This window comes from Peromyscus maniculatus, chromosome 2 (assembly GCF_049852395.1).
Source record: "Peromyscus maniculatus bairdii isolate BWxNUB_F1_BW_parent chromosome 2, HU_Pman_BW_mat_3.1, whole genome shotgun sequence".
NCBI lineage: Eukaryota > Metazoa > Chordata > Mammalia > Rodentia > Cricetidae > Peromyscus > Peromyscus maniculatus.
Window position 1 is genome coordinate 127,171,003 of NC_134853.1, and position 71,349 is coordinate 127,242,351.

Consider the following 71,349-nt stretch of genomic DNA (forward strand, 5'->3'; position numbering starts at 1 on the left):
CACATGCCTGATGCCACTCTGGCTTGGACCTGCTTCCTGGCACCTAGAGGTCGGAGCGGCAGGAGCGGTCTAGGAGTCAGTGGTCTTCCAGCAGAGGGCGTGTGTGGAGTGCTGTCTTCTGGAAGGCGTGGCCAGCCTGTGGCCAGTAACTACAAAAGCAGCCAAACAGAAAACTGTGAATTTACGCCAGGCAGTGGTGGCGCACGTCTTTAACCCCACCACTCCAGAGGCAGAGCCAGGTGGATCTCTGTGAGTTCGAGGCCAGCCTGGGCTACAGAGTGAGATCCAGGACAGGCACCAAAGCTACACAGAGAAACCTTGTCTCGAGAAAAAAAAAAAAATGTAAATTTACTTAAGACATGAGACTTTTTCATGCTGTTCTTTTGTTGTTGTTGTTGGTGGTGGTTTTTTGTTTTGTTTTGTTTGTAACTCAGTTGTCCTGTTGTCAGTGTGAACTTTGTCAATAACAGCATTGTATTGCAAGTCAAATAGTTGAACATGCCTGAAGGAATTGGGATTCCTGGGAATCTTGAGCTGCCCCACAAGATACTCAAAGATAGACCACACTGAGCACCAGTAGAAACCTAAGCCTATGAAGACAAGGCTCGTCTCGTCCTGAGGAGCCAGAGCCTGTCAGTAACAGATATCAACCATGTTCTCACCTCCTCTGCTTAGTGCCGTACAGACACTCTGAAGGTCGAGGCAATGCTGACAGGCACAGCTTCAGGGCTGGAGCTGCATCATCTCCAGAACGATGGAATGAAGACTGGTCGGCATGATTGTGATTCACCGTGTCCAGTCGGCCCATGCTACACACAACTGCCTCCAGGTCCTTCTCGGGGCCACCGCCCCACCTCCTCTCTCCCAAATCCTGTTAACTCTACGTCTTAGTTAGGGTTGCTATTGCTGTGAAGAGACACCATGACCAGGACAACTCTTGAAAGGAAAGCATTTAATTGGGGCTGTCTTACATTTTCAGAGGTTTAGTCCATTATCTTCACGTCAGTGTGCAGCCAGACATGGTGCTGGAGAAGGAGCTAAGAATTCTGCATCTTGATCCTCAGGCAGCAGAAGCAACTATGGGCCACACTGACCATAGCTTGAACATATGAGACCTCAAAGTCCACGCCCCCACAGTGACACACTTCCTCCAGTGTCAAACCTCCTAATAGTGCCACTCCCTATGGGTCAAGCATCCAAACACGTGAGTCTATGGGGCCATCCTATTCTAACCACCACACTCCACTCCCAGGCCCCCATAGGCTTGTAGCCATAACATAGTGCAAAATGCATTTAGTCTAACTTCAAAAGTCTCCATAGTCTATCATAGTCTCAACCCTGTTTAAAGGTACAAAGTCTCTTCTGAGACTCATGAAACCTCTTAACTGTAATCTCCTGTAAAATCAAAATAAAAAAGCAGATCACATACTTCCAACATATAATGACACAGGATATAAATTGTCATTCAAAAATGGAGGAAAGGGAGCATAGTGAGGAAATACTGGATCAAAGCAAGACCGAAAACCAGCATCTCCATGTCTGATGTCAAAATAATCAGATCTCCAACTCCATTCAGCTTTGTTGACTGCAACACACTTCTTTCTCTTGGGCTGGTTCCACTCCCTGTTGGCACCTTTCCTCGGCAGGTATCCCATGGCTCCGGCATCTCCAACATCTTGGGGTCTCCAAGGCAATCCAGGCTTCACCTTCACAGCTTCACACAATGGCCTCTCTGGACTTCCATGCAGTGACACTCCTGCCACATGCTTAGCCCCAGAGGCTTTCCTTAGTCGCTGAGGCAAATTCCATAACCCCTTTCTTCTGTCCTTGATTCTAAAGCAGAACCACATGGCCGAAGCTGCCAAGTTCTGCTGCTTGCTGGGGCTGGAACATGGCCCCCTCCTTCAATCACATCTTCACCAGCTATTTTCAGTGGTTTCCTTCACGGCCTAAGCTTGGCTGTCCTTCCTGAAACTGGATCTTTAGACCAGGCTGGCCTCAAACTCAGAGATCTGTCAGCCTCTGCCTTCTGAGTACTGGGATTAAAGGCGTGCAACCACCACACCTGGATCTAAGCTGTTCTTTAATTCCTTTTCACAAGTTAGAAGCTTAGCTGGGTAGAGTCTTGCCCAGAGGTCACCACTCCCTTTATTCCATTTCTTAATCTGTTTATTTCCTTGAACACAGGGTTAATCTCCATTCCACTTCCTGGTGCCCCTTTTTCTCAATCTGTACATTTTGTATTTTTCCTTGCTCAGCTTGCTCCTTTTCATTATAAATCTTCATCAGAGTTAACACAACAGAGTCTATACTAGACTGTTTTGAGATTTCCTCTCCAACAGAATTAATCCAAATCTCTTCACTTTAGCCTCAGGCCGACTCTTCAGACAAGGGCGAAAAGCAGCCACTTTCTTCACCAAAATATCACAAGAACAATCTCTAGGCAACATACTAAAATTCTTCTCCTCTGAAGCCTCTTGAGCCAGGTCCCCACAGTTCACGTCACCCTCGGCACCACTGTCTTCCATGCTCCTACTAGAATGGCCCATTAAGCCCCTCTTAAAGTGTTCAACTACGTTTCTAATTCAAACTCCCAAAGCCCACATTCCTCCAAACAAAGTCATGGCAGGCTTATCACAGCAATACCCCAGTCCCTGGTACCAACTTCTGTCTTAGGGTTTCTATTGCTGTGAAGAGACATCATGACCACGGCAACTCTTATAAAGGAAAACATTTCATTGGGGATGGTTTACAGTTCAGAGGTTTAGTCCGTTATCATCATGGCAGGAAACATGGCAGGATGCAGGCAGACATGGTGCTGGAGAGATGGCTGAGAATTCTACATCTTGATCCACGGGCAGCAGAAGGAGACTGACTGTGTGCCACACTGGGAATGGCTTGAGCATATGAGACATCAAAGCCTGCCCCCGCATTGACACACTTCTTCCAACAAGGTCACACTTACTCCAAAAAGCCACACCTCCTAATAACACCACTCCCTATGGGTCAAGCAGTCAAACACATGAGTCTGTGGGGGCCATATATTCAAACCACCACACTCTTTCTATAAACGAGAATCCAATCACTCATCTCCCTATCACTGGTCTCTGCTTCTACCTTGACTCCTCAAGTCTCTTTCTAATACAAGTGGACATCAACATACATCACTACTCTGCTCAGAACTCTGGAATAGCGACCTGTCTTCTTAGGGTAAAAGCTTGAGGTGGTCCATAAGTCCATAGATCACTTTTGCAAACTGCCTGCCCATCACCCCTCCAGGTCATCACTCACCCTAAGGTCACTCTGGCTCCACGCTCTTCCTGACATGCACAGACACCCCAGGACCTTTGCATCTGCCTTTCCTGCTGCCTGGAATGACCTTCCTTCAGACAGATGCATGGCTATCTCCCTTGCTAAGTCTTTAACCCTCTGGTCGGTCACCTTAGTGGGATCTTCCCTGGCCACTCTCTAGATTGCAGGACCCCTCCCCCAAGGAGTTTCCTCAGTTTTCCCAATCTGTTGTGCTCCACGGCCTTAATCACCATCTATCATACTATACAAATTATCTGTTTTGTCTCTAGTTCGTCTCTAACTAAAAGCCAAACTACAGTGACTGGCGGGGGTGACTGAGTTTTGTTCGCTTCTGTGTCCCCTGGGTCTGGGACAGGGAACCCCCTGGATGGTGTTTGAGAGAGAGAGAGATGAAATGTAAGGACTAGAACTGAGGAGGCCGAGAATGTAAGGGCAGGAAAGCTCTGGGGTGACATTTTCCTGAAACTAACAGGAGCCTCTGTCCCAGGAGGTCACAGGGGAGTCACAGGGGCGGGGGGTAGGGAATCACACTTTGTTTCTAGAATGCCAGATTTAAGGTGGACAGTGCCTGAAGTGACAGGCAGGGGTCACTAAGTGACACACACTTGCAAGGATCCTGGGGCAAGTATGGAAAGCCTGAGTCACAAAGGTCCCTGACATCTGGGTGTCGCTGGCTAGGTGAGCAATCAAGACGAATCCAAGTGTGGGTGGATTGCCTGCAAACGAGCCCAGGAAGGGCAATGGCAGGGAACAGCCTGGTTCCATGCAGGGCTGCAGGGAGCAGATCTGCCTCGGGTGGCTGGCTTCTCCCACAAGTTCCTCAGCGAGGCCACTACAGCCCAGAATGGGACAGCACCCTGCCTTGGTGAGATTGCCATAGCCTTAGCTCAGGCTCAGGCTGGCGACCTTGACCAAGTCACTGTCCCTTCGTGAGCCAGATGAACAGATTGTGGAGAGAGACAGAAAAGTCCTTTGTGGCCGGCTGGCCCTCCCCACCTGCCCTTCAGCTGCCGCCAAGACAGAACCTGTTCACACCAGCCTTTCATTAGCTCTACGCCCTGTGGTAAATACCTCACTCGGGAAACCCCTTAGGAATTGCAGAGGGTCTAATACAGGCCCAGCCTAAGTCACCACCAGAGAGGGGAGGCAAGGCCTCTCCAGACTCCTTTGTGGCCTAGGAAAACCTCTGGGAAGAGAGAATGTGACAGGAAGTCAGAATGGGAGGGGCCAGAACTCCTGAAGGGAGAATAGGAGGCCCAAGGGTCTGGCTGGGAACAAAGAGCAAGGGGCGGAAGTCATTGGTAAGAGCTGAAGGTTACTATGCAGAGCAGGCCTTCTCCCAGCCCAGACTGTGTAAGGGCTTTTGCCATTTCCAAGGGAGCCGGGAGCCAGGCCCTACCTGGACTTGTCATTGAGAGGCTCTCGGTGGCCTGAGAAGACTGCAGGAATCAGGCAGTGACAATACAACTCCCCGCCGTGGTTCATCATAGCCGGGGAGCCCGCATCCTAACTGTACCTTCAGCTCTCAGCTTGCACAGGCTGCTTCCCCACATGGGGACCCTCCACACACATCTGTAAGAAGAAGGACCTTCACAGGTGAGGAGGAGATAGGACCTAGCCTAGCACTCGCTGGCCCCTTGGGGGTCCCACCTTCGCCAGCATTTGAGTCCCTGCTGCTGTGGGGCCTTGGGGACGTCGCTTAGTGTCGTCCCCCCCCCCCCCCCAGTGAGAATGAGACTGACATGGTATCCCGAATGAGAAGCTGGTTTAACGTGACCCCTGACAGCTGCTACCCTCAAGGCTCCTGGCCTGCACACTGGAGAAAGGACACTGTCCCTGAGAGAGGGGCAAGTGACCCCAGACGACATACCCCTCCCTGACTCTGGCGCTGTGTGTCCTTTACATTTCAGCACGAGCACCACACCCCAAATTAAAAGGATTTGATTTGCCAGTTCGTGATCTGAAGCTCAAGCCGATGGGGTGGGGGTGGGGCGAGGGTGAGCTGGGAACTACCAGCTAGGAATGGACAGAACTGGACCAGTTGGTGGCACAGTGGAGCGGGCGGGATGCAGCTAGAGAGAGAGTTTGCTATGGGTGTCGCATCTGGAGACTCAGCGACAGTAGTGAGGGCCCTGGTAGAGGAGGCTTTACCTCTGCCAATTCTGAGACGTGCAGCGGTTTGAGGGTCTCTGGCCCAGGGCTGTGGTCCTGCTTTCAGTATACTGCTCAGTGCCCGCTGCTTGTCACCCCACGGGTCCTCCCGCTTGGCTCTCTGAGGCAGGGGCTGGCGCTACTATAAAATGCCAACTCCACCTCACAAATGGGAAACTGAGGCCAAGAGAAGAAGTCATTGCCGTGGTGGTACAGGGTGGGACCTAGGCTCACGGGAGCTTAGATTGGCGTCTGTGTTCTCTTGGCCCAAACAGGTTGTGTAGATTTGGAAGGCATCTGCTTCTGCCTCTGGCTCTGTGTGTTCACCGCACATTATCTCCCAGCTGTCAGCTGCTGGGTCCCAGCACACCAGTTTGGAGGTCCTATTTCGGTTGAGACCCTGATGATGGCCTCCCCAATACCTCGTAGGGAGAAGAACCATAGGAACCAGCCACGCATAGAACGATGAGATGTAATAAAGTGGGGTTTATTTAAAGCCAACTAACATCCAGATAGTCTCTTACACACAACAGGTACAAAAGCAGCATCCAGCAGCAGAGCTCTGTTGAGTGCCTGCGGTGAACCCAGCCCTGGAGGATGCCCTGAGCAAAGCTCGTGTGGCTTAGGGGCCAGTGTCAGGGCCTGCTGGAGACCAGTAACTCCCCTGCAGCCTGAGCTCAACCTGGGCTGGAGCTTGCAGCACGTGGACCAGAAACAGCCCCTGGAGCGAGGATGATGCTCTCGTAGCTGGGTGGGGGTGTGAGGGATGGCGACCCCAGCAGGGCATCCCCCTGGGCGTGGCACTGAAGGTCTTCTTCTTCGGGCTGCACGGGGGATTGCAGGGGACCCTCAGCCAGTGGACAGTACATGGCCTCCTCGTAAGTGGGAATGACAGCCTCCTTTGGAGGCCTATGGGAACAGGAAAGAAGCTGTTAGCAGGACCGGCCCCAAACTCTCCTGCATGGCCACAGGGAGGCAAAGGAGTCAGCATGGCCACGTCCACACAGCTCTCGTGATGTGACGCTTGCTGGAGCAGCCTGCCAACGTCAGCTCTGCCTCCTCTTCACAATACCTCTGCTCCCTTCCCACACTCTGGGTTGACACCACTCGCCACTTGGACACTTCCCGGGGACATTTTCTGAGCTGTTCCCACTTCCTGTTCCCCCCTGAGCTTCCACACTGCTCTGCTCTGTCACTGTGCTGACACTGTGTGGCTGTCTCTTGGGGCAGAGATTGACGACTGTCTAAACACTGAGAAGAGGTGCTTAGGGGTGTTTTGTTGAGACCGAGTGGTGGTCCAGGGACATAAAGACTCCCAGTTGGCTGAAATATCGTTTGTAAAGTTATACTTGTGATGCTCAGGGGAGAATGTGAGGCCTCAGTTTACCTGCCCATCTGGATGCTTGAGACTTGACATGGTAAGTTAACCAGGCAATTGCTTCTCCTTGCATGCCTCCAGGGAGAGAGAGCTCACTACTTACCAAGTCAATCTCTTCTTTCATTCTACATTGTAGCCCACCCCTGACTCTCCAGCCCACCCTTCGCACCTAGGCAACCGAATCACCTAACAGGTGTGTGTGATGTAAAGACTGGGTCCTCAGAGGCCCCTCTGATCTAGCTTCGCAGGCCAGATTCCAAGGACAAATGGCCTGCTTCCGAGCCCCTGAGGGCTACCTCCATGCTTAGTGCCTTTCCCTGTCCCAGGGCTCTGAGCTGGTTGCCACCCTCACAGCAGGCCACGAGGAGGCAGGCTCATCCTCCTGGTCATGGAGCAGCTGTGCAGGCCCTGGATTTGAACTTGGCTTAGATGGAAGAAGAGGGCTGGGGACCAGCCAGGAGACGTGCAGCTGAGAACCAACCAGTGCTCACCGTCCTCTCAGCTCCCACGGCAGGCTTTGCAAGGAGGGCAATGCGTCTGCCAAGCCTGGTGATACATGCCTGCCATCTCAGTATTGCAGAGGCAGAGGCAGAGGCAGAGGCAGAGGCAGAGGCAGAGGCAGAGGCAGCAGGGTTTGTGTTAGAAGCCAGCTTGGGCTACCTAGCAAGTTCAAGGCCAGCTAGGGCTGCCTAGTAAGACCCCATCTCAACGAATCAGAAAAGAAGAAAGGGGGTGGGGGTGGGGGTGCTGAGAAGCTATGTTCCTGGAGGCAACACACTGAACTCTATTGCTGTGGGGCCCGGGTTCTGTCCTTACATTCTTTGGGCCTCTTCTTCCTCATCTGTGGAATGGGGATAATAGTTGTCACCCACAGATGCAGAAGGGGAAAAGCAGGGAAAGGGTTAACAGCCCTCAGGGGAATGTGAGTAATGGGGCTCCAGAGCCCTCCTCTCCCTTCTTGTATACCGCCCAGCCTTGCCCTGCCCTCCCCAGACGATTTAAGCTGGTTCTGGGTCTGCTTGGAGCCAGGCCAGCAGGCGGCAACCGGCAGGACGTGTGCTCATGTACCATCGGCACTCAGCACAGAGCAGGAAGTTTGCTTAGAGGGCAGGTGTGCCACAGCCCTCAAGCCTGCTCCTGTCACCTCAGTAGCCTGTTGGCTCATCAGCCTTAACTGTCCAAGGTCATAGTTCAGAATACAAGAACGCCCAGAACTCGGCCTTTGCCAGGTCCCGTCCTAGTGTGTAGGAGGCGCCTAGTACATTCCGGACACAGAGCTCTGTGGTTGTGGGGGGTGGCCCCGCCAAGTGGTCTCATGCACAGAGACCAGGACAGCCTTGTGGGGGCAGGAAATGGGCTCCTTGCTGGCTCCTCTGGCTTTCTGTTGAGAGACCAAACCCAGCAGGGCAGGAGTGAGCCCTACCCATCTCACAGACGATTGAGTGACGTGGACAGCCCCCTCCAACGGCAGAGCTCACGCTCACCCCACACCTCTCCCAAGCCCTCCCTGTACGCAGCCAAGGCTCAAGCCCGTTAGAGACCGAGAACGCAATGAAGAAGAGCAGGAAAAGCTAAGGGGTGCCTGCTTCGTGGCATGCACACGCACCATGGTCATGTCACAGAAGCCCTGCAGCATCCTAGGGGAGAGAGAGGAATGATTGATGGTTGTCAATTCAGCAAGGTCTAGAATCACCCAGGAAACACACCTCGGGGCATGTCTGTGGGGCAGTTTCTCAACTACGCTACTTACGGTGGGAAGACCCACCCTAACTGTGCCGTGTGTCCTCAGCTGGACCGAGGTCCTGGACTGGACAGGAAGAACAAAGTGAACTGAGCACTAGCGTCCACCTCTCTGCCTGCTGACGAGGGACGCGACATGGCCAGCTGCCTCACGCCCCTGTCGCTGTGCCCTCCCACCACGATGGCGTATCCCCACCGACTGAGAGCCCAGATACACCCTTCCTCGAAATGTTTTCTGGTTTGGTTTTTCAGGCATCTCAGCCGCGAGCTGTGGTACAGAAGAAGGTCTGCCCTTCCTCCTGCCGCAACTGACAGATCAGGGGTGACTTGGGAAAATCTGAGGACGTTCGCAGACACAGGGCTTCTAACAGAAACGGCAGCGACAGAGTTGGCCTCCTTCAGAGCAGGCCTGGCGCTGTCCGCTGGGCTCACCGAAGGACCGCGGGGGGCCTCTGTTCAGAACTGACAGTTGCCAGCTTCTAGGGTAGGGTCTCTCCTGTCTCGTTCCTGAAGTGTTATCAATCCTCGGAACTGGACCCACCACGTGGTAGGTGCCCAGCGGTGTGAGATGGATGCCAGGGAGAGCAGGTGACTAAGGGGGGATTAAGTCCTGACAAGGAAGGAGGAATGCCCAAGCCAACAGACGAGAAGCCTGTTTCTAGCCACAACCAGGCTAGAAACACTCCACAACCAGGGAGTGAGGCGCCTCCCATGGGGACAGGATCAGACAAGCAGGCTGCCTCCATACCCAGTCACACCAGCGTCTGAATCTGGAACTTGGGTCTCAGAGCTGGAAGGGCCCCTTCCAGCTTCCTGGCAGCGGGGCTGGGGGTAGGGGGCTGGGAGTGGGAGTAGCTCACCTAACCCGCAGCTGTGGCCTGGGCCCTGTTGAGACAACACGGCTGTGTGTATAGACAACACCACCACCACCTCTGCTCAGGCCGAGCGGGGCGGGGCGGGGCGGGAGGACGGGCCTGGCCTGGCTGTCAGAGTCCAACTCATTTTATGAGCAGGTAGGTCACCCTCTCGGAGACAGGTTTCTCATCTGAGAAGTGCAAAGTTTGTCTGGGTAAGGTGCCCTTCCCTCTGATGGTCCAACTCTGCAGCCTAGGCTGACCTGGAACTCAGTGGCTGGATCTCAGCTCCCAAGCGCTGCCCTACAGGTGTGTCCCACCATGCCCCACTCGAGGCCTGCCTCTTGGGCTCAGTAGTACCTGTTGGATGTTGTATCTAGCCTCAAGGAGCCATGGGCGGATAGCAAGATACTCGAGAAGACACTGTCTACCTGACAGAAGGAAGGAAGGCATCCAGGCAGGTCCCTGGAGCCTAGGCTAGCCCCTACTGAACTGAGAGCAGTGCTTATGGAGACATGTTACGGAGGGCCACCAGCATTGCAGCCCTCAGGCTCGCACCCCTGTGAGTCGTGTGTCACAAGCCTCCCTCTTCCGAAAACAGCAACATTGGCTCCCACCGGCATGGAAGTTCCAGCAGGCAGAGGGCAGAAAACCCGTGTAGGCTCCAGGCCCACTGGATGCTTTGTTGAATAAACAAGTGCCCAAGGAGACGTGCATGACTGAGCTTTCTTACAGGGCAGAACCGGTCCCCAGACATAAGACACAAATGTACCCATACAACACACATACACAAACCTCAGCACATCTATGGGGATCGTAGTCTAAGAAAACGTGCTGAAAAGCTGGGCAGGGTGAAACATGCCTGTCATCCCAGCCCTTGAGACAGGAGGATCACATGTTTTAGGCCAGACTGGGCTACAGAGTAAGAATGTCTCAAAAAGGGAAGGAAATGAGAAAGAAAAAAAAAAAAATGTTCAAAAGTCTGGGGATAACGGCAATGAAAAAAAAAAACCAAAACCGGTTGAGAACTGTTTTGAGGCAGCCGTTGGCTTCTGCCTCACTCACCCCCCCACCCCACGCCCACCCCACCCCCCACCTACACCACCACTACTGTGTGCTGGGCACTGGGCTGAGCTGTGCCCACACATCACTCCCTCATGGTCCTCAGTGCCTCCTGAGGCAGGGAGCTATGGTGAACACCGGTTCCCAGTTCTGGGGGTCCCCAGTTCTGACACATAGCTCTGTATCCTTGGGCAAGTTATCTAAGGTCTCTGGGTCCGGGTTCTGCCTCCACAAATGGAGAAGTCCTGGCTACGTCACCTGGGACGTGGAAAAGTCACTCGGCATAGTGCCTGGCCCTGGCCAGTGCCCTCTTGTGCCTCGAGGACTCTTCCTATACTGGGCTCTTGACTCCTCTGATTCTCTGCTGAGCTTGGCTGCTGCCTCCTCCTGTAAGGCTTCCCAGGTTTCTCCACATCTCCACAGGACTCTGACTGCCCTCCTCATGTCTCTCACTACTCTGGTTTGTCATTTGCCTCTGTCGTGGGGCTTCCGTGTCCTCAGGAAGGGTACAGGCCGAGGCCAGGTCCAGTGGAGGAATCTCACGAGAATTTGCTGGGCAAATACTGGATTGTGTGACTGCAGTGGCTCACCCGTGGTCCCCCACACCCTGCCCCACTAACCTGCAGTACTTCTCAGAAGACTCCACAGCAAGGGGGTGCAGGCCCCTGGAGAGTTGGTACAGGTCCCCCCGGCTCGACCTCTTCGTGCTTTCCTGGATGGACCAAAGCAGGCCAGAGAACAGAAGCAGGCCACCCATGCTGCAACAGAGGAGGCTGACAGACTTGAGCCACACCACGGGGATCGTGGGCGATGGGTGCCCCACGCTGGGGTTCAGTGAGCCGGGCTGGACAGCTGCGTCGTCTTCGCTCCACCACGCAAAGCAGAGCGTCCCGATCACCAGGACCACGGTGCCGCCGACCGTCATGCAGTAGCGCGCCGTGGACGCCACTCGGCCCCTGATGCCGCATGTCTGCACAGGGAAGGAGAGGGAGTCTGAAGAAACGGGCCAGCAGGATGTTCCGAGACCTTAGAGACGTCTGCTGACTCGCGCTTCAGTTCCCTCGCCTGGGAAGCGAGGGCGATACCCGGGCACTGCCGGGCTGCTCTGATGGTCACCGACAGGCTGTTTCAGCTTCCTAGCACTGCACCTGGGATACAGCAGGAGCTTAATCATATACTAATACATGTATATTTTTTTGTTTGGGGGTTTTGTTTGTTTGTTTGTTTTTCGAGACAGGGCTTCTCCGTGTGGTTTTAGTGCCTGTCCTGGAGCTCGCTCATGCAGCCCAGGCTGGCCTCGAACTCACAGAGATCCACCTGCCTCTGCCTCCCGAGTGCTGGGATTAAAGGGGTGCGCCACCGCCGCCCGGCCTAATAAATGTATATTTATTAATATATGATTATAATATCATATATTATAATAGTATATAATAAATCATACACTAATAAATTCAATCTGGGCCTCTACATAAACCCCAGCACCCTTGGCCTGATGGGTAGATGGTTCTTATGCTGGCCAGTCTGTGAGTAGCAGGGAAAGGCCAGGGCTTGCGCTCTGCCTCTCACCCCCTAGCCACCATCTCATGGGGTCCAGTTCTTGTCTCCATTTGACAAAAGATGGAGGGTCATGGGGAGCGGGACAAGTGTGAACGACGGTGCTGGCGGTGTGAAGATGGATGTGGTGCCATCGAGCAGGATCTTCCCAGGACACCTACACAGGTGTCTTTTCCACAGTCACAGCACTGAAAGAGGCTGCCATCCCCACCCTAACAAGACAGCCCATGAACTGTGTCCTGACCCCTAGGTGAAATAATATAAACCCATTAAAAAGTCGGGTTCGGGGCTGGACAGACGGCTCCGTGGTTAAGAGCACCAGCTGCTCTTCCAAAGACCCTGGGTTCAGTCCCTAGCACCCACATGGCAGCGCAAGCTGTCTCTAACTGCAGTTCCAGGGGACCTATACCCTCTTCCGACCTCTGAGTGCTGCACGCACAAGGTGCACACATACACATGCAAGCAGAACATCCCTGCACATTTTAAAGAGTTTTGTTTCTTAAGTTGGGCTCAGCGTGAATGTTTGGCAGAAGGGGTGGGAAGGAACTCATGTGTCTTGCTCTCTGTGAGTTTTGAACTCACAGGAATCACTGGAAGAGGGAGCAAGCCTGGCCCCAGAGCCTACAGTCCAGAAGGGGCTGGCACTGGTCCCCAAAGCTCACTTCTAAGCCACTGCTCCTCCTGATCCCTCGGTGTGGTGACTTCCCATACCTCCCTGCAAAGCTCAGCTTGGCCCTTGTGTGGGGGAACTTCTGAAGACTCCTGTGCCTTCTGGGAGCACACCACTTACCTCTTACAGCTGTCCCCTTCTTGGCTTGTCCCCTAACTAAACTAGAGTTTTCTGAACCACCGAGTCACCAACTACATATAGCGATGCCATGGCCTGCAGTTCTTTGTTGGGATTAGCAGTTGGGAAAGTTCATCCTCCCTCCAATCAAGGCACCGAAAAAAGTCAGCCGAGGACATCCTGGGTCTGCGTGTTACAGCCCTGACAAGGGGACAGTCCCGTCCACCTCTAACGTTTTTGACGCCTATGACCAAGGCAGGTGGGTGAGTATTCCACAACTGAGGAGACCTAGACCAAACTGGGGAAGGTCCTCATCCAAAGCCGAGTACAGCGGGGATCCACATCTCTAAGGAGCGCACACCTGGACACAGACTTGAAGTCACCCAGGGTGCTTTCTGTGTTCCAGGAAAGCAAAAATGGATTATCATGCAGAGAATGAAGAAGCAAAATCAAGCCAGGATGACTCCTGCGCCTCAGAGACGAGCATGAGCCCCATTGAGCCGTTTTCTACCCAGTCCTTCCTTGGTCTACATACACATTGTCGGTGGCTAGCATGCCCAACCGGGCGCCATACCAAGCACTTTACACGTGTCCCCTTGCTTAACGCTCACCACAGTGATATCCCAGGGATGCTGGTCAGGGCTGGATTTAGATGCAGCTCTAACCTAACTCGGGTTCCCTTGTACGTGCACAGCTGGGTCTTTGTAGAAAGTTGTAGATGTCTGCAGTTGAGACCAGCCCATGAGTCTGTGTCTGCCAGGCTGCTCCCCCTGGCTTCAGGGAATGGCAGTTAGCATGCCCAGCCTCAGGCCGGTCCCGGCCATGGCTCTTAGGGTGTCCTGCCCCTGGACCCCTCCACTCTGAGAAGCCCCCGTCAGACACTTCACTACCCCTTACACTTCACTACCCCTTACATGGGTGTGCCTCCAGCCCCTCTACCTTCATAGGGGAGGAAGGGAGGGCTCTCTGTCATGGAGGGTGTGACTTCCAACCCCGGGGAGGGGGCAGACAGGAAGCTCTCCAGCCCCAGAGAAGTTCCACCCCATCCTGGCCCTCAGTCAGGGCCTGCCAGGCTGGTCCCACCTCCACTGCTCTGCCAGCCTCCCCTTGTCCCTAGCACTGCGCTAACTTGAGCCGTCTGGGACTTTCTCCCAGACCTGCTACTCCCTCTGACTGGGTCCCTACTTCACCCTTGTTCAAAAAGGAAACAGGCATCACCCTTCCCAGGGACTGTGCCCACCTCCCTCCAGCCAGGGGAGGCCTTTCCCAACCAGGAGGCTTTGTCCATCTCTCCCTCCTTGTGGTCAGTCTGTGAGCTCTGGGACCTTGACTGAGCAGGCTCCTGAGGCCCACACCTTGGCGTTCACACCCTGGTTCTCAGGGCTAAGGGGCCATGGAGTTGAGTCCAGCGAGCTGTACCTGAGGCGTGAGATCACAGAACTACACAGAGGGTGGCCCTGCTCAGACGCTACCAGGCTGTCCAGTGTCTCCTTGCCTAAATGCCCCCACCCCGTCTATAATGAGCACTCCACCACATCTGGGAAGGAATTGAACCAGGAAATCATCTGCACTCTCGCCCTGGCTGTCCACTACATGGGGGGTTCAGTTCAAATCAGTGAGAAGAAAGCCCTCTTCCTGCCAGAGGAGGAAGAAGGGATCTGAGCACCAGCATCCAGACAGACAGAGATGGGGAGAGACTGCAGTGTCCCAGCTGATGTCCTGTCCGCCGGCGGCGGGGGCACCATGAGAGCCCTGTAGGCCCTTGTTCCTGTAAAGAGCCCACCTACGCCCACGAACTGCGGAGAACCTGGCGCCCGCGGCACTGGGTAGCAGGCGGGAGGCAATGGGTCCGTTCTGCACGGTCCAGGTTGAAGCCAAGGGTCCAGGCCACGCCCTTAGCAAAAGCTGAGGTACCCCTGAGGGAGGGAGGCAGGATGTTGGCACCCACCTCGTGTGCAGCCATCGGGCTGGTCCAGGCGCCACAGGAGCGGTCCAGGGGAGAGGCCAGCGCATTAGAAGGCGTGGTGGTGATGGTGGTGGCGGCTGAGCTCTGCGGGCAGCGAGCATCTGAGGAGGCTCTGGTGGCTGTCCCCAGCTGCGCCCTTGGCACTTCGCAGGCTCCTTGAGGTCTCTGTTCTGGTCCCCAGGAGGGCTGAGGCCACTGGTCCTTCCCCGTTCCTGTCACCCCCACCCAGCTGCTGGGTCTCCAGCTGGGGATCCCGCTGGGAAGCCACCTACCCACTGCCTCCTAGTCCTCGCTCACCACCTCAAAGACTTGTGGCTGCTTCAGCGCTTCCTCTAGGTCCCAGGTGCCGGGCCAGTGTCCAACAGGCCCCGCCCAAACTTAAAGCGGCAGTGTAGTCTACCGCAGGCGAGAGAAGCAATTTCCCAGAGGGGCGGAAACCGCAGATGGAACTTGGGTCTGGAAACTCGTTTCCCAGAGACATCCAGGGGAGGGACCTGTGGGAGGCCTGAGCCAGGACCCCCTCACACCTGCTTCACAGGGAAGAGAAACTGAGGCCCAAAGAGGGAAAGCCACTTATCCAAGCATTTCCTGCATTCCATGTTGACAGGAACAGCTTTATCACGGGGGCCAGAGAGCAGCCTCCCCCGCTCTATCTTCCAAGACATTGTCAGTCCGCGGACCAGCTTGGAGTGTTCCTTCCTGGGGGCGCTGCCTTCTGAGAGAGGAGGCCAGGAGCTGTGGCACCGAGACTTTCCTGCAGCAGCATCCCCCTGCATCATGCACACGGAGGGTGCTAGGTCTTGTAGGCTAAGTGCCTGCTCTTTTTATAAACAGGTAGGTCAGGGACCCAGAAGAAGGGAGGGTTAGCTCCGTCTGTGTTCTGTCTCTGGGAGGACACATCTTTAAAGGGTGGCTGCAGGCCACAACAGGGGCAGTATGTGCAAAGCTGGGCCAAGTCATAGGGAACTTGTGTATGAAGAAAGAATCCGCTGAGAGCACCCGAGTTCTCTGAGCATCAATTTCTCCCTCTGGTGAGGTCCTTCGAGCCTTGTCTGTTACCTTCCTCACTGTGTGGGGTCTGCCTAAATGTCCCCACTTTACAGCAGGCCACATGCCTATATAAGGCTGAGAAGCTGAGTGGCCGAGCAGAGACAGGGACCTCTGACGTTGCTATACCCCATCAAGACTAAGGTCTGCCAGCAGCCCTTCAGTGCTGTGCTCAGGGGAGATGTGGGTGAGAGATAGGAAGCCGTGACACTTTGGGCAGTGCAGGCATCCACACAGGGTGTGTCCCCTCCCTGCCTGTGATCCCAGGTGAGTCACTGCAGAGTGAGGTTGAGGTCCAGCACGGGCCCTATTTGAACTTGAGTCTCTGGTTAGGAAATCAAGGTCAGAGCTGGAACGTTATGGTTCCTGTCTCCCGCCAATCACAGGCTAGAGGACTTTGGCCATGTCCTCTGTAACCCGGGGAGTCCCCTTCCCAGGGCAGCTTCTGGAGTTTAATGAGACCTTCCCCCCAGAAGCTAGTCTGTATATATAGTCTTGCATTACACAGTGGCTCTGTGCATTCCTCTCATGAGCCTATGGAGACCTCCCTAATGACAAGAAGGTACCATGAGGCTTAGGGTTCAGCCAGACACCTGTCCCAGGGACTCCAGGGGACTGGCACTGAGCACATTTGGAATACAAGGATCTGGGCCAAGTTTGACTCCGTCCTCTTCCTTCTTACCCCCTTCCAGAAGCTGGGATAGCTTTGGGCAGCTGTGATGCCAAGGCATGGTGCTGAATGCCACGGGCCTGAGTTCACCTGCGTATCCTCTTTGAACAAGTAGCCTCAGGCTTTCCTGACCCCAGGAGGTTGACTCAGAGACCACCGTTGGTCAGCAGCGTCTGCACCAAGCGGTCGGGGAAGGGCATTCATGCCTAGTCATTATCTGGTACCAGGCAAGGCCTTTCCTCCTGTTACCTCTGCTAATCATGGAGATTCTAGGAGAAGTGCTTGGCCCAGGGCTAGTGGGGGGAGAAGGTGCCCAAATCCATGTCCTTTGGGTCTCCCAGACTCTGCCTTCTCTTCAGTCAGAGCCTAAACTGCCGCCCTGCCTCTGTCTCTCTTCCCTGAGCTGCCTGTCCCTAACAATGCACCAGCTTTCGCACCGGCCTCCCAGTCAGTCCCTCACCTGCCTAGACTTTCAGTGGCTCCCCATCACCCCAAGAGCCACCCCAGCCATTAAGCATCCATGTCCTTGTGAACAAGACCCTGGCCACCTCCCAGCCTCACCTCCTCACTCCCCTACTCCATGTTGCTCCCAAGCCCCCTGTCACCATGTCCCGGGTACGGTCCCACACTTTGGCCACAAAGATGCAGCTCTAGCAGCTGGCCATTGAGCCCCAGGGATCCCCTCGTACCAACTCCCCAGCACTGGATTTACAAGCAAGCGCCGCCATGCTCAGCTTTTTACATGGGTGCTGCGGGGTAAACTCAGTCCCTCAGGCTTGCAAGCACTTTACCTATGAGCGATCCCCCCAGCACCTGTGTGTGTGTGTGTGTGTGTGTGTGTGTGTGTGTGTGTGTGTGTGTGTTCTTTGCTCACACGTTTGCCTCCCCGCCCACCGGCAGTATCTCAAAGGCAGACATGGATGTCTTGTGCCTTGCCCCTTATCCACCCCCACGCCATTTCAGAGTGACCACAACAGGCCTGTGAGACCTGCTATGAACAGTATGAGCTACGTGATGATGAATCCCCTCTGTCCCCGGCCAACAGCACAGTACCTCTTGAGGTCGTCCAGCAGTGTAGGGAGAGCCAGTCAGGTTCGTGTGTCTGCAAAGAACGGGATTCTAAGATCTGGCTTCAACTACGAAATGACTCAACCAGTCCCAGCCTGACGGGGCTTGCCCATTCCTGCCTTCCCAAGGGACATTGAACAGTTTACAGAAACATCTTTGGTTATTCCTGCTGTGGTGAATATGGGGTTGCTTCTAGTAGCAACCTGCAAAGTACAGGACAGCTTCTGTATTCAGGAGTGCCCACTGTCTGGTGGAGGAGAGTTCAGGTCTCAGTGAGGCTCTGGAGGGTCAAAGGTTCCAGTCCACATTCTGCTGAGAGATTCTGATCTCTCCGGAGGAGAGGGGTAGGCCTGTCAGCAATGTGGGGGGGGTGTGTGTGGAAATACCGCTCTAAGCAGCAGCCCAGAACACTGCCTTTCTCCTTAGGGACCTCCATTTAAGAAAATCCAGGCCGGGCGGTGGTGGTGGCGGCGGCAGCGGCGGCGGCGGCAGCGCACGCCTTTAATCCCAGCACTTGGCAGGCAGAGGCAGTGGGTCTCTGTGAGATCGAGACCAGCCTGGTCTACAAAGTGAGTTCCAGGAAAGGCGCAAAACTACACAGAGAAACCCTGTCTCGAAAAAGAAGGAAAATCCAGGATTCTTAGTTTCAACACAGAAAAGAATTTCAGGACCAGCTAATATGAAACTGGAATTTTTATTTTATTTTTTTAGGTGTCTTTAACATAGATATTAAGCACATGAGCTAGTAGAAAGAGAGATGTTCAGAGAAAGAATGAGATACCCACGTGTGGGCATAGCGTCTCCAGGTAGAGCCGCACCTGACTGTATGATGGCTGTATAAATGGCCCTGTGGCTTCCTAAGCTACCTTGCTCAGAGTGTCATTTATAACAGTTTAAAGGTTAAGCATTTTCTCTTACGAACAAAGTTGTAAAATGAATTTATGAGTGGCAAGTGTCCAGATTTGGAAATGAGATTGGAGTAATGAAAACCTCTCAAGGCTGTAGGTGACTTGGCTGTAAGTCAGCATACTTGGTTTACTGGGTTTGACACCTTTGATTGGGTTATCTTTGGGAAAGTACTACATTGCTTCCACGGGCAACGTGAGTTTTCTCGGTGATATCTGAAGCTCCCTGACTCCATCAGCAGGAAATGCGAACCAGATCCCAGGATGAAGGGCGTTTCTCTGTCCCAGGCTCTCCAATCCGTGTCAACATAACTCTTTTCTTACCTTTCTATCCTGCCTCAGGCCCTAGGCACAGTTGGCACAAGCCAGGGCTGTTCGTTAATTTTCAATATTATGGGGTTTTGGTTTTTTGGTTTTTTAAAATAATTTTTGTTTTTTGTTTTGTTTTGTTTTGTTTTTTGTTTTGTTTTGTTTTGTTTTTGAGACAGGGTTTCTCTGTGTAGCTTTGGAGCCTTTCCTGGAACTCACTCTGTAGCCCAGGCTGGCCTCGAACTCACAGAGATCCGCCTGGCTCTGCCTCACGAGTGCTGGGATTAACGGCGTGCGCCACCACAGCCCAGATATTACGGTTTTTACATTAGTTTTTCTTCAGAGAAAAGCCTGGGTTGGAGGGAGGGCAGAGGAGTGTGTCGAAAGCCATTGTCCTGCTTTGATTCGGGGGCTCACTAAAGGGCAGAGGCCCTTCAGCACAGCAGGGACCCACATTCAGAGTTCTGAAGTCCAGAGCTTTTCTGCCAGCCTCTGAGACATTCTCTACAGTCTCCCATATCTAGGGCTAGCAGTGAGGCTCCTAGAGGGTGGAGGAAGGTGACTGCAGACCAGATCTGACCAAAGACCAACCTGCCTCCTCCCTCTCTTCTCCTTCCTTCCTTCCTTCGCTTTTAGTGAGGTGCTAGGGATCAAACCCAGGGCTTCCTGCACGCCAGGCAAGCACTCTACTATGAAGCCACACGCCAGTCCCCAGTGCTGCTGCTGGTGGTAATATATTGCGAGAGCCAAAGTTACATTTTAAGTTTTCATTACTATGCCTGAGAGACCCATGAAACAAAAATGCCTCTGATCTGCAAGGCCCTTGCCCAAGGACAGACAGTTCCTGAAATGCTGGAGGCTACTGTTTATGGGAGATAACAAGCCATGTGTTTTTCACTCCCTAACAGTTTGTTTGACCCTTCTGTACCGGATGTGCTCGATCATATGTGGGTGGGAGGTTCACAGGCTGGAGGGAAGTCAGGATGTATGCTTGCCCCTGATTGGACCTGATGGGAAATGCAATGAATTAATGGATTTTCCTTCTTAAGCCACTGCAAACTGTGATTCTGGGCCATTTCCCTGGAACCTGGGTACAGATCTGGTCAGAGCTCATCCACCTGGCCAGCATTTAATTAAAGCTTATTTGAAATTTGGCTTTAAACTGTGGTAGTGGTCTTATTCTTGATCAGTGGGAATAACAATATGTTGAAAACAAAGAATGGATTTTACACTTTTTAAAAAGACTGTTGTGAGGTTAAACTAATACACTGTGATCCTGGGGAAATGCCTTACACACCAAGAATAAGCCATCTCTCCAGAGATAGCTGCTGTGTGAGTTTTCTATCGTACACAGCAGGTTATCACAAAGGAATCTGCCTTAAATAACATTTATTTTTACCAGCTCTTAGCATGTGGGTCAGATGCCCAGGTGGACTCTACAAGGTTCTCTCTGCTCAAGGGCTCCCAAGAACAAAGCCAGGCTTATTTGGAGGCTGAAAAGGGACCTGCAAGCTCTCTCAAGCTCTCAAGGTGCTGGCTGAGCTGAGGTCCTGTAACTGATTAACTACAGGCCTGCTTTTGTTTCTCTGTTCAGGGCTCTTCTGTACTCCCGATGGATGCTCTCAGGTCCTGCGTCTCAGCCATGGAAACTTCAAGTCCCTCAAATCCAACCTGACTAATGCATCCAGACTCCCCACTTGCCCTGGCTGCCTCTGGACAAGGAGAAGTATCTATGATTGGGATAGAGCACCCTCCTTCCAGCTCAACATCAGCCGCTTAGGAACCTTAATGACAGTTGCCAACCTCCTCTCGGTAAGTATCATCATATACTCACGGATCAGCACCGGAGAGCAGGGGTCAGGGGTCAGCCATCTCAGAATCCTGCCCTCCATGTGTACTGTGCCAAAGAACACTGAGAACGTGTGTGTAGACACACAAGACATAATAGGACCATGCCTTCTGCAGTGCCCGAGGCTGGATGAGGACTTCCAGGTGTCACATGGGCAGATGGTATATTCACAGGGAACCCGGAAACAAGCCAGATGGTGACAAGATCCTGCCTCTGAGTGTTTCTTGTTGGTGACAGTACAGGAGGTATCTCAGATGTTTATTGGACACCCAAAGAAGCAACCAGAGGTGGATCCCAGTACACATAAGATTTCAGCAGATCCTGGAGGTGAAAAGGGACCTCTGCTCAAAGTACAGCTCCAGTTAGTCACCAGAGGGCATGTAGTTTTAAGGTTTTGCATAAACCAGCTTGTTAAAGATTACCAACAGAATAAAAGTCAACATGCAGACTGTCTGCCAGATGCTAGACGTTGTTACCTTCATTATATTCTTAGATCGCAGGAGCCTTGGTCCTGCATGGAAGGAGTTCCTTCTACAGCTTTATTGAGGTGTGAGTCACACAGCATAAAACTCATCCACCTAAAGTGTATGCCACCACAATTAAATGGCATTTGATACATTCAGAGCTGTGCAGCCATCACTATAACCAATTGCCCCTAGAAAGAAATCCCATGTCACTCAGCATTGTGGCTGAGTTCCTCCATTCTCCAGAGCTACTACTCAGTCTTCTGCTTCTGCAGATTTCCCTGGTCCAGACATCTCCTATAAACTGTAACAGATAAGGCAGGGGGTCTTTATGTCCAGCTTCCTTCACGTATTATGTTTGCCAGGTCCATTCATGTTTCACCATGTATTAGGACATGGCTTGCTCTTACTGCTGAATACCTACCATCTTAAGGCCGTATGAAAACACAGTTCACCTCATTAGTTGATCAACACGGGGTTGCCTCTACCTTTTGTGAGCCTGAACGCTGCTGCTGTTGACGTTCATGCCCGAGTTTTTGTGTGGCCCCATTCTCCCATCACTTGGGTGTATGACCTGGGTAGGAGTGGACTTGTAGGATTACACAGTTAACTCTCTATTCAACTGGTTGAGAGCTGAGGCCCAGAGAAGTCAAAACAGCTACCCAGGATCATCCATGTGGGATCAGGTTTAAACCCAGACCCACCCACACAGAAGCTCTGCTCCCTCCTGCCTTTGGAAGACATAACGTCGTTCCGGGACCACCACCCCCTGCCTGACATGTGAGTATCCCGAGAGCAAGGATTTCATTTGTGTTGGGTAAGTTCCGCCCTGTAGTAGAGGCTTCTGTGCACGGGTGCTCAGTGCTTCACGTGGGAAGAGTGAGCCTGTGTACGTGATGTGAAGTTTCAGGAAGTCTCCAGATGTCTGTTGTGTTAGTTGAATCAGACTTGGAGCCGGGATGAACTTCTCGGACTTTTGGAGCTAAAAAGGGACATGCCCTTCCCCATAAGTTCCACGACTGGTCGCCTCTGGTGGCCACACCAATTCCTGGAATTCTGCCTATTCACAGAGAAGCAAGGAACTGGTGCCCTGAGTTCATGGTCTAAAAAGGAAAGCAAAGCCCTTGAGTAAGAAAGGAATTAAATTTTTCAAGGTTGCAGCTTCCTGGGAACACAGCTTATGGCCAAGCCAGGTTACTGCTTATTCTGGGCCTCTGTTCTGTGAAGTCCCAAGACAAGATTCCCAGCAGACCTGAGCCAGGAGGAGATGCAGGATTGATGGTAGCCCCATGAAGAGCTGGTGGAAGCCTTGGCTACAGAGGACGCCTGGATTGGTCAGGAATCTGCACAGGGCCCCCTCTGTTTGCAGAGAATCTAGGTGGACTGAGAAAGGTGGCAGCCAGTGTCCTCAACATACTGAGTGGAGTTGGTGGGAGGAACAGGGGTGGCAGGGGTGAGTTTGGGCCATGACTACAACATGTGGTATTGACCAGTTCTCTGCCCCTCTGAGCTTGTTTTCCGTCTGTAAAGATTAGGGATCTGCTGTGGAAGAATCCTTCTGTACACTGTGTGAATATATGCCACTATGATTAGTTTAATAAACAAACTGACAGGCCAATAGCTGAACAGGATAAAGTTAGGCGGGAAAGCCAAACTGAGAATGATGGGATGAGAAAGGGCAGAGTCTGAGGAGTCACCAGCAGATACAGAGGGAGCAGGAGATGAACGTGCCATGCTAATAAAGGTACAGTCGTATGACAGAGGGTAAATAAGGAATATGGGTTAACTTAAAATGTAAAAGCTAGTTACTATTGAGCTATGGCTGAGCATTTATAATTAATATAAGCCTCTGTGTGGTTATTTGGTAGCGGCTCCCAGGATGGGAAAACGCCACCTACAGGGATCCTTGAAGTTTTGAGACACTAGCCCAGGGTCCACCCTCTTTCTTTCTCTCTTCTTTCCCTCTCTTGTGAGTTAGGCTTATTAATCTACAAGTTCCCATGGGTATCTAATAGAAACCCAAATTTTGTTCAGAGTTGGGGCTCTTTTTGCAGGTAGTAGAGGCTGTCTGGGATTGCTACCTGCTTTCTGACCCCATGTCTTCTGAAAAGCCCCATATTCTGCATTAGCTCCTGGCCCTGTACCCACCACCCTCCTCCCACACCCCAACCTGCCTACAAGCAACTGAGTACAAGACCCTGGGGCACTCCTCCATTCCACTAAACTGCTCTGTCTGCCTGGGTCAGGCATCTGCACCCCAAACCTCCTCCCACCCAGCACCAGGCCCTAGCACAGCAACCGCCACTCAGGATGGCCTGCTGGGCTTCCTGGACAATCTTCAGCGGTGAAGTGAGGCCTGGGTTGATGGTAATTAAAGCTGTGGCAAGCCCGAGTGCTTCAGTTTTCCTCCCAACTCTACCATTAGTCTACCAGCCAAGTCTTTCCCCACTATGGCTCCAGTTCCCCCACAGATGACTGGGATATTTGGGCCAGTTAGTTACAGAAGAGGCATAATGGAGCCCTGATAGGGGACACAGGCGATCCATGGGGTGCCATCTGCTTGCTGATCACCCCTCATCCTGGGCGAGGGTGGGACCACAGCTCCACCAGCTCGCCACTGCTCCTGGTCCCTGAGGTCATTTAACTCAAGACCTGCTGCTGTATTTGCTTCTTTCCCTTACTCTGGAAGCTTCTAGATTTTTCTCTGAAACAACTGAAGGCTGCTTAATTATTGTAGCTGCCCGGTCAGCTGAAGAAAACTCGGCCAGCCAGAATTCATATTCTAAGAAGAAAAAATAGTATTTTAACCACAAACCATCTAAAAAGCACAATCACAAAGTGACAACTTCTATAGTTGTCACTAAAATACCCACAAGCATCTACTTAACAAACTACTATGAATTTTCAGCAAAATACAAAGTACACAAGGGCCACCTAATCTTAAGGGCTTGCCTCATTGGATGTTATCCATACAAAGTGATACGGTACAATATTGACTACATAATCTATTTTTTCCAGGAAACATGTCTTGTATGTTATACAGAAATGAGATATATTAAATGTGTACTGAGTACAGGTGTCATTTAGCACTCTATAATAAACAGACACAAACCAGTCTGAAATCCATCCCAATTAGCAGGGTAGCTGCTGCCTACCTGAGCAAGATGTGGGGAAGAGGAGCCGGAGGCTGTAAGTAGCCCACCCCGTGGGTGTCCCGCCTTCTTGACCCGCAAGACTCAGGAAGTGAGCATGGCCCACTGTGTGACGTCAAGCCGCCCAAGCAGCAAGGAGAGAAACAAGCCTGCATGCAGATGGCCTGAAGCTGCGCTGCTCTACTCTGGACATGTCTACACAGATGCATCTGTGGCATGCCCACACTTCCTGTGACCACCTTGGTTTGTCTTCCCAGCTTGGCCACAGCTGACAGCATGCGTTCACTCCAACCTCACTCCATCCATGTTCACTGGCTTCAAATTTCCTTTATTTTCACTCACAGTGTGAGGAAGTTGCCAGTGATAATGTCCAGCACACTGAACAATGTAGCCTGACCCATGGGGACAAGGCTCAGAATAGGACTGCCTGGTACACACCCCACGCACTCACATGGACTCTGATAACTGAAATGTTGCCCCCGATGCACACGGCCACTCACCAGGCAGGTTTTGCATTAGGCAGTTGTCTTTATTTTCCTGTTGCTATGATAAAACATCTAGACAAAAGTACCCTAGGGGAGAAAGGATTTATGTGGGCTCTGTCTGTCATGGTGGGGGAGCCAAGGTGACCAGGATCCTGAAGCAATTGGTCATATTGTATCCACAATCAGGAACAGAGAGCCATGAATGCTCAGCTCCTTTCCCCTGTTTTCCCCTGTCCAAGATCCCTGGCCAGAGAAGAGCCCCACCCATACCTAAGGAGAATCTTCCCATATCATTAACCTAGTCAAGATAACCCTTCACAATTGTGCCCAGAGGCCCATCTCCCAAGTGATTCTAAATTCTGTCAAGTTGGCAGCTAACCCTAGCCATTCCACTAGTGACCCTTCTCCTGCAAGTCATAGCTATTCAGACAATGACAACCGAGTCATAACAGGCTACCGGAAGTTTGTTTGTGTCTGTGTGTGGGTACACGTGAGTGCAGGTACATGTGCATATGTGTGCACACACATGTGGGGCCCAGCAGTCTGCCTGGGGTGTCACTCCTCAGGAGCCATCACTTTGTCTTCTGAGACAGGGCCTCTCATTGGTCTCACCTCACGCAATAGGCTGCACTGGCCAGCAAGCTTCAGGGATCCCCTTGTCTCCATCTCCCCAGTTCTGGGGTTATACTCACGTGTCACCATACCCAGCTTTTTTTTTTTTTATCCTGGGTTCTAGGGGGTCAAACTCTGGTCCCCATACTTGTACAGCAGGCACTTTGCCAAGTGAACTATCTTCTCAGCCCTTATCTGCTACTTTTAATTCCTACCTAGCTGCTCTTTCAGCTACACCAACCAGGATGAAACTGTAACCTGCCCTGAGCTCTACGCCTTCTTCCCAGCACAGCTGGCCCGGGGCTGATCTCTGTCTTCCTCCCCTGCCAGCTTTGATAGCTCCTGCTGGGTGGCCTGCTGTCCCCTCACTACCCCCTTTGTCCCTCTTCTGCTGTCACCCGGAATCTGACACCCCCGGGAGCCTCTCCTTGTCCGTCAGACACAGGTCATTATCACTTGTCTGGTCTGGTCTTCTAAAGAGAACAGGTGGAGAGAGGTACGCACAGCCAGAAAAGCCTGGCTTCCTTCTCCCTGTGTTCAACAAAGGAGAGGACTCCCTCGCTTCCTTCGCCCTCCCTTCCCTCACCCTTTCCCTCTATCCAACAACCACGTCTACTGATCTGGCCTCGAAGGTCTTCCACATCTACCCCTCCCCTCTCCAGCCCCATACCCCCTGGCTCTCTCCATGCCTCTTCACCTCCGCCAACCCTGAGACCATGGTAACCTGCTAACCCCGTGTTCTCAGCTCACCTCACTACAGCTGCATCCCTCGGGTGTCGTCTCCCTGCTGAAGATCCTGTCCCTTGTCTGGGACCCAATTGGATTAAAGTTATGCCCAAACAAGCTTAATGGTAGGATGTTGTACAACCTCCAGGACCGATCCAAGGGAGAAAGACGAAGGTCTGGGGACCTTCACTCAAACACCATCAGAATTCTCACCTGTTTTTCCAGCACTGGAATCAGTACCCAGGGCTCCCCCCACGCTCGGTCAGGTGTGACATCAGACTTTTGTGACGAATACCTGAGAGGAACCATTTAAAGGGAGGAAGGATTTACTCTGGCTCATGAGTTAAGAAGAGTCGGTCCATGGGCTGCTGGCTCCATTTTTTTTTTTTTCAGGCCCATGAAAAGGCAGGAGCGTGGTGGATGAGGAGGAGGGTGGAGCAAGCGGCTTACCTTATGGCAGACAGGAAGCAGAGAAAGACAGGGAAGGAGTAGGGAAGCTCCCAAGGGCATGCCCCCAGTAACTGTTTCCCCCACTAATCAAAACATCTAGCATCTCTCAGAATACCACCACCAACTAGGGACCACGTCTTCCACACACAAGCCTGAGGGAGACATTTTATGCTTGAACCATAACGAGCATTCTACCACACCTCCACCCCCCCCAACCTCCCACCCTCACCCCCCCACCCCCCGCCTGCACTAGAGATTTTCTTTCTATTTACCATGAAGTACTGAGTTAATTATCTCCTGATTTACACCAGTTTTCTCCAGGGTATGTGATATGGATTCACAACACGCCCCCATGGTTGGGCATGGTTGCACATGCCCAGTAGAACCTAGTCACCTCCGCCTAGTCATTTCCGGGTCAAAACGTCTCGTGTGACCAGGACCCATTGGCTTTGCGTGGTTGCGCAAAGTGCACAGTGCAACCATGTGATCTACGTGCATGCGTGGAATAGCCACATGGGCCTGTGTGCGCAGGCGTGGCCCAGCCTTTATAAGCCGGCGCCATGATTCCCAGCTCTGTGGGCGCCATGGGCCCTGGCCCCCGACTGGGAGTGGCTGCAGCCTTGCTTGCTTGACCTTGATCAGATGTCCTCCCTATTCGGATTCCCTGCCGGTATCCACCCTTCTGAATGCTTGAGGGAAGTTCCTTGTGTCCCTGCCGGTATCCACCCTTCTGAATGCTTGAGGGAAGTTCCTTGTTTGTGTATCCTGCATTTTGGGCGTTAACTACTTAGATGCAAGAATATAGAACATTGAGTCTGGAATGTAGACCATTGACAGCGAACTTCTGCCCTCCGGGGGTTCCTCCATTTGTGCTGTAAGCCTGTACGTATTTAAGGTTTCTTCCCTCTTTCAATAAACGGCATTCGACATCCAAACGTACGAATGACTCACTGTCTCTTGTCTCTATTTTTTAATCCGCAGCCCTTCGCTCGGACATGGTGAACGGGTATTGGTAATGCGGGCATTACCGCTACACAGCTCCTTCTTTACTCATGTGTCTTTCCACAGGCCTGTGCACATAAAACTCTTGTTAGTGGATTCTGTCGTGTTTCGTGACGTTTCCTCGCAGGGTAAGAGTGCCGCAAACAACCAACAGTATGGGCAACTGTTTGGTTGGTTTTTGTCAACTTTATGCAAACTATAATCACCAACGTAAGAGAGAAGTTCAATTGAGAAAATGCCTCCATCAGGTTGGCCTATAGGCAAGCCTGTGGAGCATCTCCTTGATTGGTGACTGATGTGGGAGGGCCCACACACTACATGTGGTGCCTTTCCTGGGCAAGTGGTCCTGGCATGTAAAAAAAAAAAAAGCAGGCTGAGCAAGCCAGGAGAGTAAGCCTGTAATCGGCCATCCTCCACGGCCCCTGCTGAGTTCCTGCCCTCAGGTTCCTGTCCTGACTTCCCTCATGATAGACTATACACTGTAAGCGTTTCAGCTTTATTTCTAAACCCTTTCCCCCAAAGTTGCTTTTGGTCATGATGTTTATCACAACAATAGAAACCTAAGACTGCAACCTTGTCCTCTGAGCACTCCTAAGCTGTATTATTTCCTGGCTTTGTCTAACTCTCTCCCAGTAGCAGCTAACACCCTGGGTTCTAAAAGGTAATCCCAAGGATAATCACTTGAATGAGGTGCCCACCCCTGGACCAGTCACTTGAGGCCAAGTAGTGAGATCATATAGCAAGTAAATGACTGCTGAGGGCCACTCCCTTGTGGTTTGACGTCTTCTTCCAAAACTCGTGCGGAAACGCAATTACCACCAGGATGGTTTTGAGGGATGGGGCTTTCCTAGAAGATGACGTCACGAGGCACCATCATGATGGATGGCGGGCGTTTATCACGAGAATGGCTTTGTTATGATGGGAGGGGCTTTGCTATAAAAGTAAATTCAGCTTCCTCTGCTCTTGCTGCTTTCCACGGCACAGGGAGGAGCGAGGAAGCAGCCTGCAAGCTGGGTGTGGTGGTCATGTCTGTAATCCCAGCACTCGAGGCAGAGGGGAGGATCTGGAGTTCAAGGTTAACTTCAGCTGTGTAGTGAACGCAAGGCCCATCTGGGCTATGGGAGATGAGAACAAAGAGGGAGAAGAAAAGAAAGGAGGGAGGGAGGAAGGAGGGAGGGAGAGAGAGGAAGAGAGAGAGCCAGACTAGGGAAAAATAATTGCCAACTCTAAACTGACAGATATATAAATATTTGGGGAAATCCTCGACATTATTAAATCTTGTTCTAGTCAGAATGGCTCTCACTAAGGAAACAAACAACACCAAATGCTCTTGAGGACATGCAGGAAGAGAGAGGCCGTGTACACTGCTAGTGGGAATATATATTAATACAGTCACTGTAGAAATCAGTGTGGAGGCTCCTCAAAGAAAACTTAAAAACAGATCCACTGTATGACCCAGCTAAACCCCTCCAAGGACAGTCTAATGGGCTCTAACTCACCTCACCACGGGGCCACCCACACAGGTAGCACTATTACCAACCTCCAAGTCAAGGCATCAGTCTAGAAGTTTCCATCAGCAGACAAATGGATGAAGACATAGCTCTACATACAATGGAGTTTTGTTCTGACACTCAGAAGAACACTATGAAATTTGGAAGAAAAATTGCAACTGGAGATCACAATTGGGTAAAATGAGCAGACTCAAAAGGAAAAGTATAACCTTCTCATATGAAGACTATCTATATACGTGCACAGACAGACAGACAGACACGGACACAGACATGAAAGTGGAATGGAAGGGAGACATTAGGGAAGAGGGAGGGACCAGCAGGAAGTAGAGGAGGGAGCAATGGATGCCTTGGGGATAAATACGATCAAAGTGTTAATCCCACCAATTGAGAACAAGACCACTACCACAGTTTAAAGCCAAATTTGAAGCAAGTTTTAATTAAATACTGGCCAGGTGGATGGGTTCTGGCCAGGTTCATACCCAGGTTCCTGGGAAATGGTTCCAAGTCACAATTTACAGCAGCTTAAGAAGGAAAATCCATAATCCATTGCATTTCCCATCAGGTCCAATCAGGGGCAAGCATATATTCTGTACCTCCAGCCTATATCCAATCAGGGGCAAGTATACATCCTGATGTGTTTCCCGCCTGTGAATCTCCCACCCACATGTGGTCAAGTACATCTGGTACAGATGGGTCAAACAAACTTGTTTAGGGGAGTGGAAAAAAAATGTGACTTGTTATCTCCATAAACAATAGCCTTCCCGCATTTCAGGAACTGTTTGTTCTTTTAACTCTTTTTTTTTTGTTTTGTTTTGTTTTGTTTATTTGTTTGTTTTTCCAAGACAGGGTTTCTCTGTGTAGTTTTGGTGCCTGTCCTGGATCTCGCTTTGTAGACCAGGCTGGCCTCGAACTCACAGAGATCCGCCTGGCTCTGCTTCCCGAGTGCTGGGATTAAAGGTGTGTACCACCACCGCCCGGCAAACTAACTGTCTGTTCTTGGGCAAAGGGCTTGCAGATCAGAGGCATTTTTGTTTCTTAGATCTCTTAGGCATAGTAATTAAAGCTTAAAACGTAACTTAGGCTCTCACAAAAGTACATGATAAGCATGTGTGAAAATGTCATGTTGAAGTCCATTAAGTTTTAGAAAAATTGTATGCTTTAAAAAAAAAAAGAAAGAAAGAAAAAGAAAAGAAACTTGCTTGGGTATGATGGCAAGTTAATCCAGCACTAAGGAGGCAGAGGCAGGAGGATATCTGTGAGTTCAACGCCAGCCTGGTCTACATATAGAGTTTCTGGATAGCCAGAAATTCTGTCCCAGAGGGGGGCGGAAAACACTTTAAAAAAGAAACCAGGGGTTCTAATCTCAGGCACTGTTGACAATTTTGCTGTAGAGCGCAGTTCTGTGCACTGTAAGGTTAGCAGCACCATGGTGTCTGTCCACAGATGCCAGCAGCACACAGTCACCTGGTGTTTTTCACTGAAGTCAGTAGCTCCCCCTTTGTCAACTGCTGTCCTAATCGGCAGTTGCAGCTCCGCAGCTCCCAGTAGAGATTGGGCAACACAGGCCACAGCTGGGTACAATTCTGTGCCCTCAGGCTCCGGCTCCGCTCTATCACCGTCGCTAAAGGGAACTTTACCTAGATCCCCATCTCTCTATAGAACTCAGGATTCAAAGGTTGTGGTGCAATCCTGCTCGCTCACAGAGGCTGAATAGCAAGTAGCTAACCTCCTCTCCTAGCTCATGTCTGCCCAAAAATGAGGGCGTCCCTCTGCTCAGTCCCTACTTAAGAACCCTAGCTACACATGGTTCCTCCCTACCACTTCCTGTCAGCTAGTTGCTGACTCAGCCTGCTGACTCTAGGTTAATTTTATTCAAACAAATGTAACACATCTTTGCATCATTAAACAAATATTCCACAGCATAATCAAACCTAACACATCTTAAATTAATATTCTACAACAGTCACCCATAACTGAGTCCATCATAAGGGTCCCCAGACATTGCCAATATGCTCTTAGGAGCAAGATTTACCCTCAATCAAGAACCACTAATATCAGCACTCAGGAGGTAGAGGCAGGTGGATCTCTATAAGTTCAAGGCCAGCCTGATCTACAATGTGAGTTCCAAGACAGCCAGAGCCACATAGTAAAACCCTGTCTTGAAAAAACAAAACAAAACAAAGAATCACTGATAAAACAGCCCAACAACATAATAAGTAGAAAAAAATCCATAAAATCATACGTATGGAGGAAACATTTAATCAAAATATAATAGTAGTTGATGAATTTTTTAAAATGTTAGAAAACATGAATAAAAGGAAACTTAATTTGATTTAAACGTATATACTTTATCCAGTCATGGTGGCGCATACCTTTAATCCCAGTGCTTGGGATACTGAGGCAGATGAATCTCTATGAGTTCAAGGCTAGCCTGTTCTACATAGTGAGGCCCTGTCTCAAAAAACGGACAAATAAAATATGTTTAAAAGAAATCAAATTGGATATCCACAAAAAGAATGGAATAATAATAAATGTTATAATTAAAGGTAAAATGCTAAAAAAAAAAATCCCAAGAGATGAGAAAAAGTGAGTGAAGGCTATTTGCTAATATTGATGTTTTTGTTGTTGTTGTTGCTGTTTTTTTGTTTTTTGAGACAGGGTTTCTGGGTGTAATCCTGCCTATCCTGGAACTCACTCTGTAGACCAGGCTGGCCTTGAACTCACCGAGATCCACCTGCCTCTGCCTCCCAAGCTGGAATTAATGCTGTACACCATCACTGCCTGGCTTATTGATGTTTTATTAGAGATCCTAGCCAATGCAATATGGTGTGGAAAGGAACTAAAAATAAGAAATAAAAAATACCATCAAAGCAAATACGAAAAAATCTACTACAGATGACTTTAGCAAGTTAAATAAACAAGAGATAAATTTTAAAAATAAATCAGCAATAATCAGAAAATTAAAATAATGGAGACTAAATTATCTATAGCCCTTCCCACATTGGCAGGTGGTTATAAAGGTCAGATCGGATGAGTCTGGGCTAACATGTTCTGAATATCAGTGCTTACAAGGACAGAAGGTGTTGGGATCCTGGGGAGAGGGCCCGAGGCAGAGACAGAGGAACAAGAACTCTTAGTAAGACATGCATCACTGTGACAAATACCTGAGTGAACTCAAAAGGAGGAAGGGTTCATTTGGCTTGTGGTTTCAGAGATTCGCATCCATGGTTGGTTGGTTCTGTTGTTTCAGGAGAGAGTGAGGCAGAAGATCGCAGCAGGGAGCATGAGGTGGAGGCAGAGCAGTCCACCTCACGATGCCCAAGAAGCAGGGAAAGACAGTGGAAGGACAAAGGGCCATCCTTCAGAAGATGCCTCTGGTAACCTGTTTCCACAACCAAACCTTGCCTGGTATCCTCTCTGTCACTCTCAACCACGCCACGGATGAATCCAGTCATGAAATGGGAGCCTGTATGATCCAGTCACTTCCCCAAAGTCCAACAGCTAGCAACCAAGTCCACTCTTACGGAATATTCCTTTACACTGTGTGAAGATGTGTCACTGTGACTGGTTTAATAAAAAGCTAAAGGGCCAATAGCTAGGCAGGAGGTATAGCAGGGACTTCGAGACAGAGAAAACTCTGGGAAGAAGGCAGAGTCATCAGCCAGATGTGGAATAACCAGAATGGGAATAATGGAGATGAGGTAATGAGCATGTGGAAGAATGTAGATTTTAAAAATATGAGTTAATTTAAGTTATAAGAGCTAGTTAGAAACAAGCCTAAGCTATGACTGAGCTTTCATAATTAATAATAAGTCTCCATGTTATTATTTTGTGAGCTGGTGACCCCAAAATAAAAGTCTGTCTACAGTCCACAGTACATGAGCCATACTCAGACCATAACAAGAACATTCTAATTCCAGATCTGGTTCCCTCTCCAATCTCTCCACTTTACCTGTCTTCTACCTTGTACTCCATAATCCTGCCACACTGGCTCCTAATTCCAGGTCTTTACCTGATGAGTCTTTGCACGTGTCCTTCCCCTTTTCTTTATCCAGAGAATCTTATTTGCTATAAGACACCACTCAGGGGATCTTTTTTTTTTTTTTTTTTTTTTTTTTTTTTTTTTTTTTTTGGTGACTACTTACTTCATTTCCTTTTCCAGGCAAAATTAGGGGCCTAGCTCCCAGATGGAGAGATTTTCAACTTGGCAAACATACATTACATACCCTGGTCAGGGGCAGGATTGAGATGCAGGTCAGGGGCAGGATTGAGATGCAGCAGACCGTCTCACCTCTTAACCCATCCAAACCTCTGTGCTTATGGAAGCAAGGTCACCAGAAGGAGGAGCTCTATGTCCTTTAGTGACAGGATAGAATAGATCCCCGACCCCAACCTGACCTTCAGGATTCGCAGTGTGAGTAATGAGTCTTAAGTGTGGTGGAAGGTATCTGCTAGAGTGGTCAGCATTGCTCAGCCTCCGACTCCAGACCACGCAGGCCCGTGTGCAGACTGGACTGAGGGTCTGTGGTGCCTACAAGCCTGGGCCAGAAGACAGTGAAGTCAAAGGAAAAGCTCTAGGATTAAGGGCTGGGTCATTTCTCCACAGCAGTAGTGACCTTGCATTGGCCCCTTTCCATGATGAGGTCTGTTTCCTCATCAGTCCAACATACATGGGGGTGAAAGAGAGTTCCTACCTTGTGTGGCCATTAAGAGCTTCACAGATCCCACATGTCAAGGGTTTTAGATAAAATGCCTCTTTATAAAGCCTTGTGTCCCCTGCTCTCCACTGCATCCCACCCCGCAGGGGCCAGTGAGGCAGACGTGATACAGAAGAGCTTCACATACAGAGCGTGTGGTACAACAGGCTGTCTGTTGGAAGCACTTTACAAATGGACTCATTGAGTTCTCATAGCAACCCATGTCACAGATAGGGAAGCCCAACCATGGCCAAGTCAAATCACCTCACTAAGTGGACAGTTAGCCAGGAGTCAAGTCAGGATTTGAACCCAGGTGGCCTGGCTCCTGTGAGGGATTCTGACCACAGGGCTACACTTGGTAGTGAGCGAAGTCAAGAGGTGGAGAGAGCTGCCGATATCAGGCCTCTAAAAAGAACCTCATCTGTCCCAGCAGACCTGGAGTGGAGGCCAGACTTAGGGTTAAGGTGATCATGAAGTTGAGGCCAGGCTCACTCGGTGTCTCCTTCCTGAGGAGGAAGCAGACTAAACAGCACACAGGCCAGCCCTTCCTGGGGACTTCGAGAAGAGGTGTGTCATGCGACTCCCATCCTGGAGGCCATGAATGACCAAGTGGACAGTGTTTCTTGCTACAGAGTTTCTGAGCCAGATCTGCAGGAGACTGGGTCACCTTGGGGCCACCTGATCTGGTCTCCTTGTCAGCCCTGGCTAGAGGGCAGAGGAGCCAGCCCTCTCCTCACTAGGAGCAGCCAGCCTAATGCCAAGGTGCTGACAGGTCCCAGGAGAGATGAGAAGGAGCCTTGTTCTGCTATAGAGAACTGAAGTCACTGTTCTGCATCCTTATCACTTTGACTGGGCTGGGGCACTCGGGATCCAGCTAGGGGTGGAGCATATATTGGCCAAGGGGCATTCTTGGAAAGCCATTCACATGCCAAGCCCAAGGGCCCATTCTCAGGAGACTCCCAGACTGTGGGTCCCTGAAGGTGGCCATGCCTCACAGACACATCTTTGCGCACACTGAGTTCATGGAGCTCTGACAAAAACAAAATCCAAGCACCACTTCTGCCTGCTCTTCTCCCCTGCCCAAAGCTCTGAGAGGACGGAGGACCCACTGAAGGTCACGGTGGCGATGCTGTCCACCACTGGAGGCTGGCTGCCATCAGGGTCACTGAACGAGGACCTCTGTTTGGTCTTGGAATCCTAGCCCGCCCCTCTCAGGCAGGAGGAGGCAGGGTAGTTGCAAGATGTTGTAAAATGGCAGAGAAGGAAACAGCACGCCCTTAGCACCAGCCTGGTGACTTGTGAGGACTGTCACCCTTCTATTTGCTCAGCAACGTGACAAGAATCCATGTGCATGCTGGGGTGTTAGGAATTAAAATTTCAGAAGGGCTGGGGGTGTAGCTTAGTGATAACACACTTATGCAGCCAGTACTCACGTTGAGGTCCTGGGTCCCATCCCATCATCCAAAACCAAAATATCAAACACAAGCCCACAAACAGAAAATGAGTGAGTGCCACCTTGTGGTTAGATCTGCCGTCAAAGAAAAGGTTCAGTGACCACCACAAAAGCCATGCCCCAGGGCCAGGGCTTAGACTGCCAGGCCATCTCTCAGTCACCCATCCGAAGCCCAGGGCCCTCAGGGGTGGTCATTTAGTGGCCTAGGACAAGGGCATCAGGGGTTATCATGCACAATATGCCCAATGGTCCACTTGGTGTCCCCTGCTACTGCCAGTCTCTCATTGGCCCAGAACATCATGCCCAATCAGGGTAGCATGGAGGAGATGTTAATCCTGAAATTCACGAGAGAAAAAAACAGTTCCACAATTTTGAGTCAAATTAAAAGCAAAATTTAATAAAATACTGTTCAGGAAGATGGATTCTGGTCAGCTCCACCTCCAGGTTCCCAGAGACTGGCCACATGTCATGTTTTGCAGGAGTTTTAAAAGGTAAAGCCCATAATTCACTGCATTTCCCACCAGGTCCAATCAGGGGCAAGCATACAGCCTGACATATTTCCTGCCTATGTACTGCCCACCTGCATGTGGCCAATCACATCCAGTGTAGTTGGTTCAAACAAACTTGTTTAGAAGAGTGAAGATGTGGGGCTTGTTATTTCCCAAGAACTTCAGCTCCCATCATTTCAGGAAGTCATCTCAGGCTTGGGCAAATGGAGCGTACAGGTTAACTTTGGCTCTTACAGTGACAGTCCTTCCTTGTTTCACAGAAGATGAAACCAGAGCTCAAGGATACGGGGCTGGGCCTTCCCTGCCACCAAGAAAGAACCTTTGTCCACTCCTGGACTCCAGGTCTGTGACCTCCCTCTCATCACTCAGGCCTGAGGAGCTTCGACAGGATTCCCTGCTGCCCAGCATGCTGAGAGTGCTCCTCTCTGTCCTGCTCTGCTCCTCGCTCAGCATCTCCAGGAAAGGCAAGGACCACTGGAGTGAAGACCAGCTGGCGTTACCGTTCACATCCTATTTGGTCTTAGTCTTGTCCAGGTGTCCCTTGTGCTACAGGAACCCCCATCCCAAGAGGGTCTGGGATTCATTCTTGCTAATATGTCTGCCTCACCCCCCACCCCCACTTCCACCCCCCGCCAAAAAACACATAAGGTTGGACCTCTGCCTTCCTGAGGTCCTTGTCTGGGTATCAGAATGCTTCAGCTGACCCACCCCTTACCCAAGAAACAGCCCCATCCCCTGACCTCAGTCTGGGGCTGCTTCTCCCCAGCATACACACACCACTACCACGCGCAACCCAACCTGCCTCTTTCTGGTCAGGCACCTCTGCATCCCTACACTCTGACCCACAACTTTCCTCCCCTGCAGCTGCTTACACAGCGACTGCAGGCTAAGCCCACCGCCCCTCTGTGACACCGTCCTGACCACTGCCCACACTCAGGGTCCGTCCTGTCTTACTGCATAACCCCGGGCCCTGGCTCAGTTGCCAACCAGCACTTTGCAAACTGGGAGAGTGAACTTTGTCCATCCAGGTCCCACTGAAGTTTGCTCAAAGATGAACAAGCAGGTGGTTGAGGGGGTGATGGAAGGAAAGCAGGGATAGGAACCAGACGCCAACTCCCGGCTTGGGGCGCTAGGGTCGAGGACAACTAAGGGAAGTGTGTCTTGGCATCCTTCGTGGCACCCTACCCAGGCTGCACCAACTGTGCTTCCTAGTTTATAAGGAGATCTGGGGGTCTAACTGGGGTTCCCTGACCAGCTTCTGCCCTCTGGTGGTTATGGAGAACAACTCGGCTCCTCATTTATTGCCTCTGCTGCCCCCTGGTGCCTTGTGCTGACCGCTTTTATTTTTCATTCAAGGGCTCGAGGATTTGAAAGAGTGGACTGACTGTAGTCAAGTTATCTTCCCATTCTCCTCATAAAACATATCTCCAGAGCTGGGCAGTGGTAGCGCTCGCCTTTAATCCCAACACTCGGGAGGCAGAGCCAGGCGGATCTCTGTGAGTTCCAGGACAGGCTCCAAAGCTACACAGAGGACTCCTGTCTCGGAAAAACCAATGGAGAATATATATATATCTCCAAGCAGTAAACAACAAGGGCCACTGGTATGCACCCATTGTGCTACAATTACCATGGCAGCCTCAATTCCTGCTGCAGTCAGTGGTCTCTGACTCCCTCCTGTGGGCAGGTGTATACTTTATGCTATAGTTCTGAAAAACTGCTTAAGAACCCAGCCCCACTCCTGCCCATACAGGGCAGCTGATTAACTACAGTTCAAGCTCCCCATGTGGTGCTCCGGTACTATGCTATGACAAAGGTTCCGCAGTGAAAACAACAGGGATGATCCTAACCCTCATGCAGCATACAGGTTCCAGCCTGACCCAGACCTTACTCCAAGAATCCTGAAAATCTGGCTGTGTGGTGCACTCATGCAATCCTCATACTTGAGAGGTGGAGATGGGAAGATCAGGAGTTCAAGGCTGGCCTGGCTAAAATCCCAAAAACAAATCCCCCAAATCTTATAATTATACCACCTAAAATGGAGTTAAATACAAAGCAATTGACGGGAAAAAATGGATTTCAGGTGGGACAGAATTTCAGGAAAGACTTCCTGTGAGAGTGAATTTTGAGCTGAGTTCTGAGGAGTGGGTGAACGTCACTGGTCCCACTCCCATGACCATGGAAGGTGGCAGACAAGCTTATTGAGATAGGCCCCACACGGGTAGGCTGTTTTCTCTGGTAGAAGGCATCTGCAGCCCAGGGACACTTCACAGTGGACAGAGGCCACCTGAGAAAGAGTGCAGAGGGCCAGGCCTGCAGCGGTGAGAAACAAGGCCTGGGAGATCAGTTCTGCTAAACTAATGGAGCCGGAAGCTCGCTCTACCTCAGTTCCTCACAGAAGAGACGAGCAGACTAACACTTTGATCTAGGCCTGCGAGGGACGGGCAGACAACCCAGTCGGCCATCTTGGACTTCTGCCCCACAGGCCTGGGAGGTGATAAATTTGTCTGACTTTATAAATCTTGATTATCAAATATACCCGTCTCAGGGTTTCTAGTACTGTGAAAAGACACCATGACCACGGCAACTCTTATAAAGGAAAACATTTCATTGAAGTGGCAGCTTACAGTTTCAGAGATTTAGTCCATTATCATGGTGGGGAGCATCATGGCGTGCAGGCAGACATGGTGGTGGATCCCACAGGCAACAGGAAGTAGTCTATCTCACTGGGCATGGCTTGAGCATATATGAGACCTCAAAGCCCACCTCCACAGTGACACACTTCCTCCAACAAGACCACACCCACTCCAACAAAGCCACACCTCCTAATAGTGCCACTCCCTTTGGGAGGCCATTTTCTTTCAAACCACCACAGTACCTTATTTATCAAACAAATCTTATTTAACAAATATACCTTATTTATCAAACATGTTGTTACTTATCTAAATTCTCTAGTAACTTGGTCTTAAACATTTAGCAAAGGCATAAGTAGTTATATATCTTTAATCAGCTTTTGTTAATCTAAATAGACCTTTATAACCTTAAAAGCTTATCATCATATAAAAATCCATATTAATCCAAAATATTTGAGACTTGTTGCTTTCTTAGTCTAAAAGGAGATACAATGATGAACTAAGGGCTCAGGATGACTAAGTTTTATAATTATTGCTTTATGCCAAATGGTCATCTTAAGAAGAAATCACAGGGCATGTACCCTTTAACCTCAGTAAAGATGGCTGCTAGTCATGCGGCTGCTTACATCTTGAAAGTCATTAGCCAAGATGGAGGAGAGCCATAAGGTTGCTATTCAAAACATGTTTTTCTAAACAAGAATTATGAATCTAAGTTACACATATAGTATATTCTAAATAAGAGTTGAATCACATATATAGGATGTTATAGCAAAGTAAAATTCCTATGTATAGGTTTCAACTATAGGCCTTTTGCTCTAAGTTTTAAGCCAAATTTTGTTACAGATTTTACAGATCCTTTAACCACACGCAATGAATTTACAAATCAATCCTAAGATAGACTGTTTACACAACAGTCTTAAAAGATTTCTTGAGAAGCAAAGCCCAGAGAAATCATAGAGATAAAAGATTTAAAAGTGGGAAGCTGTAAAGCTTTAGAGATAAGAGACTTTGGGATCATTTGCTTGTGCGGTGGCAGAAGTTATTACAATCTGAGAGAATTTGGAACTCGAGTGCGCCATCTTTGGCATCTATACTGAGCCCAAGCCATGTTCAATAGGACAGCGAGGCTTTGAGAAAACCTGAGTCCAGGAAAAGAACTGAGTCCAAGGAGAAAAAGAGGAAGGATCACAAGAGGAAAAGAGCTCCATATTGGGAGGGTTAGGCAGCCAAGAGGCAGGGGGTAGCCATAGGGGACAAGGAGGAACAGGCAGGAATTCACCATCACCTAAAGGAGGGTTCCAACATCACAGAAGCCACTGGGCATAGAGAAGCTGGGACACTTAGCAGGCGACTCCTGGAGCAGGCAAAGAAACTCACAACCTATGGGCCCAGGAGGGCACTAGGAGAGAGAGAACAGGTAGCTCCGGGGGAAGGGGGAGAGGAGAGGTTGCAGAACCTGGAGAATGTAGGCAGCTCCCCAGGGAAAGTGAGAAAGTTCTGGAAGGAGCTGAGGAGCCATGAGGGAGCAGAGCGGGGTAAGTGTCATGGTAAGAAGAATTTCTTTTCTTTTTCTTTTCTTTCTTTTTTTTTTTTTAGACAGGGTTTCTCTGTGTAGCTTTGCGCTTTTCCTGGGACTCACTTGGTAACCCAGGCTGGCCTCGAACTCACAGAGATCCGCCTGCCTCTGCCTCCCGAGTGCTGGGATTAAAGGCGTGCACCACCACCACCGCCCGGCGTAAGAAGAATTTCAATCCAGGGTCTCCCCAAGTGGACTGAGAGACGTGTCAGAGAGAAATGTCACAGATCACAGAGGAGAGACGACCCTTTCCACATGGTGGGGCCCGGGCAGGGCGAGAGGACAAAGCACAGAGCTCCGTAGTGACACTTACCCAGTAGAAGGGGAGAGACAGGTGGTTAGAGCAGGTAGAGGAGAAAGCAGCTGGAGAGGTGCAAGTGTCTGAGTGCGTGTGAGGGTCAAAGTTACATTTTAAGTTTTCATTACTATGCCTTAGAGATCCACGAAACAAAAATGCCTCTGCTCTGCAAGCCCCTTGCCCAAGGACAGATAGTTCCTGAACTCAGGAGTGGAGCTTGAGCCTTGAGAGGTGTGTGAGGTCTCATTCTTCTGAGACCGGAAGCAGGCTGGTAGTCCGTATATAGTTTTGACAGGCACTGGTAAGAGCTGCTAATTCAGCCTGCTGATTTGTGATGTGGGCTGGACAGGCTCGTGCTTCGACCACTATGGCGTCTGGAACAACAGTATATCCTACTTTATCTACTCCTTCATACAGGAAGGAGCTGCTATCTGTGTACCGTGTATAAGTAGCCTGAGGAAGTGCTCCCTCCTGTATGTGTATATGATAAGGTAATAACTCTGCTAGGGTCTCAATACATGAGTGAGATGGGAAGTACTCCAGGGTTGGTCAGGAGAGAAGATTGACATGTTAAGAGGTGGGACGTGGCTGAAAAGTCAGTGATGTGTCCTCCCTCTACCAATGCTACCTGAAGGGAGAGAACTCAGGAGGGAGGCAGTGTTTGGGAGCCCTTGTATGTTAGGAGGTGTGAAAGGTGGTGAGGAGAAAGGACAGTAATAGGTGACCCCAAGGTTAACATCTTTGATTCACATATAAGAAGATCAGCTGCAGCCAGAGCTCAAAGACAAAGTGCCCAACCTTGGATAGTGAAGATAATACACTAATCCTGTTGTGACTTTATAGCTAGCAGGGGCCGAGTGGGAGAACAGGAGGCACAGAGAGGAGGCTTAGAGTGAAGGCAGGAGAAAGCTTTACACAGAGAGTCTCTTTCCGTTTCTCCGATTGCCCACAATAGTTGTAAATATCCCTAATAATATTGGGATCTAGGGTGCCATTACATGGCCATTTAGATTGTTTATCTAAGGGATATGGAGGGCAAACTTTGTTGCAAGAGTGAAGAAGTTTAGGGCCTTTCAAATAGGGTGCTAGGTGTAGAGGCTTGAGATTTTCTAGGAGGCATCCCAAGGGGGAATGGGAGGGCACAGAATGTTGAGTTCCCATGGGTGAGAGGTAAGGGAAAGGTCACTGCTGCTGTAGTCGCTGTGGTGAGATATTGTTTGTAATAAAGCTTGCCTGAAGATCAGAGGACAGAGCCAGCCACAGAGTTGGCCACAGAGCTCAGGCAGTGGTGGCTCACACCTTTAATCCTAGCACTCAGGAGGCAGAGACAGAGATCCGTCTGGATTTCTGTGAATTCAAGGCCACACTGGGCTACACAAGATTAATCCAGTCTAAAAGAGAAACAGCCAGGCAGTGGGGGAACATACATTTAATTCCAGCACTTGGGATCACACACCTTTAATCCCAGCACTAGGAAGGTTGAGACAGGAAGTGATATGGCTGGGCAGAGAAAGGAATATAAGGTGAGGGCTGGGCAGAGAAAGGAATATAAGGAGGGAGGAGACAGGAATTCGCTCTCTCTCAGAGGCTCTGTCAGGCTGAGAAGTTGGTAAGAGGCGGTGGCTGTGGCTTACTCTGTTTCTCTGACCTTTCAGCTTTCACCCTGATATCTGGCTCCAGGTTTTTGTTATAAGACCATTTAGGATTTGTGCAACAAGTCACAGGTGTCCCCTGGACTCAGGGAGGACCGAATGAGGACCAAGCCATTCAGTGGGTCATCACCACACTCAACGGTGGTCAAGCTTAGCCTGGCTAGGCCAATGGATAGACTCGGGTACCTGGTACCAGGGCTCCCATGGAGGTGAGAAGGTGAGAGAAAACTGAGCTCTTAGGGGGATGGGTCTCATCCACAGGAAAGGGCTGGAAAAAGGAGCCACAAAAGCCACGGGGGCCTAGAGGAATTATGGGCAGCTCCAGGGGAGGACAGGAAGGGATGCAATAGTCCAATTGGGCCTAAGGAAACAGCCTGATTGCAGCTCCGAGGGTGGAGTAGTGTGGCCTAGAGAAGAGGGCCAGCCAGGTAGATAGCCTTAATGATTATGGAGGGTTTGGAAAGTTGCAGGTCCAGAGCTTAATTACAATTACCATTAGCTCCATAAACAGCCATTTATTTGCCACTGTTGGATGGAATGCTGAGCAATCAGCGAGCCGGAAGGCGAATCCATTGCAGATGGACTGGAGATAAGGGGTAGGGTCCCAGTGTGGCTCAGACCACAAGGGGAGAACTCGGGCACCAGGGGAGTCTATCCCCGGTTTTGGCACCAAAATGCAAATGTCACAGCTCCGGAGGGAAAGGTATCCTGACTTGTTGGGAAGTCAGGCTATCCTTACAGCTATGAAGGGAGGTATCCTGGATACATACAGCTGTGAGGAGAAAGGGAGAAAGGTATCCTGACTTGTCAGGAAGTCAGGCTATACCTGAAGCTGGGGTGGGGTGGGGGATGGTCTCCCCACAGGAGGTAGCAATCCTGCTCCTCTCTGAGAGAGCGCCATTACAGCTGAGCTCTGCTCCACGCCCCCTTAAGGGAGCTTCCCAGCAGAGGTATCAGTTCCTTCTGCTCTGTTCCCCTAAGGGAATGTCCCAGCAGAGGTATCGTTTCTTTTTCCTTTTTTTTTTTTCTTTTGGGGGGAGGGGGATTGTAACAGGTTTCTCTGTAGTTTTAGAGCCTGTCCTGGCTCTGTAGATGAGGCTGGCCTCACAGAGACCGCCTGTCTCTGCCTCCCAAGTACTGGGATTAAAGGTGTGTGCCACCAATGCCCAGCGGTATCTGTTTCTTATCAGCTCCAGTCCAAGATGTTACTTCTTCTGCTTCACTCTACTGAAGGGGAAACCCCTGCAGAAATGTAGCCATCTGCTCTGGCTCCGGCAACAAGTTGTTAACTTCCGCTCTGCTCCTAAAGGAGTTTCCCAGAAGTATCTGTGTCTTCTTCTGTTCCCCTAAAGGAACGTCCCAGCAGAGATTCTGCTGTGCACTGGTGAAAGATCTTCACCCAAAACTCTTTTAAGAAAGATTTATCTGAGAAGAAGGAGTCCAGGAGAGTGGCTGCCTCTCCCAGGGTGGAGAAGGACAGCCCACATATGAACAAGCAGAGGAGCTGATGTAGGGCTTCTTAGGGGTGGAGTGTTTCCAGAAAGAAGATTGGGGATTGGTTAGTTTTCATGCTCAGGGATTGGTTGGTTTCATTGGTCAGGAGCAGAGTTGGCTCTTGTTCTAGGGCCAAGGTGTGTTTCTTTGGTTCTGGTTTCAGGGTCAGGGTGTGTTTCTTTGGTTCTGATTTCAGAGCTAAAGTGTTTGTTTCACTGACTCTTGGTTCAGGGTCAAGGTGCTAGATTTTGTGCTCAGGGATTGGTTGGTTTCATGTTCAGTGGGTCAAGGGCAGATTTGGCTCTGGTTTCAGGGCCAAACTGTGTTTCTTTGTAGCTAGAGTTTTCCTGCCTGGCCCACAGTCAGGACAAATCTTTGTCACCCGCCAGTCCCACAGCCGCTCAGACCCGACCAAGTAAACACAGAGACTTATATTGCTTACAAACTGTATGGCCGTGGCAGGCTTCTTGCTAACTGTTCTTACAGATTAAATTAATCCATTTCCATAAATCTATACCTTGCCACGTGGCTGGTGGCTTCACATGCTGCTGGTCATGGCGGCAGCTGGCAGTGTCTCTCTGCCTCAGCCTTCTGCTTCCCAGAATTCTCCTCTCTCCTTGTCCCACCTACTTCCTGCCTGGCCACTGGCCAATCAGTGTTTTATTTATTGGCCAATCAGAACAATTTGACATACAGACCATCCCACAGCATTTCTTTCTGGCCCTTTTTAACCTTTTGGTTCTAGTTTCAGGGCTACAGTGTGTTTCTTTGGCTCTGGCTTTAGGGTCAGGGTGTGTTTCTTTGGTTCTGGGTTCAGGGTCAAAGTGTTTCTTTCATTGGCTCTGGTTTCACAGTCAGGGTGGGTTTCTTTGGCTGGCCCTTTTACCCTACAATTAATACATTCCAAAAGGTTTTATCTGTTAGTCACAAGATGTTAGGTGAGACTCAGGGATGGATAAGGAATGGCTATTTATGGAGCTAATGATAATTGTAATTAAGCTCTGGACCTGCAACTTTCCAAACACTCCATAATCATTAAAGTTGTAGTCGCTTAAATCAGCCACTTACAAGACTCAGTGGAAGGTACCGAATCTTTGTGGGAACTCATTCACAGAGCCCTGGCAGGTGGAAGGACCAGAAGCCAGGGAGGAAAGTTGAGCAGAGAAGCAGTTGTGGAGAGCCCAGGACAGAGCTAAAGCTGCCCTGCCAACCTCACCCTGTTCCTGAAATCAAATCCCCCACATCCCATCCCTCTCCTTTCACAGGCCAGCACTCCGCAGGCCTCTTCAGGGGCCACACAGCTCATCTCACGAATTCACATGACTCCTACAGACAGCCATCTCCAACCTCAGCTTGCAGACAAGGAAGTTGAGACACAACGCAGCAAATTCACACCATTAGTAAGAGCAGCCTGGGATTCGAACCACCCTGTGTCAGGTCAGAACTCATGCTGATTTTACTCTGTATAGTGATTTGAACAAGAAATGCCCCCCATAAGTTCAGGTATTTGGTTCCAGTTGGTGATGCTATTGGGGGACAGAATTAGTGGTGCAGCCAAGAATGGCACTGGTCAAGATTATACAGCCTCGCCTTAATTCCAGTTTGCTTGTCTGGGCCTCCTGCTCCTGCTCCAGGTGATGCCTGTCGCTGGGTGCCATGCTTCCCTACCGTGGTGAACTCTCATCCTTCTGGAACTGTAAGCCCAAATAAACTCTTTATCCTATTGGTTGTCTTGATTACGGTATTTCAATTTTTATGAACTCTACTATAAATAAAATCTTGCAAATAAAAAAAGTCACACACCAAAATTAATCAGACCCCCCCCAAAAAATGAATCAGACCCAAAGTCTATGAACTTTTTATACAGTGTAAATAGCCATTTACACTATAGAATTTATTTTTATGCACTTATCCACCACCAAAAGTGAAAAAGCCATGGTAGAGGTAGAACTCAAAAACAATTGTTTTATATCCTCTTTCATAACGCATGCCCATTGACAATGTCACATTCATAATTCTCATATCCATTGCCTGCATTCAGTCCTTTCTCGTTCCCTAATACTTAGCTTTTTCTTGTTCTCTTTCCTGCATGTTCTACTGTAGGTCATGTGTTTATCACAGCAACAGAGACACTAGCTGGGACACCATGTCACAAATCTGCAGGACAATGGCAGACAGGAGAGCACTGGACAAGGAAAGCACATACTTTATCTTGTAAGGTGCCCTGTGCACCAATCAGCTTGCTCAGCCTCCTCAGCAGCTAATGGGGTATTGTTGTTGTTCTTCACATAATTGTTATAGGTTTTCTAATGGGTAATAAAAGAGATGAAGTAATGCAAACAATAGGGCCAGCTTATATTGTTTGCTCCCAGGGTCCGTGGAAGAGTCTAACAACCAGCTGAGGATTCTAATCTGAGGGATATTCAATGAATCTAAGCACACTGAGTTCTCTAGTCCGTTCGTTTTATTCTTCTAAGTCAGTTCTATCTACACTGTTTCTTTTCTGTTCTCATACTTAGCTCTTCTCGGTCCCTCCTGCTCTCAGTCCCTCCTGCTCTCAGTCCCTTCTGCTGTTCTCTCGTCTCTATCTAGTTCTTTCCGTCTCCATCCTCATCTTTGTTCTTCTCCATCCATCCTCCCAGTGCTCACAGAGAACCAGTATACATACCCACACAGTAATTCCTTGGCAAAGCATTGTGAGGCTTGAAGTTTTCAGGGTCACAGGGAGAAGTGATAAGGATCCACACATAAAGCAATAATTGTCAGCTTCCAATTACAACCCAAAAGGGGAGTGACTAAAGGGGAGTTCTCTGGTAGGGTCAACTAAAGGCTAAGGTCAATTAGGGAGTTTATGTGATCAAACTGTAATCTAGAAACAGATTAGGCAAAACATGACGAGTGGACGGACCATCTAGATTGCAAGAGCAAGAATGGAGCCTCTAAGAAGAGAAAGCCAAGACCTGGGGTATCCTGGAGACACTGCGGGGAACTAAATGACCACTTCGCATCCTCCCGGGGTGCTCTCCAGGCCTTGTGCCTAAATCTGGCCGCATCACTGTTACCTGGACACTGCCTCACACAGGCATGTGAACCTCAGCTCTGCCAGTGACCATCCAACCACAGAGCTTCATGCCTTCATTGCTCTGTACCTCAGTCTTCTCACTTCTAAAATGTGGACAACCATCCTAGCCAACACCCACTGTGGGATCGCTGTATGGACTCTTGTGAGTTTGTGTCCCGTGCTCACTCGATACTCCAAAATGTATACTCACAGGTTTTTGTGAAGATGGGGAAGCTGATGCATGCGAACAGCTCAGAACAATGCCTAGTACACAGAAGGTAGGCAGCGAATGTCAGCCATTATTAGAAGGGAGGAGTGGTCTCCAATCCCAGCCATACACATGATCTAGACCAAACGAATTACTCACATCCCACCTGGTGGGTCTTCTCCCCAGCCGAGGTGCACAGCCAGGGTGCTAAGTGTCGGAGGGACTGTATTCAGGAACTCAGTCCCACCCCACAAGCTGGCCACTTGCTCACCGGTCTGCCCTCCTGGCCTGGCACCCCCATACCAGTTCTCTCTCTGGGGCCTCGGCACCTTGTCAGGGGAGGGGGCCAGAAGATCTTATTTTCCACTCTGACACAGCACTCAACACTTCTCTTGTGGTCCTTCCTGTTCCCCACAGGGAAGCCTCATGCAGGGGCTTTTCTCTCGTCCCCGGATCTATTTTGATGTGTTAGACTCTTGGCCAGAGCTGTTCCGTGGGGCTGGAACAGAACAGAATTGCCCTCTTGCTTAAGCTATAATCAGTCACTAATAAGTGACCACAGGCTTGGCTGTTGTCCTACCCTATCATTCCGCTCTCTGCAGCTGGCCACAGTCCTTGACGGTGGCAGGAACAGCTCCTGGCTTCAACGTGACCTCCTGAAAGCACCATTGTCTCTCTGACCACAGCCCAATGCCCCTCCCCACTCCCGCACCAGCCTTCCTCCTGATCCTGCTCACAGTTCTCCTGGCCCCTCGGTCATGTGTCCTCTGTCGCACAGGCTGAGTCTCAAAACATCGCCTCTTCCTGGGAGCCCTGCAGAAGCCCCAGACTGATGGTCACAGTTAGAATGACCATACACGATAAGCCACTCTTGAGGGCGGGGGAATAACCATACACTCAGTTTTACACACCAATGCCTACTACAGTCCCTGGCTCATAGGAGGTATTTGGGGGCGGGGGGATGAGTAGGAGAGGAAGCAGGAAGAGAGGGTGAAAAGAGATGGGGAAGGAGGAGAAGGGAAGAAATTTCCAGCCCTAACCTGGCCTTGGAGGCCCTTTGAGACCAAATCCCTCCTTAGCTTTCCATGTCATCCTCCAGCCCTACTGCCTGCCAGGGGGTGTCCAGAGCACAGGTGACTTTTCTTGTCACCCTCCAGCCCTACTGCCTGCCAGGGGGTGTCCAGAGCACAGGTGACTTTTCTTGTCACCCTCCAGCCCTACTGCCTGCCAGGGGGTGTCCAGAGCACAGGTGACTTTTCTTGTCACCCTCCAGCCCTACTGCCTGCCAGGGGGTGTCCAGCCCACAAGTGACTTTTTTATGCATATACGTATGCTGTGTGCTCCAGGGGACCGAGAGGCCCCTCACTCACCCTGCTCCCCTCCACATCGGTACTCCTGGTCACTGGCCTTCCTGCTACAGCTATTCAGACTTCCCACCCAGTCCTCCTTGTCTTCCTGCCCAGTGTTCATCTCCCTCAGGGCTCCAATCCCTATCTGTCATGACGTGCATCTACCAAAAAGCGTTTTCATTTATGTGTGTGTGTGTGTGTGTGTGTGTGTGTGTGTGTGTGTGTGCCTGTTTCTGTGACCCACATACATGGAAGTACCCGAGGAGACCAGGCGAAAGTGCTGGATTCTCTGGAACTGGAGTTACAGGCAGTTGTGACCCACCTGATGTGGGTATGGGAACTGAACCTGGGTCCTCTGCAAAAGCTCTTAACCACTGAGCCATCTCCCCAGCCCACCCTGTCTTTCTGTCTTTGGATCGCGCACCGCCCCCCCCCCCCCAGTGTAAGTTCCACGAGGGGAGGTTTTGGTGCTGTGCTCCGAACAGTTCTCCCAGCACCTAGAGTGATGCCGCCCGTGAGGCGATGCAGGGGGATTAGCAAAAGGGTGGATTCTTCCTTCCAGACCCTCCCACTCGTCCCCCTTGTGAGGCTGCCCCTGCTGTCCCCAAAAATCGCTTTCCGGCTGGTGTTGGTTCTGTGCCCTGTGCCCATGTCATTACTGGCTCATAGGCCTAGCTTAGCCCAGGTTCCTTACAGGAACGACCTGAGGCAAAGTCTTTTGTTTGTTTGTTTGTTTGTTTGTTTGTTTGTTTGTTTGTTTGTTTTTAGAGACAGGGTTTCTCTGTGTAGCTTTGTGCCTTCCCTGGAACTCACTCTGTAGCCCAGGCTGGCCTTGAACTCACAGAGATCCGCCTGCTTCTGCCTCCTGGGTGCTGGGATTAAAGGCATGTGCCACCACTGCCCGTTTTTGTTTGTTTGTTTTTTTGTTTTTTCAAGATTATTATGTATAGTGTTCTGTCTAGAGATCTGGTGCCAGATCTCATTAGAGATGGTTGTGAGCCACCATGTGGTTGCTGGGAATTGAACTCAGGACCTCTGGAAGAACAGCCAGTGCTTTTAACCTCTGAGCCATCTCTCCACAAGGCAAAGCCTTCTTAAGGAGTGTAATGCCAGGGAAAGCAAGGAGCAGGCCAGGGGCAGGGAAGCAGAGAGCCAATGGAAGGGTTAAAGGGTCCTGTGGCCTCTGCCATGACTCCTACTCAGCTACACACTGAGGCCCTTACCTCCGATGGGGTGGCCTAAAAGTGGAGCTGAATGCCCCCAAAGGATGAAGACTGCTCTCCAGCTTGGCACTATGGGATGGTGATAGAAATGCAAAGAGGCGGGTGGCCTTAGTTCATGGCGGGGAGAAGAGGACTGTGGTACCCAGGGTCTCTTTCTCTTTTGTTCTCAGCCAACAACTGAACAAGCTGTTCTGTCACATGTTCCTGCCATGAGCGTCACCAAAGACCCATAGCAATGGGGCTACTCCATCATGGACTGAAGACTCCAAATCCATGAACCAGGCTCTCTCTCTACAAGCTGATTTATATGCAGCCTTTCGAATGGTAACAGAAAGCAGGCTGGCACAGATGTTTGAAGATAAGGCCAGGGGTGGGGGACCCTGGTGGGATTAATGTCCTGAGAAGAAGGTACCTCTCCTGGGCATTAAGTTCCCCACACGGGGGTTGTTTCTCGGCCATACGAGGCAGATGAACCTCAGAAGGTCTGACTAGGCCAGCCATCAGACAAGAGCACAGGGTATCCTAGCCAGCCATGTGGGCCACAGCCAGTGAGAACGGCCACCATGCTGTCACGTGGGATTGCCATTCTGCTCAGGAAGCAAAGCAAGTGGACTGAGCAGGTGCAAGTGATATCTAGATGGATCTAGCACAGTGGTTCTCAACCTGTGGGTCATGACCTTTTCACAGGGGTCACATATCAGATATACTGCATGTCAGATATTTACATTACAATTCATAACAGAAGCAAAATTACAGTTATAAAGTAACAACGAAATAATTTTATGGCTGGGGGTCACCACAACATGAGGAACTGTATTGAAGGGTCCCAGCATTAGGAAGGTTGAGAACCACTGCTCTAGAACAATGTTGTGAGCTGAGTTCTCCTTGTAGGCAGGATCCTAGCTGTTCCCTAATGCTGATCCAAGTTCATGCCATGATGCCATGGTGCCATGGATGGTTACTAATATAGGGGGCATCTGTCTCTTGGGTAGCTATGGTGTGTAGCTAAAATTCTGTGTGCCAGTCCAGGTGGAGCTTCTGAAATACATTTCCCTGAAGCCTGGTGAAGAAAAACCTGGGTATTATTTCTAACTACAGCTAAGAACCAGATTGCCTAGTCCTAGAGACATAGCCATTCCTTCCTAGGAGAAGCAGACTGTCAGTCTACCCATCCCCAAAGAGATGACCTCACATTGGGAGGGGATCTTCCAGCCTCTGGGGTTTCCTAGGAGATGCTCGTAGGAGGCCAGACAAAAGCTGCCTCCCTCACCTTCAAAAGCAAGGACAGTTCTTTTCTCATCCATCCCTCACCTGACACAGACAATATAGGTGTAGATTTCCTTAGCCTTTTTTTACCTTGTGCCCCCGGGGATGAGAGCTGGGAATCCAATGGTAGTCCTTTGCCTCTTTAAAAATTTTTCTCTCTCCATTATGTGTGTGTGTGTGTGTGTGTGTGTGTGTGTGTGTGTGTGTGTGTGTGTTTTGCCTGCAAGTTATGTCTGTGCATGCAGTGCCCATGAAGGCCAGAAGAGGGCATCAGATCCCTGGACCAGAGCTGCCGTGTACAAGGTGGGACTCAAACCCAGGTCCTCTGGAAGAGCAGGCGGTGCTTTGAACTGTTCTATCACATCTTGTGTACACTGAGGATAAGATCAATTACCTTGAGTGTTAAAGTCCAGCAGTTGCAACATCCAGGCGGTTTTCCTGTGCTGCAAAAACCCAACCCCATGGAGTAGACAGGAGGCTCAGAAGGAAAGCTGGCACCTCTGCTAGGCTTCAAGTATTGTTGCATCCTGAGGCTAACCCATTAGCTGTGCCTCCAGGGCGGCGCCTTCGAAAGAGTGACACCCAAATGCCTTCTTAGCAGGAATGGTTGCAGCCTGGGGCCAGGTCTTCCACTGCCTTGTAACAAATGCCCAGGTGGTAAGGCCAGAGTGGCCTCCCCGCCCCAGCCATATGCACAGCTGACTTTGGCTGTCTGGCCTCCCCAAGACATGGAAAGTCTGGAAAGTTCCCTATACCGGTCTAGTAGATTCCTCAATCTGCTTGGATTAGTCAGAATCCTATCCTGAGGTGGAGGGTGAGGGCAGCAGCTGACAAGCCAAGCAGAATTTAATTTGCTGTTGAATGCTTTTGATTAAATCCCAAACCAACTCTAAACAGTCCCCCTCCTGCCTCCCCCTTTTCCTCTCCCATTCTCCTTCCCTCCTCTCTTCCCTTCCTCTCTCTGCTCTCTGCAATGAAGATAAACACTGATGACCTTGGGCATGTCCTTGCCTCTGGTCAACAACCTGAGTCATGATCACGTGTCATCTGGCAGTGGGTGGTATTCTCCCTGTTTTCAGGTCAAACTGTTTATGTCCTCAGGACATCAGGAGCTCAGCCGGCTGAGAGGAACTCTATCACAGCCCACTGAACCAAGTGCTGAAGTCCCTTATTCAAAGTCAGTCAGGATGCCAAGTCCCCCTCCCCCCCCAGTCCAGTTCACTCCACCTGGGGTGGTCGATTGAGGAGGGAGAGTGTCACGGATTTCCTGATCCTCCACCTAGAGCAGTGGTTCTCAACCTTCCTAATGCTGTGGCCCTTTAACACAGTCCTCGTGTTGTAGTGACTCCCGACCATAAAATTATTTTCATTGCTACTTCATGACTGTAATTTTGCTACTGTTATGAATCATAATGCAAACATCTGTGTTTTCTGATGGTTTTAGGAGGCCCCTGAGAAAGGGTGGTTCAACCCCCAAAGGGGTTGTGACCCACAGGTTGAGAACCCCTGGCCTAGTGGGCTCTCACCAACTACGAGCTCATTCTTGAGTACATTCACCAGCAACTCCAGAACCAAGGTGTATGCCAGTCCTCTGGCTGTTTGTGTGCTTCTGTGTTGATAACATGGGCATCATGTAAAGCCCTGCAAGTCTCACAGAGGATTGTATCTCCAGCCACTGCACCATCCTGCTCAGCTGATAACATGCAGCAGTGCTGGATTGAAAAGGTGCAGTGAAGTCTTCTCACGTCCCAAAAAGGCAAAGAGAAGCAACTAACCTGCTCTGGGCTGTACAGCAAGTCCACAGTTGTTGGTAGGGAGGCACGTGGTTTATTGCCACTCTATTTGTGTTGAAACTTGGTGGCCAGTGTAGTCGCATTGGGACATGAAGCCTTCAAGGGGAATTAATGTTCTTACCACACTGGCCAGTTCTTTGTCTTTTCTCTTTCCGGCCCACACCTGCCCACCACTCTCTCGTGTACCTCTCCGTGTGAGACCACAGCTGGATTACGCTAGCACCAGTGACAACCATCAGATCTTGGAATTCCCTGCCTCCAGAACTTGGAATTAGATCAAGCTCTTTCCTTGTAAATTACCCACACTAGGCATTCTAGTACAGCCACAGAAACTGAACTAAGACAGGCGTGGAGGTGGGATTTGAACTCAGGCCTGCCTGAAACCAGAGTCCCGTTCATTTTTACGCCTTCCCTAGAACCACATTCATCGTGATCACCATCAACAGTATCACCACCCTCATCAGTCACTCCACATCACCACGGTCATCACCAACACTGCCAACCACTGACAACCAGCACCGCCATCTCTGCCACCACCTCAACTGTGGGCCACCCTTACCATAGCCATCGCTACCATAGTCAACCACAACCATTGCCATTTCCCGAAGCAGCAGTAGCAACGGCATTGTGACCACCAGCGACACTAACACCATCACTGTAAGCGTTACAGCTCGGATGGAAAGGTATCCTGGCAGCCCGGAGCCAGGGAATACCACAAAGTCACACCGCACAACAGACTTACTGGGAAGGAGGAATCCAGGAGGGTGGCTGCCTCTGCCGGGGTGGGAAAAAGCAGCTTCCAACTGAACAGGATACAGGGCTTATATAGAGTTTCTAGGGGAGGAGTGGAACTTCTCAGGGTGGAGCTTTCCAGGGTGGAGATGGGTGGGATTTCACATCCAGAGATTGGGCTTTTTGTCTACAGGGTAGGGGGCAGGGTCCAGCAGTTAGGGGAGTTAGAGTATTCTGTGGGTGGAACCTGGAAGTTAGAGGCCCTCAGGGGAGGGGCCTGGCCACTCATGTGGCTGGAGAGGCTTACAACCACTACCATAGCTACCACCCCCTCCTCTGCCATCACCAACACCATCAGAACGACAACCAGTGTTACTTGACACTGTCACCCCGTCAACATCGACAACCATCAGCACGGCCACCAGTACCACTACCAGCTTCTCCCCAGCCAGTGTCACGAGTTGTCTACCACAACCTCAATTACCCCCACCAATGCCCCCACCACAATTGTCACCACCACTTCTGTTCCAGTGACGTCACTGTCATTGGTGTCGCAATACGTATTCTGAGAGCTTTAGAATTCTGACAGAGGCCTATTAATTAACTGTTCAACAGCTTTTTCTGCAGAGTGAGTTCCCACTACACTGTAAATCCTCGTCTGGTGGCGACTCATGTGACTCTAGGATCTGTGTCTGTGAGGGACGCATCAAACAGCTGGGAACATCAGGTTCAGAACAATCAGTGAGGTGAGGTGGGTCCCCACATTGCCTGAAAGGTCTTCCATTATGAGTTCTGAGGTCACAGAGACCTAAGTTCCACCCTGCCTTTGCCTCTCCATGGCTCCAAAACTCTGAGTCAGCCCCTAACCCTTCAAGTGTGAAATTAGCTGGCAGCCTTATCTTTCAGGATCTTGAAGACGGTGGGCACTGAGCGGTAGCAGGCGTTTCTTTTGGGCCACTGGCTAGCTCCCAAATCAGGACACAGAGACTTGTTAGTTTGGAATGCTAGGCCTTAGCTTAGCTCCTATTTTTGTCTGTTTCTCTTTATCTACCTTTTGCCTCGGGGCTGTTTTCCTTTCTTTCTGTGTATCTCACTTTCACTGCTTTTCACATCTGGCTGGCCGGTGGCTGCCTGGCCTCTGGCCCCAGGCACCTCCCTCTCTTGCTCCCTCATTCTTTTCAAGTCTAGATCTCTCCTGTTTATTCTCTCTGCCTGCCAGCCCGGCCTATCCCTCTCCTGCCTAGCTATTGGCCATTCAGCTTTTTATTAGACCAATCAGGTGCCTTAGGCAGGCAAGGTGAAACAGCCACACATCTTTACGTAATTAAACAAATGCAGCATAAACACATGTAACACCTCTTTATATAGTTAAACAGATGTGACATAAACAAATGTAACACACCTTTACGGAGTTAAAGTAATATCCCACAGCATAACCAGATATAACACATCTTTACATAGTTAAAATAATAGTCCACAACACGGAGCCTTGCCTGCCCAGAGTCCCACAAACTACTTAGACCCATCAGGCCTCTTAGAGCCCTGGTCTCACCACAGTGTGGGGACAGTTCCTGGCCAGCGTAACAGAGGGGCCAGGGCCCGAGGAAGGAGTGGCTAACTTCTTGGAAGGCTGGAGTCGGGCAAGGGCTGCTGGTCACTGGGGCGTGTGGAGAAAATGCAGGCGGGTCTCACCGGGAGGAAAAGGCAGGGCTTCCCCTGGCTGGTGTGGATGGAGAGAAAGCACGGATCGGTTCACTCTTTGCTGCCTTTTAATTCCAACTCTAGCATGACTTGTGCTTGCAGGGCACCTAGCCCAGAGCTGAGTCCCCAAAAGTTTAGGTGAATGGATACATGGAAGGTGATGTTATTCACACATGGCCTCAATACCTTTTTGTTTTGTTTTGTTTTGTTTTGTTTTTTGAGACAGGGTTCTTCTGTAGCTTTGGAGCCTGTCCTGGACTAGCTCTGTAGACCAGGCTGGCCTCAAACTCACAGAGATCAGCCTGCCTCTGCCTCCCCAGTGCTGGGATTACAGGTGAGCAGCTTGTGGCCTCAATACCTTGCTGCACTGTGGATCACTGAGAGTAGGAAAGAACACAGCGTCGTAGTGTCTACATCCTCGGCTCCCTGGCGGAGACCCACACACAGGAAGAATGGTTTGTTTGCACACAGCACACCCCTTTGACAGGCACAGAAGCAGGGGAGACAAAGGTTGAGGGTTGGGGGGCACCTTGTTGCGTGCGGGAAGGACTAGAGAACCTGGCTGGGAGGCTAGGCTAGCCACAAGGCCACTGGGGGCCCCCTCGGGACCTCTGCTGCCATGGGCGGGTTAGTGTGGCGAACACTGTGATTTAGGCCTGTCTCGGGGAACCTAATGGAACCTCTGCCGTCACTGCCATTACCCTCCCACAGCAGGTCTGTCCACCCGCACCCTCCCTGGTGGTCCCGTCCCCAGCCACTGTCACTAGCTGGATGCTAGTCTGTAGCTTAGAGGAAAGCGGTGAAGACGGGATCTGGCCTTGTTAGCATTTGTTTGTGGCACTGCCCTTGAGCCGTGGGCTCCTGCTTTGGAGCTTCCCGGATGTGGGAAGGAGCGCTCAGAGGGTGCTGTGTCAGCACTGGGAGGACTGGAATTCGTGGGAATGGGGTGCATGTGTGCCCCACACCAGGGAACTCCCATGGAGCATACCAGCCTTGGCTGGCCCAACTCAAGGGCATGCTGTGGTGAGAATTAGAATAAAGATCTGAAATCGAGGGTCCCACGTTAGAAAGACCTCCAAGGCCAGGATAAGCCGGTGTTTCCTTAAGTGGGCGAGAGGGCCATTGAGAGTTTCTAAGCAGCTGTGTGACTTGAGAGAGGGCACAGGACAGCACGAAGCATTTGGGGTGGCGGGAGGATCTGAGAATTGAAGTCAGACAGACCCAAAGACAGGCCTTTCCACACGAGAGGGGGCCCAACTGCTTTCTCTAGCATACCCCTCCCCATCTAATAAGCCACTCCCCTGGGAAGCAAGACAGGAGTTTCCCCTCCTCAGAAACAGAAGATGGAGACCACTATTATGATCAACCCATGTGAGTCTATTAAATGGGTAACAGAATTTATTAAGATATAAATTGAGGAAATATACTCACGAATACAGAGTAGAGTAGACAGCTGAAGTTGTCCTCTGTTCTGGCTGGGAGCGAACCCACCTCAAAGGCATGTGACCCTTCTCCAACTCCTCATCAGAGGTCACACACACAGCGGCAGGAAGCACCACCTCCTTTGGGCCGCAGAGCCCGAGGTCACGGGCGGAGCAAATACCACTGCAGACCACCACTCTTCAAAGCAGCGTGACTCCTCCCCGAGTTTCCTGAGTTTTAAGTTACTGACTGGATTTCACAAGAGATAAGCGGTACAACCGGTACAACCGCAGTCATCAGGTACAACCGCAGTCATCAACTCTCACCACAGCCCCGTGGGGACAGAAATAATCCAGTCTGGGATAGAAGTCTGGTTTAGGCTGGATCAAGGCCAAACAGGTAACAAGTGGAAGAACGGGATTTGGACCCAGAACCATATGCCTAGTCTCAACAGCTCAGGTAATTCTGGGGACAGAGCTGAGATTTGACGGCATGAACAGGATGGCCGTGAGCTTGGGGTGGGTGGGGGTGAGAAAGACAGGAGGCTGTTTGAATAGCTGGGTATCTTCCCAGCTCTGGGTCCTGGTTATTGGTGTCTTTGCCCCTTACTAACTTCTGAATTGCTGCCATCAAAGTCTGCTTTGTTTTCCTTTAATTATTATTATTATTATTATTATTATTATTATTATTATTTTAAATGTGTATGGATGTTTTGCCTGCATGTATGTCTATGTACCACATACATGACTGTGTCCTTGGAGGCCAGAAAAGGGCATCAGATCTTGCGGAACTGGAGCTGTCCTCGTCGTCGAGTGGATGCTGAGAATCAATCCAGGCTTTCCTAGAAGAGCTGCAAGCGCTCTTCACCACTGAGCCACCTCCCCCGCCTCCCGAAGGCAGCTGTAATCCATCTTTGTCACCCAGCCCGGGGCACAGCACCCCATCATCCCTCAGCACCCCATCATCCCTCGGCAGATTCAAGATGGATGTCCTCACTGAGTTCCTGAGAACAAAAGTCCTCACTACTTCTTCTCCGTCCCCCAATCCAGGGCGTGGCATACCGGGCCAGGGATTCGTGCATCGATTGGCTCTCTGTGGCTACCAACTGTCTCCAGAGTCCCCGAGTCCTCATAAGTGAAGAACCTTCTCAGACGTGAAGCCTTCAGCCTCGGCCCCTCCTTATCTCTACTTCATCAAAACTGACCTCCCATTTTTCTCATCTCCACGGATAATTTAATCTCCCTAAGTTACCACACACCTCTTGTTCTTCTCCCCTGGAACCTGATTAGATCATCAGCTCAATGTCCTTCTAACACATTGTGCTCTGGCAGCCGTCCAACAGCCCTCCCACCTGTTCCCTGTCGCTGGCACCACCTTCAGCAAAGTGGAGCAGCTTGCCTTAGATGCCTTGGAAGGACAGAGGCTAGAGCCAAGTCCTGTTTGCTCCAAAGCGGCGACTTTTCATTTCTTGCCGCCTCTAAGAAGCTAAAAATGTGTGTTCCATTCAATCAGCAACTATTTAATAATAAGGCCCTTCTGCAGCCTAGCATGAAGGGTAATGTTTATGATAGCTTTGTGCATTACACACACACACACACACACACACACACACACACACACACACACACACACACACACTACAATGCACCAAGCTTTTACTAATGGATGTTAGACTCATCCCAGTGACCTAGTGGCTGCCCTCCAGGAATTCAGAGCTGGAATGGATGTTCTTTTTATTGTTAAATTGGCATATCATAAAGTATATTAGTCAAGGTCCAACTACATTAACAGAGAGAATGTGAGAAAGAGAAACTTAAGCTGAGTTGAAATTGTTAACTCAGTAGCTGAAAGGTCACAATGGAAACAATGGAGAAGATCCTCCACTCCCGAGGTCTGTGAGTTGCTGGGAAGAGGCAGAAGTCACAAGAAGCTGGCTCTGGAGGAGGGCCCCAGGGCACGGCAGGCAGTCCTCGGGAAGGGAGCTATATACTTGGCATTGGTGCCACTGAGGCTGAAGGTAGTTCTGCAAGCTTTGGGAATCTGAAACCTGGACCCAGCTGCTGCCAGTGAAGTTACTACTTCACTGGAGATGCTGGGTGATGCTCCCAGGGGAGGAGACCATGTGGAAGTCCTCAGGAAGTGTACCGGAAGGAGTGTCTCATCCTTCATCAAATTGACAGCTGAAGAGTCGTGTCTCCTCCCCCCCCCCCCCCCCCCCCGCCATGCCTTCTATCTCTCTTGAGCATGTGCACAAATTTCAGTGTTGAGCCTGTGGGCAAAGCAAAAAACAAACAAACAAACAACCTGTGACTTGCACAGCCCCGGCCTATGATGCTCTGTTCAGTTGCACCATACAGTGGGTGACTTATCAATCCCCTTCCCACAGTTCTGGAGCCTAGGAAGTCAAGATGAGGGTGCTGTAGCTGGAGAGCTTCTCTCCAGCTCCTGCCAAGCCCCTGCAGTCCGACAGCCCACTTATAAAATAAACACACAGACATTTATATTATTTAAACTGTTTGGCCTAATGGCTCAGGCTTCTAGCTATCTAGTTCTTACATCTTAAATTAACCCATTTCTATTCATCTATACTTTGCCACGTGGCTCGTGGCTTACCAGTACCTTACATCTTCCTTGTCCTGGCGGCGGCTGGCAGTGTCTCTCTGCCTTCCTGGTCTCTCAGGGGGCCAGCAGATCTGCCTGCTTCCTGACTTGCAGATGGCCGCCTTCTCGTGGGAAGGACCTTGCTTTCATTCGTATCTGCCAGTGTCTGGGTAAAAGTCCTAGTACAGAGGCAAGCCTGGATGACATTTCCCATGACCAATGGCAGTGATGGTCCCACCCTTCCTATCCACGGATGAGAGCTCCCTCTCTGTGGCTCCCAGCTAAACCTGACTACCATACTCATTCATCTGACTAGCCTCAACACAAAGTCCAGAGAGCCACCTGAGAACATCACACAGCTGGAGATGTGGCTGCTTGGTAAATGACCGAGATCTTCCCTGACCCCTGGGAACATTTGTACAGCACAGGCTTACAGGTCCAAGGGGATCCCTCTGCCGTCATGAAGACTCTGGTGGTGGCCATCCAGCATAATGGCGGTCCAAGCTGGCTCATCTTCCAGGTAGACACTCCTTCCATGTGGCAGAAGTACATGGGAATCCGCCTCCAGCCGTCGTCACCCTCTTAGTTTTCTGCCAAGACTCTCTGGTGTCTTAATCAGGGTCATGATCAATTGATAAGATCAAAGACTTTCCTCCAGGGCCACTGGTTGCAAATCTTTCTGGGAGTGGGGGTGGGGAGCAGAACAGGGGTCATGGAAGCTCTCTGGGTTAAGGTCTTCGTATCCCACGGATTCCCCGAGAGATCGTCAAATCTCTCTGTCTCCTCTGTGAAGGGCCATGGAGGTAGGGTTGTCCTTGGTTGCAAGCTTCCCTAGCTAAGGCAGCCTTTCTTGGAGCCTGTGCATGCTGTGCATGTACACACACACACACACACACACACACACACACACACACACACACCAAAAAAAAAATGAAAATCCCACCTTTTTATATAGGAAAAACATTCTGGGATTGCAAAGATCATAGTGTTAGCTTGCTTAAGGTCATAGGGCAGAGGCTGGGAGAAGAGACTGTACCTCAAGGTCTCTAGCCTCAAGGTCAGAAGCTACTCTGAGACTTGCTCCTCCCAGAATGCAACGCCAACAGCAGAGACCCACACAATACCACAGTACTGAATGGTCAGCACCAAGGCCACTTGGCTGAAAACCAGTTTCTGCTTGCCAGACTGCACCTGGGAGGCCTTACAGCCTCTGCCACAGTGACCAGTGTGCTTACCCTGGGGGTGGGGTATCAGGCATCCAGAGATCAATGGGTCAAGGAAGGCCATGCAGTATTACAGCTTGACTTGGGAGTGGGAACAGAGCCAGGTGAGAGACCGAAGAGTCAGACATGGTGCAGGAGGATGCAGAACAGAGAGGGTGCGATTCAGAGAAGGGAGGCTCAGCCACCAGCTAGGAAGACTACAGAAGCCACTAGGTGTGGTCACTCTAAAGTCACAGACTATGTAGGGCTGGCAGTTGAGAGAGAGCCCTGGAGCCAAAGGAAGTAAGCAATGGGTAGGGGAGTGAGAAATGGGGGTGAAAGGCATGAGCAAGGTCCCCTCAGAGCCCCTCTAGAGAGACAAAAGGCAGGGGACAGGGTGGAGTGGGAGGCAGGCTTTATCGCACAGGGGCTCTTCTGGAGATAGGGTCCTGATGGAGAAGGGGAAGGCAGACAGACACAGCAATCGTCAGCCAGTCCCGTCTGCAGCAGGATCCACACCCAGACCGCAGAGAGCTCTGGTTTCCTTTAAAGAATCCCCCCCCAGGGTTGCTCTCATGTGTCAAGCCATTTATCAAGGAACATCAATGGTCTAATTAAGATGCCTGTCCACACAGCATTCCTCACGTCTGTCTTCTTGACAACAAGCTCAGCAGTATCCCTGAGCCGGTGAGGAGGGCCGGGCTCAGCTTTGGGAAAGGTACTGACTAACTCAGCCTGTCAGCTGAAGATAAGCAAGCCAGCTTCTTGTGAGCATAGACCTACCCTCAAATGGAAAGGGTAGCAGTTGCAGGACTCCGCACCCGTAATAAAGTTATTGAATTATACACTTTGGGGAAATTTTGTGATACAAAAATTCTGTCTCAATAAAAGGGTTTTGGCGCCGGGCGGTGGTGGCGGCGCACGCTTTTAATCCCAGCACTCGGGAGGCAGAGGCAGGCAGATCTCTGTGAGTTCGAGGCCAGCCTGGCCTACAGATCGAGTTCCAGCACAGGCTCCAAAGCTACACAGAGAAACTCTGTCTCAAAAAACCAAAACCAAAACCAAAAACAAAACCATGACACTTGTTCTTCTGGCAGAGGACCAGGTTTGGTTCCCACCACCCTTTTGGTGGCTTACAGCTGTGACTCCAGAGACTCCGTCTCCCTCTTCTGTCCTCTGGAGACACTGCACGCACGTGACGCACAGACAAACAGGCAGCAAAACACCCACACAAATGAAATGTGATGATCTAGAAACAAATGAAAACCTTTTTGCTTTTTTTTAATTTAAAAAAGTTTATTTGGGGCTGGAGAGATGGCTCAGAGGTTAAGAGCACTGGCTTCTCCTCCTAGAGGTCCCAGCAACCACATGGTGGTTCACAACCACCTGTAATGAGATCTGGTGCCCTCTTCTGGTGTGCAGGCAGAACACTGTATATGTAATAAGTAAATAAATCTTTTTTAAAAGTTTATTTATACAGTGTGTTTTGATCATGCTTCTTCCCTCCCCCTTTTCTCTAGGATCCTCTCCACCTCCCTACCCACCCAACTCCATGACCTTACTCTCCTTAAAAAGAAAAACAAACAAAAACCAAGAAATGCAAACACACAAAATAATCCAACAAAAACATAAACCAAAAGACCAATAAAACAAAAAAAATACCCAAACAAAGCAAAACAAGACAAGCTTGTACCCAACTATCTTAGTTAGGGTTTTTATTGCTGTGAAGAAACACCATGACCACAACAACTCTTGTGGTTTTGTTGTTGTTTTTGTTTTCAAGACAGGGTTTCTCTGTGTACTTTTGGTGCCTGTCCTGGATCTCACTCTCTAGACCAGGCTGGCCTCGAACTCCAGAGATCCACCTGGCTCTGCCTCCCGGGTGCTGGGATTAAAGGTGTGCGCCACCACCGCCCGGCTTCCACAACAATTCTTATAAAGAAAACATTTGAATGTGGTGGCTCACTTACAGTTTCAGAGGTTCAGTCCATTATCATCATGCAGCATGCAGGCAGATGTGGTGCCAGCTACATCTTGACCAGAAGGCAGCAGGAAGTTGACTGAGACATTCAGTGGTATCCTGAGCAGAGGAAACCTCAAAGCCCACCCCCACAGTGACACACTTCCTCCAACAAGGCCATACCCACTCCAACAAAGCCACACCTCCTAATAGTGCCACTCCCTATGAGGTTATGGGGGGGCCAATTACATTCAAACTACCACACCAACTGTGGCTGTAGAGTCTCTCCTTTCTTCACCTCGCGGCCACATCGCCAAGAAGAGGGGAGAGTTGAGAAGTAGTGTGGGAAAGACTTGCTAAGCTATTAACATCCAATAATCCCCAGCTCTGCCAAGCTGCCTACACCCAATGTGGGCAGCATGGTTCTGGCTACAAGACCAGGGCTGGGCTGGGTTTCATGACTGTGGACCAAAATTCAAACACCTGACAGCCCCAGTACCTGGTAGCCCCTCAAATACACAGTGAGTGCAGCAAATGTTTGTTGAAATGATGGAAAGAAGGGTGCAGGTAGAAGAGAGATTTATTTTGTTATTTTTTTAAAGATTTATTTATTTATTATATATACAGTGTTCTGCCTGCATGTATGCTTGCACACCAGAAGAGGGCACCGGAAGGCATTATAGATGGTTGTGAGCCATCTATGTGGTTGCTGGGAATTGAACTCAGGACCTCTGGAAGAACAGCCAGTGTGCTTAACCTCTGAGCTATCTCTCCAGCCCAAGAGATTTATTTATTAATATCATAGTTTAAGAAAATGTATATGGGAAAAGACTAAGCAGAGTCCTCTTAGCCAGGAAGTGACAGTCCTGTCCTATGTGCCTTTGCACATCTCCGAATATTGTTCTAAGCACTGTGAGGCACAATGGTGATCATGCTCAGTCACTGATCTCAGCAAAGCATGCCGCATGGGAGAAGAGAAGAGAAAGCAGAAAAGCAGCTGGGAACCAGGCTCCACGCAAGGACCTTGGATTCCTTGGCCTCGTTTTCTCTCCACAGATACTATGCCAGGGAAATGTATTATCCCAGCTTGCTGATGAGGACATTCAGTTTTATGGGCATGATATGCTGATAAGAGGGAGGCTCAGAATTTCAGCCTACATCTTTCTAAGCTCTTTTCATAACTTCACGATAAGTCAAGAACTAAAGAGCGAGCCGATTGAAGAGGGTCTGTTGGCCACATCTCCTCCTTGGAAGTGGCAGGAAAAGTAATGGGTAGGGACTCGAGTCTCAGACGGAGAAATCTGGACTGACTCTCCTGAACAATGACTAATGACGTAGCCTGGCGTGTGCTGCCTGCCACTTTCTCTGGGTCTCCATTTCCTCCTGCGGACAATGGGGATAATAGCAGTGTCTCTCTCATCAGGCTGCTGTGAACACAAAATGAATTAGTGTTTATAAAGCACTTAGCGAAGAAGGGCCCAGTGCGCAACCAGTACTCGGCCGAGCTCTGTTACCACTCCCGGCTCCACACGCTCAGCAATTATACCTGTCATGTAGATTGGGCAGGTCCGGGCCCGTGCCCACAACAGCAGCTCCGGTTGCTCTGTTCTCCACGCCGTGGCACACCCACCTGCTTCTGTCCCGAGGCTACCGCAGAGCCCTCCTTACCTAGGTCCTACCACCAACTTCTCTCTCTCTTTTACAAGACAATATTATTCTTACTCATGGTGGTGGGGGAAATGTATAGAAAGCCCCTGGGGCTAAAGAATGGGAGGAGGCGGGGAGGAGCGGCTTCTGTGGATAGAGAGAGCGCAGTTGGCTATGCATGAAGACGGGCCTAGACTGAGCCCAGCTGACACCAGAGTTCACATCCCACAGCCGTGGGAATAAAGGAGGGGAAGAATTGGCTGTGTGGTACATACAGACCTCAGCAAGTCAAGAAAAGAACGTTGGGATATCTTCTGAGGACGGTGTTTAAGTGGCGGGTTTTGGGAAGATTAGCCTGACCACACATGGAGGCCGGCTTGTAAGAGAGAAATGGAGGTGGCGGCGGCGGCGGCGGCAGTGGTGGCCAGCGCATGCCTTTAATCCCAGCACTCAGGAGGCAGAGCCAGGCGGATCTCTGTGAGTTCGAGGCCAGCCTGGGCTACCAAGTGAGTTCCAGGACAGGCACAAAGCTACGCAGAGAAACCCTGTCTTGAAAAACCAAAGAGAGAGAGAGAGAGAGAGAGAGAGAGAGAGAGAGAGAGAGAGAGAGAGAGAGAGAGTCAGAGACCAAAAGCAACTCGGAGAAGAAGTTCCACATCACAGTCCCTCCAGGACAGAAGACAGGGCTTATAGAGCTCAAGGCAGGAATCTAGAGGCAGGAACTGAAGCAGAAGCCATGGAGACGCACTGTTTACGGGCTTTGTCAGTGTGCAGTGTGCTTTCTTACAGCCCCCAGGACCACCTGTCCAGGAGTGGCATCACCCACAGTGAGCTGAGACCTCCCACATCAATCAGCAACCAAGAAAATGACCCACAGACATGTGCACAGGTCATTCTGATGGCAGCATTTCTCACTTGGAGTTCCCTCTTCCCCGGTGATCCTTTCTTGTGACAAGTGACATAAAACTAGCTAGCATAGTACTTTATAAGCACTAATTTGTTTTGTGCTCATATTAGTCTTATTAGAGGGATGCTGTTAAAATCCCCACTTCACGAAAAAGGAAACTGTGGCCTGGAGAGATTGGCAACCCACTCAAAGTCGTATCTCATATTGTTAGTAACAGCGTTGACACGATTCAACCTGGATTTCTGTCACTCCAGAGTCCATGTTGTTCCTATTATGCCATCTACTCAATCCTGCAACTACCTTCCTGGCTCAGACTTGCCTAGATTAGGCAAGTGTTTTGGTAGAGATTTCAGGGCAGTCTGCTCTCATGGAAGTGTCACAGTGGTGAATGCAGAATCGGGGCTCACTCACAAACAACGGGATGTTGGGTGTGAGCTTATTTTGTATCTGTAACTCAGATCTGACAGATCCATCTTCCAGGCCCGGCACAAAGAATTCAAGAGCCTATAGAACATCTCCATACAAAGTCAATATGTAGTAGTTAATAACAACAATACAAAATTAATTAAGAAGAGGGTAGCCGGGGCGGGCCCAGGAGATGACTAAAGATCCAGCCAGATGAGGAGCAGCTAGTACTGGCTGGGCTTGCCCGGTGTGAAGGACCATACTAGTCATCTTCAAATGAACACAGTATTGTCAGGTAGGAGAGACAGAGAAGACCCATCCAGTGTGACTCAGAACAGCAGAACTCATATGAAGGAGGCAAGAGAAGATCCCAGTCACCAGAGATAACCCATGTTAAAGGAGGTTTCTTCAGGAGGTGGTGGAATGCTGTCTGTCACTGAAGGTTCTCCAGGGGAGGCCTCTGAGATCCATGAGAAGAAAGGGGCCGCAGCAATCAATCTCAAGCTTAGGCATGCCAGAATTACCTATAGGGCTTAAAAGTCTGGCTCTGTGCCCAGGATCTTGGCTTCATTCTGCTGAGGGCAGAGTCAGGGTGTCTGTGTCTCTGGTTGGTTCTCCGTAGGGCTGCTGGCCCAGAGTCCACAGCCTGAGTATCTGTGCTCAACTACTCCTAAGTGCAGGGTTGTTCAGTCAAGCTTGACAACCCTTCCAGAAATTGTAGGGGACTGGAAAAATTATGAGTTGTCCCAGCGTCTTCATCTTGGTGAATGCGTTTAATCTGAAGGAATAACATTTATTCTAATACTTTAAGTACCCTCCTGTCCCTGATATTACAGCCTCCTTTCTTTTATGAAAAGATGATGGTAGGTTTTGCTTGTTTGATTGGTTTTAGTTCTTCTGGTTTTCTGAGACAAGGTTTCTTCTTTATTTTTCTCTTTTTCTTTTCTTTTCTTTCTTTCTTTCTTTTTTTTTTTGTTGTTTGTTTGTTTGTTGTTTTTTGAGACAGAGTTTCTCTGTGTAGTTTTTGGTGCCTGTCCTGGGTCTCGTTCTGTAGACCAGGCTGGCCTCGAACTCACAGAGATCCACCTGCCTCTGCCTCCTGAGTGTTGAAATTAAAGGCATCGGCCACTATCACCCGGTGCAGATGGTAGTTCTTTTGCTCATTTGTTTCTTAGTGTTTAGGATAGAGTTTGAGGGGTTTTTGTTTGTTTGTTCATTTCTTTGGTTTTGATTATTTTATTTTTTGAGTCAAAGTCTTACTATGTAGCCCTGGTGGCATAGAGCTTGCTATGTAGACAAGGATGGCTTCGAACTCACAAAGATCCCCCCATCTCTTCCTTTCTGTGCTAGGACCGAAGTCTTCAGCCACCATGCCTGGCACAGGACTTAGTGTCGTCACATGGTAAAAGAATCATCTGGCAGCGACATGCTAGTCCAGAATTTACAACAAACCAACAAACAAAGCTTCACAGAAATCCAGGAAACACTGTTTTCCAGAATGTGGGCATCTGCAGTGAGCAGTTTCTCAGAGACCCTCGAGTGTCTTTTATTTTATTCTTTGTAGTACTAGGAATTGGACCCAGGCTGGTGAGTGTGCTGGGTCAGTGCCCAAACACTGAGATACACCTCTGGTGTCTTTCTAAAAGGTATTACTTGTCGTTTTTGTGGGATGAGTGCTTACATGGAACATATCAGGCCTTTTATGAATGCGTCTGTATCATTGTGTGTATCCATTACTATAAACGGCCATCAAACCCGCAGCCATGCCCTCCAGGAGTTACTTACAGAAGGAGGACAGCCTGTACCTCATTAGAGCCGGTGGCTGATGTCTTGTCTTGTGGGTAACTATTTTGCTGTATCTGCAGTCCACGCTCAACCCATCAGCTGCCTCCTCTCCTTGTGCGAGTAGTTTCTCCACCCATGCCTGCAGAATGCCAAGCCACCAAGCACATTAAATCAATGCTGTCATTATTCACATCCATTTAAATCAACGGGCTGTGACCTGGATACCATTTTATTTGTATCAAGGAATGAGGGCACAAGTTTAGTAAGCGCAGAGATTTGTCTCTTCTGATAGGAACTGTTAATGGCAGCAACATCCTGAACTCACTACACCACCAAGTCGACTCCGAACATGCAGCAGAAAATGCCTGGGGAAGCTGAGTCGGAGTTTCCTGTTGGAGCTTCCTCTCCTCGGCCAAGCTTCCCAAGACTGCACTTGCAGCTTCTCCTTCCCACTGTGAGCATTTTAAGATCACGGGATGAACAGTGGTACCTCTGCCGGAAGTGTCTTCTCACCTTCCAGCTGTTCTCAAGGATAGCGGGTTTTTGTTTGTTTGTTTGTTTGTTTTTGTTTTACTTGAGGGCTGTTTTGTTCTTTTCCCCCATCACAGAGTTGGGAGGCAACCCATCCCCAGACTAGGGACCTAAAAGGACACTTTGAGACAAATAGACTTGATTTTAAATGTGGGGTATGGGAGCAGCCCCGCTTCCAGAGCCAGCTGCTCGGATAGCTCCGACAGCATGTGACAATTAGTTAGCATGTGCATTACAGCATTGTGCCCTTTCTTCCACTCTTGGTCAGTGACAGACACAAAGCTGTCATCTTCTAAATGTGGGGGGAATGGATTACTATCTTATGTAATCATGAGTAGGCGTGTGCTATTTCCAGCATTTTTAGTGAAAGTTATATTTGTCCTAAGTTTTGTGGTGCTGTTTATGGTCCGGCTTTGTTACTTGATCTCATGACTCCTCCATTGATCCATGACTGGCCTCGGGACAGACTGAGTCCTGCCTCCTCGGGCCCAGCTCAGCTTGTAGGAAGTTGAAGCTGACTATAAAACGTGAAGGGTAATCTCAGTTGTCAAAATGATGAGACCTAGAATCAGCTAGGGGTCTCATGGATATTGAGAGCTGCTGGTAGCAAAAGACCATGGGAGTATACAGCAGGTGGCAACTAGTGTCCAGAAGGTCAACCTATCAGAGCCAAGGGTTCTATTAGAGGAAACCATCATGCAAGACGTTATGGAATTACTGCCTACCCTGAGAAGATTTCCACCAAGGTCCAGTACAGAAACTACAAGAGGCTAGGAGATTGATCTGAGGGATATTCAATGAATCTAAGCACACCGAGTTCTCTGGTCCATTCACTTTATTCTTCTAAATCAGTTCTATCTACACAGCTTCTTCTCTGTTCTCATACTTAGTTCCTCTCTGTCCCTTCTGCTGTTCTCTCATTGTTCCACCTAGTTCTTTCCATCTTCCTTCTCCCCTTTGCTCCCCCAAGCTTCTATATATATATATAACTCCATTCATTAACAACTTGTTAGTAAAAACTACAAAGTAAACTCTCAGGGACAAGTATTCTGATAAGAGTCACACTTGGCAAAGACTTGGACAGCTTGATTAGTGACTGACAACAGCTGTAGGTTGTAAAAAGTTCTGGCCATCTCTTAAAGGGATAGCTACAGGGCTTACCAGGAAAGAAATTAAACCAATGAGAGATGTAAGGAAAAGGCAGAGAATATGTACTATTTTATGTGATTAATAATATCCAGACATGGTTAGTCAGTTAACAGCCTTTTTCTGTTAATTACCTGAATCTCAGGACTTATACATAATTAGTCTACTCAGCCTACAATCTTGCATTAAAAACTGGTGTAGAAGCTGGGCAGCAGTGGCGCACACCTTCAATCCCAGCTTTCAGGAGGCAGAGCCAGGTGGATCTCTGTGAGTTCGAGGACAGCCTGGTCTACAGAGCGAGATCCAGGACAGGCACCAAAACAACACAGAGAAACCCTGTCTCGAAAAACAAAACAAAACAAAAACTGGTGTAGAAACAAATACAAAGTGTTAATTGTTTTTTGAATCAGAGTGGGGAGGGGCCAGTGGAGGAAGCTTGGGGTGACACAGGTGCTGTTGATGTCTTGAAGGACTAAGATACACCAAGGCCAGACACCTGCACTGTCACTTCTGGTTCACTGTAATTCTTCTGCAGGGTTTTGATCCAACAGGTCCAGGCACCTGCAATTCTGCTCTGTGAAATTTCCATGAGGACACTGTGTCTGGCCAGTTTTGCCTTGTTAGTGGCTAGGAATGGAGAACAAGACCTCTAAGTGTCTACAATCCACATGGAACAATAGACCTAGTATGAAACATATTTTAGAATGTTTCTATTCATAAAAATTGTACAGTTAAATAAGAAGCCATCTTCTAGACAATCCACAATTACGTGTGCCTATAAGATTGAGATGCAATCATGAGATTACATACATATAACATGGAAATTCATGGTAAATGGGGAGAATTATAGCTGTTATTACACAAGAAGTTTACAACAAGAGACAGCCAATTCATTTAAAAGGCAATAATTCCATAACACCTTGTGTGATGGTTTCCTCTAACAGAACCCTTGGTTCTGATAGGCTGATCTTCTGAACACTAGTTGTCACCTGCTGTATACTCCCATGGTCTTTTGCTACCAACAGCCCTCAATAGGATATTATCTTTTTTTCTTTTTATTAAGAGATTTTCAATTCGTTTTACATATAATAAGATATTATCTTAACTTTACTGGGATGGAAAGACCCACCCATTGCGGGTGGAACCATTTCCAGAGCTGGGACGCTGGACAATAAGTATAAAAAGGAGACCTTGAACTGAGTGTGAGCATTCATTGCTGGGATTAAAGGCGTGTGCCACCACCGCCCAATTCTTCCTCTCCTTTTTAATCTTCCAAATCAAAACAAAGAACTCTCAGCCCAGGCCAAAGGGACTTGTTTCTGGAGAGCAGAGGATCAGGAGGTGCACCAATGCAAATGATAGGCAGTTTGGAGAGGCTGCCTCCATCTGGGCACCTGCACCACAATCACCAAGTCACTCATACCAGTGTCTTTCCTCCTCCTACGATGGGGCAATCTTGTTTCTTCTGGGTGAAGACACTCTCTGCAGCTGCAAAGTCAACACTAAAAAGGACATCTTGAAGGGCCCAAGCACACTCAGTCAGTTTCCATTTTAAGCGTATTTATAAATACTTTATATGAAGAGCCCTCCCTGTCCTGTGATGCTAGTTCTAGCCACACAGGAAAGAAAAGTCTGCCAGCACTGTGTGCATGTGCATTCATGCATCTCTCTCTCTCTCTCTCTCTCTCTCTCTCTCTCTCTCTCTCTCTCTCTCTTTCTCTCTCTCTCTCTGGAGTTACAGGCGGTTGTGACCCACCTGATGTCGGTGTGGGAACTGAACCCTGGTCCTCTGAAAAAGCAGTAAGTGCTCTTAACCACTGAGCATCTCCCCAGCCCCAGCCTGTCTGTGTATGTGGTGCATGCCATGAGTGTGCCCCTATCATTCACACACGTGTGGAGGCCAGAGCAGGACATGAGGTGTCTTCCTCTCTTGCTCACCTCCTTATTACCTTGAGACAGAATGTCTCACTGAACCAAACCTTCTCCATTTCTAGTTAGAATGGCTGTCCAGCAAGCTACTGGAATCCACCATTGCCGCCCCCGTGCCAAGGTTACAAACACAAGCATCCATGCCCAGCTTACTGCCAGGACTTCCCTTGGTCCTTTTCTGGTCTCCCTTGATGCGCTGTCTCCTCAGCCTTCTTCCTCTTTCTCTGCCAGGCATAGATGGCCATGGTGGAGTTCTCCACACAGTTCTAAGACGGTCCCATGCTTCCGTGACTAGTTCTGGCGGTGGTGGTCTGGGTTTTTAGCAAACCAGTATTTGGAAATTAGGGGAAATATTAAATTCTCGCCAGTGGTTGATGTTACAGTTAAACCAATACTGACCTTGCATATAGAAGGAGAAAGAAGACGAGGGGGAGATGGAGGGAGTCAGGGAGGGAGAGAACTAATGTTATTACTGTTCCCACTAAGGGCCTGGGGATATAGTTCAATGGTAGAGTACATGCCTAGCATATAAAAGTCCTGTTTGACCTCCAGAACCAAAAAGAATAAGGAAGGAGGGAGGGAATGAAAGGTGGTCACTGCTGGAGGTTTAGAGTCAAGCGAGTTGAGACAGTCTAGAGTACCATTTTGCAAGCATTCTTATGTCTTCAGGCCCCACTTTAAGGAAGCCCATTCAAAGGCTTGCATTTCATTTCTGTGGAATGGATCCACAGGAAGTGATAGTTCACCTAACCAAGGGAGAAGAGTCCCGTGCTAGAAAGATCCAGACTGTGAGAACCATACCCCAACTTCACCTTTGGCCAGAATAAGACAGTAACAAATTCCTTAACCTCTCTGAGTCTGAATGTCTCCATTGACTTAGAATAACCCCACGAACTAGACGAACTAGTTGTAAAGACCAAATGATCTGAGAAATTGTACTGTACACAAACATACAAGAAATGTCAGCACTCTGGTGTTTATAAAACTACTTAATTGGGGAAGAAGACTGTGTTGATTAGGCTGTATTTATCAGGAGAAGAAATGGAGAATTGCTTTTTAGGAAGAATGTTATGTGGTCCAACTGTCCCAGGAGTTGTTCTTAATTTCTGGTTAACCTG

At 49.8% G+C, this 71,349-nt stretch overlaps 1 protein-coding gene across 2 annotated transcripts; it reads right to left on the reverse strand.

The window, feature by feature from the left end:
* Positions 1 to 5,929: 5,929 nt before the first annotated feature.
* On the reverse strand, positions 5,930 to 53,198 carry Tmem61 (transmembrane protein 61). 2 transcript variants are annotated; one of them, XM_076564659.1, is made up of 5 exons: positions 53,006 to 53,198; positions 17,575 to 17,623; positions 14,787 to 15,574; positions 11,118 to 11,467; positions 5,930 to 6,372 (listed from the first exon to the last, which is right to left on the reverse strand). In XM_076564659.1, exons 3-5 carry the CDS (start codon positions 14,799 to 14,801, stop codon positions 6,141 to 6,143), a joined length of 597 nt encoding a protein of 198 aa, XP_076420774.1. In that variant the 5' UTR covers positions 14,802 to 15,574; positions 17,575 to 17,623; positions 53,006 to 53,198; the 3' UTR covers positions 5,930 to 6,140. The 2 variants fall into 2 exon arrangements, with proteins under 2 accessions (XP_076420774.1, XP_006987261.1); XM_006987199.4 differs by lacking the exon at positions 53,006 to 53,198 and adding an exon at positions 20,638 to 20,997.
* Between the last annotated feature and the right edge of the window lie 18,151 nt (positions 53,199 to 71,349).

What these genes read in the sequence shown, in the direction of transcription:
- Tmem61 (XM_076564659.1), bottom strand. An exon ending in TCTTCTGAGAAGTACTGCAG is followed by an intron (nt 6,373 to 11,117) that starts GTTAGTGGGGCA and finishes CTGTTCCCATAG; the next exon opens with GCCTCCAAAGGAGGCTGTCA.